This window comes from Neoarius graeffei, chromosome 5 (assembly GCF_027579695.1).
Source record: "Neoarius graeffei isolate fNeoGra1 chromosome 5, fNeoGra1.pri, whole genome shotgun sequence".
NCBI classification, from domain to species: domain Eukaryota; kingdom Metazoa; phylum Chordata; class Actinopteri; order Siluriformes; family Ariidae; genus Neoarius; species Neoarius graeffei.
In genome coordinates, this window is record NC_083573.1 from 65,161,406 (window position 1) to 65,233,494 (window position 72,089).

The 72,089-nt window shown below is 39.5% G+C and overlaps 1 protein-coding gene across 2 annotated transcripts; it reads left to right on the forward strand.

The window, feature by feature from the left end:
* The first annotated feature begins 15,811 nt into the window (after positions 1–15,811).
* On the forward strand, positions 15,812–47,333 carry rspo1 (R-spondin 1). Of its 2 annotated transcripts, XM_060920653.1 has the most exons (8): positions 15,812–15,893; positions 16,041–16,140; positions 19,617–19,672; positions 20,096–20,671; positions 25,306–25,497; positions 28,085–28,228; positions 29,327–29,539; positions 46,622–47,333. In XM_060920653.1, the coding sequence occupies exons 4-8, from the start codon at positions 20,575–20,577 to the stop codon at positions 46,774–46,776; spliced, it is 801 nt and encodes a 266-aa protein (XP_060776636.1). In that variant the 5' UTR covers positions 15,812–15,893; positions 16,041–16,140; positions 19,617–19,672; positions 20,096–20,574; the 3' UTR covers positions 46,777–47,333. The 2 variants fall into 2 exon arrangements, with proteins under 2 accessions (XP_060776636.1, XP_060776637.1); XM_060920654.1 differs by lacking the exon at positions 19,617–19,672.
* The last annotated feature ends 24,756 nt before the right edge of the window (positions 47,334–72,089 follow it).

Here is a 72,089-nt window from a genome sequence, read left to right on the forward strand (position 1 = left end):
GAAAGGCCCTCGCTGGCCATGGGGCTCGAACCCAGACCTTCTTGCTATGAGGCGACAGCGCTAACCACTACACCACCATGCCACCCATATAAATAAATATAAGTTAAATATAAGTGTAAATATGAAACAATGAATTTCAACCTTAAATGTAAATGTAGATCTTAAAGATTTTGTTTGTATGCGAATTGACCCCACCCTCTTGGAGTGTGTGTCATGGGAAAACATAGCACTGGTAGGGTTGCCAGGGATACACCACACTGTGCTAGTTTTGGAACAAAGCTGAAGAGTCTACTGTTTGTTTGTTTTTTACGCTGATTAAAAACAATTCATGGTCTCCAAGATCTGGATTTAAAGCAAAATCAGAATGAAACCAATCAGAATCAAACCAATTTCAACCAGCCTATGCTATGACAAAAGAAAAATTTAAATATAGACAGTGTAGACCTATCTACAATTGACAGAACCATTTCTATTTGCTATGCAAGTCCAGGAAAGCTGTGAGATCGATCTATCTATCTATCTATCTATCTATCTATCTATCTATCTATCTATCTATCTATCTATCTATCTATCTATCTGTCTGTCTGTCTGTCTGTCTGTCTGTCTGTCTGTCTGTCTGTCTGTCTGTCTGTTTGACAATGCTATGCAATTTTCAAATTGGTGTCCCAAAAATCTGCAACTAAACTGTTGTGGATACTTTAGTGATCATGAACAAATGGTGAGTTCGTTTTCATACACCCAACATGATTTGATCATGTACTGTATTTTCAAAGCCCTGGAATAAAAGCAATCTTTGTGGTCTGACCCAGACTGAGGAACTGAGGATCCTGGAACTGTGATTTTAGATTTATATTTAAGATCAATAATTAATGTCTAGGAAGGGCAGCACAGTGGTGTAGTGGTTAGCACTGTCACCTCACAGCAAAAAAGTTCTGAGTTTGAACCTTGTGTAATTCAATCTAATGGCCTGATGAGGTCCATTGCAATTCTTTGAAAGGTGACCTTGATTAATGGCAGTGGTGCTTTTGGGGTGGCTGGTAGAATCACCAGCTGACATTAGCAGCATGCCACACTCCGTTGGTGAACATCACTGCAAATGCCTGGCCAATAGAAATGGGCCATGAGTTGGTTCAACATTTTTTTTTCCTGCCCAAGGTGTCCAGCCATAGGATTATGATGAGCTGCATGGAACAAAGGTTCCCAACAGCTCTTCCTGAACCAGCAGCTTGTTGTTTCATCTCCAGGTCTGAATGTCTTACATCACTTGGTATAAGCTGTTTTTAATTATAGTAAAGTATGGGTAGGAGAGTGTGATGTTTGGGTGGATCATACAGAGATTGTTTCTTTTTGATCCACAAGAGAATATTGGGGAAAAATAAAATGAAACTCCATTTAGTCACTCAAGCAGAGGATCAAACCCATGATTTTGGCATTGAAAAGTGAAAGCAGAATCTCTGCAGCCTCTTGCAGCATTCACCAGTTAAGTAAAAATGGACACAGTCATCCATGCTTCTGCAAGTCAGTTTATTTGTGTAGCACTTTTAACAACAGACATTGTCACAAAGCAGCTTTACAGAAAATTAAAGACTTTCAACATATGAGCTAATTTTAGCCCTAATAAATTGATTTATCCTTGATTCAGGTGGGTCTTGGAAACTCCAGTACAAGTTTGGAATTAGGAATAAGTAGAAGAAATTTTCTGTGTGTGTTTATATATATATATATATATATATATATATATATATATATATATATATATATATGTGTGTGTGTGTGTGTGTGTGTGTGTGTGTGTGTGTGTGTGTGTGTGAGTTCAGGATGTATTTTATTCCCTGGTTTCTACTCTTTGTATGACATTACTGCAGTCATTCAGTAAGAAAACACAAAGCAACAGGCTTAACAGTACATTCCAAGATATCACTGATATATTAGCTGATGAAGAACACAGGCAGCATTCTTTCATGGAGTCCAGAATGCAGTCTGTTTTTATAGTCCATTTTACAGCAATAGTCCGTCTTCTGATAGAATGGAGAAAACAAATTAATTGGAATCTAAATATGTTTGTATATATAATACAACCCCAAATCAGAGGAAGTTGGGATGGTATATTGAAATTGAAATTAAACCTGAAAACAAAGATTTTGAAACAATCTTTGACCTGTATTGCACTCAAAACAATACAACAGCACATTATTTAATATTTTACCTCATGAATTTTGTTGCCATTCCTTCTCATAACAGTTAAAAGATGTTTAGGGATGAAGACACCAAGTGATGAAGTGTTGCAAGTGTTATTTTGTCTCATTATTCCTGCAAACAGATGTTAAGGTGTGCAGCAGTATGGGGTCATCATTGTCATTTCGTTTCAAAAGTTGCCACACATTCTCTATTAGGATCAGAAGGGACAGACATCCTCTCCTTCCACAGCCATGCCTTTGTACTGTATGCAGAATGTGGTTTTGCGTTGTCTTGTTGGAATATTCCTGGAAAAGATGTCATCATGAAGGCAGCATATGTTGTTCCAAAATTTCAGTGTACTTTTCTGCATTAATGCTGCCATCACAGAAGTGTAAATTACCTTTGCCAAGGGCACTGACACAACCCCATACCATGGACAGACCCTGGCTTTTGGACTTGTTGCTGGTAACAGTCAGGATGGTGTTTTTTGTCTTTGGTATACAAGTCAAGGATTATTTACAAATCACTGTTTTCAGTTTTAATTTCAATTTCAACATACTGTCCCAACTTTGTATGATTTGGGGTTGTATTTGTGCCAGATTTCATCTGCTGGTGGATCAGGAATTTCCTGACAAATAGGAGACAGCACATCAATCCACACAGCAATCATCAAGTCTATCCTCACTTCATCTATAACCTTATGTTTGGATCCTTCACCTTGCATGTTGAACCAAACTTTTCTTACTATCTTACTTTGAACTCTTTTACTATTATTTTTACTTCAAAATTTCTTTTAATTAAATGTCTGTTTTCTTGAATATTTGTGAATTGTCCATGCACTTGTCTCATCTGTTTAGTATGTTACATGCCATACACATTTACTCACCAAGATAAGTTCCTTGTATTTGTAACATACTTGGTGAAATAAAGAGATTCTGATTGATGAGCAGTACCTGGTTTCTGCCAGTACTTGGAGTTCAGACAAAAAAGTTCAGTTGTCTCATCAGGCCAGACATCTTTTTCCTCAAGCTCTCAGAGTTTTTTCAGTGCCTGCCATATGTCTCTTACTTGGGAGAGCCTTCTGTCTAGCCACTCTACCACAAAGGCCTGATTGATTATTTCTGACATGGTTGTTCTTCTGGCAGGTTTTCCCATCTCTGTGGAGGACCTCTGAAGCTCTCTTAGAGTGACCATTGGATTCTTGGTCACCTGCCTAACCAAGGCCCTTCTAGCTTGCTTACTAGGCTTGGCAGGATGGCCAGCATTAGAAAGAGTCCTAATGGTTTCACACTTCTTCCATTTCTGAATGATGGAGCTCAATGTACTCATGGGAATATTCAAAGTTTTATGCCATTACCCAGATCTATGGTCTTGACCATGGAGATCATGGAGGAGTATTTCTTGGATTTCAAAGCTTAAGTTTTGGTCTAATATGCACTGTGCATAGTGATATAAACACAGGTGTGTGCCTTTATAAATCAAGTCCAATCAGTTGAATTTGTTACAGATGGACTCTAGTCAAATTCTCGAGACATTTTATGAAGTAACTGTGAACAGGATTGACTTCATTTAGAATGCCTTAGCCAAGAGCCTGAATACTCATCTAATTGAAATATTTCAGTTTTTATTTTTAATAAATTTTCAAATATTTTCTCAAAACCCTGTTTTGCTTGTCATTATGGATTGTGTGTAGCTTAACTGCTAAAAAGTCAATTTAATAAATGTAACTTAAATCTATAAAACAATAAAGTGTGCAAAACCTGAAGGTGAGTATTTTTCAGTCCATTGCATGTCTAATAATGCAATATCAGTTTAGTTATTAAATTAGTTTGTAGATTACCTATGTAGCATACTTTGGCAGTGGGGACATGGTCGACTGTCAGCTGTGGACAGAGAAGAGGCAGGCCAAACCAGCAGGTGATGATTATCACCTGTGTCTGGTTACTGCCAGCCAGGCCAGGCAAGTTTGTGAATTTTCCTGGTGGTCCGGTCTTGTAAGGGCCGGTCTTTTTTCCCCCAACCTTGGCATATAGCCGATAGATAGATAGATAGATAGATAGATAGATAGATAGATAGATAGATAGATAGATAGATAGATAGATAGATAGATAGATAGATCATCTTAACTGCAGCAACACGGCTGGCGCAATCTGTAATAGCAGGAAGCAGTTGCTATTGCAACTGAAAATATCTAGCACTCAGGCAGTTGGTATCTAGCACTTGTTTAAAGTATCGAGCACTCATTTCGGAAACATGGATAGAAAGAGAATACTCATAGTCGGGGATGCAGAGAAATTGTACCAAAAAAAAAGGTTTTTCTTACTGACACCGAATAGTGTGTTAAGATATGGGATCTATTTAAACAGTCTACAGTTGATTGTGAGGACAGTGGTGAAGAGGTAGAAACATCAAAGAGGAGTAAGCAGGGAGTAGGTGCTTTGTCATGCTTACTAGCTTTGTGCTGTGAACTAACTGAATAAACTAACTAAAGAGCAAAATGTTTTTGTTAACTTTGGGGTTTCAATGCTAGAGTCCTACTAGAGGTGAGGTCATTTCCAAGGTTTAACTCTTCAGACTCATTGCAAAACATTTGGAGAAGTTTATGCTAAATTTCTGTCAAGTCTTTAAAGATGATCATCAACTATAACTGAAAATGGGTAAAATAAATATATACTAGACTACTCATCAATTATTTTTCACCTTATAGCATACAAGGCATATAATATTTGATCGCTAGCCTAGCAATAAAAATAATTTGTTAAATATGCATACTGACTCTACAGTCTAAACAAACAGATGAACATGGATGAACATAAAAGGGAAAAGATGGAGGAAGAGGGAGAAGGAACCAGCACAGGTCCAATTAGAGGTGCGCTATTGAATGCTATAATAAATTCAATAGTTATAAAATATAATACACCACATATTTACCTATGTCAAGGCTGGACATCATGAATTTAATGATTCTGATATGCTGTCTGTGAAAAGCTGAGACATTGTGTAAAATGTAAATAAAAACAGACTGTGATTATTTGCAAATCACGGAAACCCTATATTTCATTGAAAATAGTACAAAGAAAACATATCACATATTGAAACTGAGAAAATTATTATGTTTTTGAAAAAATATATGCTCATTTTGAATTTTGTGCCAGCAACATGTTTCAAAAAAATTGGGGCGCCTCTACTAAGCCTCTAATTTTTACTAATTAAAAAGCCTCTACTATGCTTCATAATTCTATGGCTTGGTTTACTTGTTCAACAGAAATCAAAAGAATATAACTAATAAATGTAAATTTACCAAGCATGAGCTACTTCTTACTTGTTTGTTTACTTATATTACAGTTCTTGGGACATTTTATTGTAGCTGTAACATGATAGACTAAGCATGATAATAATATATTCTATCATGTGTGAATGGTGTTTTCAGATGACAGCGAGGTTTGCACATTTATTACTCCCAGTAGTAAGTCAAGAAATGTTTAAGCCATTAAAAAGGAAAAAAGGAATTGTGGTCCACATCATCATATCCTCAGACCTTTTAGTTTTCCTCAATTTCTGGCCCACCTCTGAATATTATGTTCTTTTCTGAGTGATAGATTTGGAGAACATCCGCATATATTATTATAACATTCACATCCTGCTGCTTGGAGAAGTCTGATTTTGGAGTCATAAACCTATCATTAAATATCATTAATCCCCAGGATGCTTGTTAAGTTGGCAATGCAGCTGTCTACGCTGGAGGTATTACAACAACCTTAACTTCCATTGGCTGATAGACAGTGAAAAATATTACTATAATAAAGTCTGTTTTTAAGAGTTGCATGCATAAGCATCTTATAACTGACACTGAAAACACTGTCTGACTCACTTTAGGGTTCTCTTGAGGATATTTCTTTGGCCAACAGACAGAGATACAGTAGGTGGCACTGCTATTTAGTCAGAAAATGCACAGACAGTAATTGAATAAATATACAGACAAATTAGGTGTTTGACCACCACCACATTTAACCTCATTGTTCTCTCTCCCCACTCTCTTTGTGTTTGAATTAGAGAATCTAAAGCAAAATTTTTTTTCTTTTTCTTTTTGCCAGTTTTAACATCAGAATTATTAGAATAACATCCTGTGATTATTTTCTGGCAAAGACTGGAAATCCTTTAAACTAGCAAAAAAGATTACTAGCAACATACTACTTCTTTTGAAAATAGTGAGGACATTAGAATGGGCAGAATTGTGGTGTTAGTGTACATAGTATCTGTCTAGAAGTCATCTTTCAATGTGATTTATTACTTTCAGAGGTGGTTCTAGCTTGTGTGGCACACTGGGCGACCACCCTTTCAGTCCCCCATCTATCTATCTATCTATCTATCTATCTATCTATCTATCTATCTATCTATCTATCTATCTATCTATCTATCTATCTATCTATCTATCTATCTAATTAGGGGCTGTATTGACTTTGACTTGTCTCAGGCTTATTGACATTTTTACTTGGGCTTGGCGCTCTCTTGGGCAAATGGGCTTGCTAAATATAGTCTTGTCTCGGCATTGCTTGTAAAAATAATCTTTTTGTCTTTTCCATTTGCATGCACAAAGTTTGACAATAAGTAATTATTTCTTCTAGAAAACAGGCTAATCATTGAGGCAATGCATGAATATGAAGCCAACTAGTTGAAGTAAATGCTTGGCTTGGAAATTAAAGTGAAAAAGCTGAAAATGTTGCTATCATACAAGTTTTACAATAATTGTGTACCCTATCTAGATGATACTACATCTCTGTGCACCTTTGGACATTTTCATGCTGCCTAAATTTCTTTTGTGTCATGAAGACTTTATGATAGTAGAAGCAATTGTAACCTTGCTCTTTTCATTTTTCCTTGTCATGGTAATCTCACTGTTCTTTTCCTCTATATTGCATGCACGCATGCATGCACACTAGGGTTATGACTGTGAAAGTATTTTCAAAATTTCTACTTTCCTGATGTTGCATTTGGTGAACTTTTACTCATATATTACTTTTTTGAAGTTATTTTTATTGGGTCATGCAAAAACCTCCTGCACCCAACATCTCCTCACTTTTGATAAATACATGCATATTAAATATACATGTATTTATCAAAAGTGAGGTAATGTTGGGTGTGGGAGGTTTTTGCATGACCCAATAAAAATAACTTCAAAAAAGTAATATATGAGTAAAAGTTCACCAAATGCAACATCAGGAAAGTAGAAATTTTGAAAACACTTTCACAGTCATAACCCTAACGCGCGCGCGCACACACACACACACGACAAATAAATTGCTCACCTTCTATTCTTGTCTTTTTAAGACTCTTTAAGGCTCCTTATGTCTTGACTCAATCTTGGCTAGTACTGGTCTTGAACTTGTCTTGGAATTGATAATAGTGGGTCTAGACTACCTACATTACTTCTTCCACCAGTAGTCAATACCATTACTTCACTTCGAGAAACCGCGTTTTAAAGATCTTAAAACAATAATTTCATAGAGGCAATCAGTGGACTGAAGGATTGCTTTACTGGTGCTCTCAAATTGAAATACTGGGATGACTCTTTGCTTTTAATTGAGGTTGATGCCTTTGAGGCTGGCATTGATACCATGTTGTTACACAAGCATGGTAAGCCAGCTAAGCCCCACTCTTCCTTATTTTAACCAATCAGAAAAACATTGATAATTATCTGCAAAATGCTTGAATTCCTGACATGTTTGATAGACATTATTCTTTATTTGTTTCCACTTCACACTTACCATATGAACAATGCCCAACCTGAAAGTGGATTCTCTCTCACAATAGCATGAGGACTGCCATCAAGATGGAAAAAACAACAATAACAACAACAACAACAACAACTAGGAAATACTGGTATTTGATTGCTAAATATTCTGCATGATTGACAAATTAAGATTGTGCCAGACACAGTGGACATACAAATTTCAAAGCCAATAAAGTAAAGTATAATATAATAATAGTAAACTATAGTATAATTTTTAAAAGTAAGTAAATATCTTTTTTACACCTTTTATTCAATAATGAATCTAGACGTTAATGAAATTAAATGAATATAGACAATATGCTGACAGAAAAAATGTTTCTGTTTACATGTAGCTGTTAAAGTGTGCTGATACTGGTGTCCGCCATAGGTATCATTACCTATTGCTGTCCTGTAATTGATATCATCATGCTGTGGAATCATGATTTTCTTAAATCACAGTTACAGTGGCTGTGTTCCAAAAAGAGACTTAAAATAGAGAGGAAGAAAAATTAAAATGGGATTCAAGTAGTTTCCTAAATGTTTTTCATTTCTCTGTAATATCCATTTTTTTTTTATCTTAGAAAAGTAGACAGATGGCAAGTGCTACCAGCAAATAGTCACTGTATAATTGGGAGGTTGAACAGACAGTGATGAAACAGTCAACCCTTAAAAGTTTCTTCCTAAAAGCAGGTGATTCTGATCAGCCTAATCGAGATAGTGAGGAACATATTGAGATCATGGAGATATAGCTAGTTCTGCAACTGGATGAGGTTCATGCCATACATTTGAGAATAAACAGTGGTGCTTGAAAGTTTGTGGACCCTTTATAATTTTTTATATTTCTGTATAAATATGACCTAAAACATCATCAGATTTTCACACAAGTCCTAAAAGTAGATAAAGAGAACCTAGTTAAACAAATGAGACAAAAATATTATACTTGGTCATTTATTTATTGAGGAAAATGATCCAATATTACATATCTGTGAGTGGCAAAAGTATGTGAACCTTTGCTTTCAGTATCTGGTGTGATCCCCTTGTGCAGCAATAACTGCAACTAAATGTTTCCGGTAATTGTTGATCAGTCCTGCACACCGGCTTGGAGGTATTTTAGCCCATTCCTCCGTACAGAACAGCTTCAACTCTGGGATATTGGTGGGTTTCCTCACATGAACTGCTCATTTCAGGTCCTTCCACAACATTTTGATTGGATTAAGGTCAGGACTTTGACTTGGCCATTCCAAAACATTAACTTTATTCCTCTTTAACCATTCGTTGTCTTGCTGCATGACCCACCTTCTCTTGAGATTCAGTTCATGGACAGATGTCCTGACATTTTCCTTTAGAGTTTTCTGATATAATTCAGAATTCATTGTTCCATCAATGATGGCAAGCCGTCCTGGCCCCGATGCAGTAAAACAGGCCCAAACCATGATACTACTACCACCATATTTCACAGATGGTTTAAGGTTCTTATGCTGGAATTCAGTGTGTTCCTTACTCCAAACATAATGCTTCTCATTTAAACCAAAAAGTTCTATTTTGGTCTCATCCGTCCACAAAACATTTTTCCAATAGCCTTCTGGCTTGTCCACATGATCTTTAGCAAACTGCAGACGAGCAGCAATGTTCTTTTTGGAGAGCAGTGGCTTTCTTCTTGCAACCCTGCCATGTACACCATTGTTGTTCAGTGTTCTCCTGATGGTGCACTCATGAACATTAACATTAGCCAATGTGAGAGAGGCCTTCAGTTGCTTAGAAGTTACCCTGGGGTCCTTTGTGACCTCGCTGACTATTACACGCCTTGCTCTTGGAGTGATCTTTGTTGGTCGACCACTCCTGGGAGGGTAACAATGGTCTTGAATTTCCTCCATTTGTACACAATCTGTCTGACTGTGGATTGGTGGAGTCCAAACCCTTTAGAGATAGTTTTGTAACCTCTTCCAGCCTGATGAGCATCAACAATGCTTTTTCTGAGGTCCTCAGAAATCTCCTTTGTTCATGCTATGATACACTTCCACAAACATATGTTGTGAAGATCAGACTTTGATAGATCCCTGCTCTTTAAATAAAACAAGGTGCCCACTCACACCTGATTGTCATCCCATTTATTGAAAACACCTGACTCTAATTTCACCTTCAAATTAACTGCTAATCCTAGAGGTTCATATGCTTTTGCCACTCACAGATATGTAATATTATATAATTTTCCTCAATAAATAAATGACCAAGTATACTATTTTTGTCACATTTGTTTAACTTGCTTCTCTTTATCTACTTTTAGGACTTGTGTGAAAATCTGATGATGTTTTAGGTCATATTTATACAGAAATATACAAAATTCTAAAGGGTTCACAAACTTTCAAGCATCACTGTACATTGCAAGGTGCTGTTTGGGTGCTTCTTTAAATTAGCAGAAATTTTTCTTCTTCTCTGCTGTTTGTTGCATTCATAGATCTGATGGATATTTTATTTATGTTTATTATGTTTATTATGTTAAAAATGTTAACTAAATGTTGATTTTACTTGATGGTGTCATTCTTGTATAGCCTCAAATTTGAGTGTTTTCTTGCAGCAGTAGTATTTAACACGTGACTGGTATTATACTCATTTGTCTGGTAAATGATCCCCAGACTGATACATTTTGCTCTTACAACCTACTGACAATTACATATCGTCTATACAGTTACATTTTTATATTTCCCACCTTTGTTTTGTATATGACACAACATTACATTATTTTCTATAAATAAATTTATGGTCCAACAATGAGATCATATTGCCATTAACAGAAATATTTGAGTGAAAGCTGCTAGAATTTCACATCCTAATTTCATCTACTGTCTGAATGCCAGACTTTTATCATGGAGGAGACATGCAAAAGATTTATTATAGACCCTTTAAAAATGGCAGCCTACTCATCCATAGAAGCTTTCCAGACATTTCCCACTGAGCATAGATTTGTCCAAAATATATTTTTTAAGCTTCTTTATTTGATGTTCAAAAGACATCCACTCAGTAGCTGGAATGAAAGATTGTATGATGTCTTTTTTAGACATCTCTTAAATGCCACATTCTTATGTCATTATTATAGATGTTATTAAGCATTTTACTTAATTTTCACTTTCTCTGACTTCCCCTGCAGGAATGAACAAAATAAATATAATAAGATTGTAGTTTAGTTTCTGAACACTGGAATGATTAACCAGCTAGCAGTAGTCTGTGTATAAATAAACTTTCTTTACTGAATCATGATGGCTGACAATCCAGTATTTTGATCGTGTTAAACCAATTGTATGAAATTCTAAACTATGACTGCAGGAGATGGGTGCATATTTTATTGATCAATCACTCAACAGAACTAATTCATGAATAAAAATATATGCTTACTGTACACAATGTTGGTCTTGTCACTTTTGAAGAGTTCATTGAGCTAGATAAGGGGTGTAACAAGCTGAGCTATGATGCCTCTGACTGGTAGGTTCATTCAGTTAAAGTCATAAATAGGGCTGTATCAAACTAAATCATACACTGCCGATTCTTATTTACCACACCAAATAAATACATACAAGTAATAACAAAAGTACAAAAAAAGCAAAAACAAACAAAACACAAAATAAAATCTCCATAACGCTTAAAATAAAACAAGCTTTGTCTTACATTTTGCTCTGTTCTCTGTTCCTTCAAGCACATGGTTTTATATAAGGCTGTGCTCCATTGTGCATTACAGCACAAGCTTTTTTGAATGACAAAAAAAAACCCCTGTATTGAGGGAATACAGCCATCACTTCCTGCCATGCATTTGCTTTTAGTTGTTTTGTATGAAAAATGCATTAACCTTTATCAGCTGAGTCACCCACTATACTCAGGCATGATATGTATTTTATAAATGTCAATTATGAATTTGTTAAACAACTGAAAGCAGATACTATATTTAAGCCTGTTTTGGTTTAAATAAAATGGGTTGGGCTTTGGGTTGGGTTGGGTGCAAGAATGTTATTCCTTCCTTAGGCATCATTTAACTACTTCTCCACAGAAACGCTACATAATTTTGTGCTGAGCGTTACTTGTCCTATTTGTTGTTGACTACAAGATTTCAGTGGCAGGGAACGAACATTATAGTCAAACCCAAACCCTCCCTTCCTCATCAAGGTGGCTTTCCCACTCTTGACAATGTTCCGGACATTGTACCAGATCACAAGTTAACATATTAAATACTATATCAAAGTGCTGCACAACTACCTGTTACTTCATGTCAAAATGGTATGAGAGTCTTGAGACTGCTTTAGGGTGCTTATTGAACATTTCATTCCAGATTTACTCCCCCACCGCTCAAACCTTCACCCAAATATTGTGACTATTCTGTCATAAGAGCATTATGGGCATTGATGTCAGGTGAAGGGCCGTGGTGTGCAGCTGGCATTCCAGTTCATCCCAAAGGTGTTCAGTGGGGTTGAGGTCAGGGCTCTGTGCAGGACACTTGAGTTCTTCCACAACATCTTGTCCAGGTGTTTTCATGGAGTTCACTTTGTGCACATGTACATTGTCATGTTGGAACAGGTTTGGGCCTCTTAGTTCCAGTGAAGGGAAACTGTAATTTTACAGCATACAAAGACTACTACTAATTCTATACAATTGTGTGCTTCCATCTTTGTGGCAATCCTTTGGGGAAGAACCACATACTGTATGGGTGTGATGGACAATTATCCACATACTTTTGACCATACAATGTAGTATGTGCTGATTTATTTAAATGCAGCTTGTGACTTACTCACTTGGAATGTATGTTATATTCAATTATAGATGAACCACAATGTTATTTTAAAAGAAACTCTTATGTAATTTGAATAGAGACGTTTAACAGTGGTTAAAAACAAATAGTATAAACCATGTCCTGTCAATAACCAAAGATAATAATTACAGTCATGTTGGTAATAACTGTACAACATGTAGCCAAATATGACTTCTATAACATTTAACCATTTAACCATGACACAAAAGCCCCTGTTCGATACCATGTGTTCTACAAGTATAACTATGGCTGTCAGATTTGCAGTATTCTGATATAATATGGTCACAAATAATTTAGCCATAAATATATTACATTTTTAACAATTAATAAAAACAACCTATGTCAGCAAGTCTGTTTTAGGGGGTAACTGTGCACTTTGCAAGACTGCCTGCATTACTCAAGGTGCTAATGTACATGAGTTCCCTGGAAGTGGATAAGGATTTGGACTATGCGCAAAGATCTTTGCACACGTGGCCCAGAGACACCATAAAATTTTGTGATGATGGGCCAGTGGTAAGCCTGTTTGATGACTGCTGAAAGCAGATTGGCCAGTAAAAGCTGAATTTCTGGATACGTTTCAATAGAATCCATCAAAGCAGTTACAGTGGTTTAAGATGAATTTAATATGATAGCTTTATTGTTATCAACTGTAAAACATTTTGCTAACTTTTCTTCTTTGCTAACTAGTTTTCCCTGCTCTAATACACCCAGCTCAACTCATGACAGGGTGTTAATTAGTTGATTAGTTTAGTGTTCAGAGCAGGAAAGACACGAAAATGTTGCTCTGTCTGCACTACGTTTTGCATGTTCTCTATATGCTTTTCCTCTGGGTCCTTCAGTGTCCTCCCACCTTCCAAAACATACTGGTAGGTGGACCTTAAATTTCCCCTCTGTGTGTGTGTGTGTGTGGAGAGGAACCAGTACCTGGTGCTAGATTGGGTGTGTTCTATCTTGTGCCCAGTATTCTTAGGATACAGTAGACTGTGGATCTACTGCAACCCTGACCAGGATAAAACAGTTACAGAAAAGAAAAAATGAAATACAACTACAAGGTGTAATTGTTATAGTCCAAACTATTTTTCAACAGCAGGTCTATTTTGTGATTTCTACTATGATGCCAGCGATTGATAGTATAGCTCATACACTGAAAAACTATTGAGCTTGCTCCCAATCAGTAAGAGCTTTCTTAAGCTCTGATGAATTCAAAATATGTACAATCAAAACACTAATTGTTAATTACAAAATACCAATTCTCACTTCCTTTTGCCACCACTATTTTTAATTATTTTGGTTTTTATTTCTAATTTTGAATGAAATCAAAATCTCAAGCATTGTTGCATTGTCTAAAGGTTATAGCACCCCCTATTGATGAACACACAATAAATTTCAGTGTTACTTTGGAGGATATATGGAGCTTAATGAGTATTTGTGAGTTACAGCTGTTTCAGCCAGGCATTTCTTTGAAAGTATTAACAGGAATGTGATTGAGCAGCCATCTTGTTTGCAATTGTCAATATATTTTGAATTGCTGTTCAATTGTTAAGGTTACTCTCTTTAGAATATTACATTACAGGCATTTTAGCAGACACTCTTATCCAGAATGAAGTACAACAAGGGGATACATGACACAGTACTTCTGGAGCAGATAGGGTTAAAAGGGTGCTGTGCCCAACAGCTTGTCAGTGCTAGGGCTTAAACCCATGACCTTCAGAGTAGTAACCCAGAGCCATAACTGTTGAGCTATCACCACCCAAATAGTGCAACAGTTAGAATAGCTCAAAAGTTAGTTGGTTGGTGGTAAGAAGATCAAAATTGCAACGCTGTGCAGTGTTGGTCAAGAAATTTGATTGTCACAGTTCAGGAAATATGGACCACAACATGAAACTTTAATCTGTTGCACCACTTCTAACTGATGAAGAGCCACTTACTTGACAATCTTTTTGAGTGTCAAAAAAAGTTTGATACTTTTTGCACCATCTGGTAAGCACTACTAAGCACTTCTTCTTCTTCTTCTTCTTCTTCTTCTTCTTCTTCTTCTTCTTCATTATTATTATTATTATTATTATTATTATTATTATTATTCAGGAACGTTACAACAACAATAAAAAATATAATACAGAGACAACTTGCAGCATCCTTGTTCTTAAGAAGTATATTTGTATAACCCCATGTCATGCGAGGTTAGTTTATATGAATGCAATTCTGTTGTAAACAGTGCAACCTCAGTAACACGGCTGAGCCAGAGCTCGTTAGAGAACTCTCCTGCTCTTTATTAGCCAATGGCACGCACCCTCAACTATACACAGTGAACCGGTGCTAGGATTTCTCAACAACTCATAAGGAAAGAGGAAATTCATTTGATTATGGGTATGGCCTTTTTGAAGTAGCTCACGAACTTTGAATTATTTTTGACATGCTACAAAATCCAGGTAACAATTTGGAGCCTCTTAGTAGGGGGCTGTTATTTCAGACTTTCCAAGTGTGTTATAATCAATGGCTATGTCCAAAATGCACCATATATGAGCATAGTTACTAGACTCAATTAGATTTTGACAAAAAAACAGTGGCATACTGTGATAGCTTACCCAGCTATAACCCACGTCAATAACCATATAAGATCTTATACATGCAGTCTGTAACTATGTTGACTGATAAACTAATATTAGCTCTTATCAGAAGCACTAATCCATCTTTATCACAGTGCAATTTATGTTGCTCAGTTCTGTTGCTGTAAATTAGATTCTGAATTCAGTTATTTCTGTAGGAGATCAATGAAAAAAGGGCTTATTTTTCTCAAATCCACCACAGGAACAGCATTCCACCTATGAGCTCAATGCTGTTTTTTTCTTTCTCCTGTGTGTTGTGAATGCGTGTGCGCGTGCTATAGGGGTGGGACTAGCTCAGTCTCCCGCATGATAGAATTGCACTAGATGGAGTTTGATGCAAACTGTGTGTGTGTGTGATAGAGAGAGAGAGAGAGAGAGAGGCGCTCCACACACACAGCTGGATGCTGTCCGGCCTTTTAAAAGGGGATTTATGTGGAGCTTACTTTAGAATGACTAGAGAGAACTGCACAATAAACAAGACCTTTTTAGGGCTGTAAATGCAGCTCAATTGAATTAGGAAATAATTACAAAATATTTATTTTAAAAGGTGATCATTTTTCCACATTTGGCTTTTAGGCTTTTTTTTTTTTGGCACACCTTCCTTAATTGTTCACGGGGGATATCTGACAAGCATCATATTTTTGGGTATAAATAGGTAAAGCAGCACTAATGTGAAATTTTTGTTCCATTCCAGCATAAAGAGATAAACTGTCATTTGAAACCCAGTGCGGATATCCAAACAGACTACACTGAAATCCTGTTTGAGAGAGAATGAGTCTCCCAGCACACAACAGGTATGATGAAGTTCAATTTTTTTTTCTGTATGGATGAAATTTTAATTAATCAGAAATTTATCAGATCTCTGAAAACTGATGTCATTATGTTGGATAATTTGGCAAGGTGCCTCCCAAATTGGATTATCCTGATAATTATATGAATGTAATGTAATGTGAATTCCAATATATAAGAAATAATATTTATTTATTTGTTTGTTTATTTCTTTCAAAACAAGCTTTGTTAGAAAAATAAAAATCAGAAATATCATGTTCTTGAAGTAATAGGCTAATGTTATTAGACACAGAGGTATGTGTGTTTGCCTGTTTTGGAGGTTGTGTGTCAAGTTGAAATATGAGACAGCATAAATGGCTCCATCTGAGACTATTAAATATCCTGTTTGTTTTAGGACACACTCTATAATTTATTCTCCTTTATGAGTTTTGAAAGAGCATGCACATTTAAGGAACAAGAGACTGGGAGCTGAGGATTTATTTTGGCGCTATGCACTTAACAGTGTTGATCTGTGTGTTGATAAGAAGATCTGTGAGCTGGAAGACAGACTTATTCACCTTGGAGATTCATTTGTGTTTGTTTATTCTTGATTTTACAAATGCATGCCGATTTTGGATCATTTTTCTCACTTTGTTTGTGGCTAATTCTGAATGCTTTCGATTTTTCATGTCCTGCAAGTTGGTAACAGTTATTCATCTCTAAAAGGTTGAAGGTGAATGCTAGGCACTTGACTTTGTAGATGCTGGATTAACTTGTACAGTAGCAAAAGCAAAGACAAATAACCCAAAAGCCTAACACTTGCTGAGAATATTTTGGACATTATTGTAAAATTAAACATTGATACATAATACATGAACGATGTTCTTTCTTAAAACATTACATAAGAATCCATAAATGAAAGTGATAATCATTGTAAATCTTCAGTTTAAGTGTTTAAGCTGCAAAAATGGAAGATGAAAAAGTACTATAAAAGGTAAGTAAAATAATACAACATATGAATGAGTTGTATTTGTATGTGTGTATCGACTTGAACTGTAGCAGTCATTCATTGGATTTGATAAGATTTTAAAAGTTGATTAAAATATGATTGAAGATCATGAAGATATTAAGGATATTTAGATGATTAAGATATTAAATTTTACTTTTCTGTTTGCATGTTTGTGTTCATGTTCTCATTGTACATCATACTTAAATTTTGCTCATATTGGCACAATGTACAAGCAAAGTTAAGAAGAGTAGAGTAAGAAAAAAATTAGATGAGTATTAAATATGTTTTTGCAACATATAACAAATGCAATTTGCTGTATGTACAGAACAATATATGCAGATAGTACAGTATATTTAAGGTAACTTGTACAGTTGGTCTTTATGTGTCAATATCTGTTTAAAGCGACATCTCAAACATAATTGGATAGACTTTTAAGTGCCAGAGTGGCTTTTCGCTTGTCCTACTGTTAGGCATAGAACAGAACAAACATCGACTTTGCCTTGTTCTGTGCTTTATTACTGATTGTGTTTATAACCTGTTTATTACCCTGGTCTTTTCATGCATTCAACTCAACTTGCAGCCGAACCTAGTGTTCAGTGAATTATGCAGGTTGTAAGGTTATATAAGGTTTTTGTTGCTGAAATGGAAAATAATGCGCAATGTACACAATGAAAAGAGGGCATAGCTGTATCTCTTGGATATGTTGGATTTACTGCACATCATCTGGCTCATACAGCTCATATTATTACACAGTAGAAAGAACAGACTTTTTGTATGCACTCTTGAAGTCTCTCCCTTGTCGGTGGGACTCTTTCAATGCTACTTAAATAATTAATAAATTAAAAGGACTTACAAAGCGGGCAATTTAATCTCCTGATTGGTGGATGAAGGGTTTCAGTTGCCTGTCTCAGTTCATTATTTGGGTGAAAGGAAGCAGTGGGGAAGAACGAGACTCCCATCTATTACGGTAGATGCAGAAGCAAAGACAGAATGAAGTTTAAGAACGCCTCAATAAGATGACCATTTGTTCAAAGATGTCTTGGAAGCCCTCTGTAAGCTGCCTTATTAGGAGAGAAATGAACATTATAGTATGGCATTTCCAAGTAGATTAAAATGTATCTCTCTCCATTTCTTGTGAAAGTTTAAAACTATTCATAATCATGTTGTTTAAATAAATCTAAACTAATTTGGCTTTTTAGAATGCTGGAAACGATCTTGCATGATGGCTCATTTCTGGAAGTCTCTTTTCTCTTCTGGTTCCAGGGCGATGGCATATCCCAGTGTCAGACATGACACATCTCTCCCAATTAATATCTTCAGCTTCGCTCTCAAAAAGCAGGCTCTGGGAGTTTTTGGCTCATGCTAATAAATATGAGGAAGGTGTTGAAGACATTTGTCTAATATTCATCATGAAAGACAAATAAACATTGAAAATACATTCTCTGGGGCAGAGCAGAAGGTAGTGTTGTATAAATGATACAATTGTAATAGTTTATCCTTAGAGTTCTTCATCTAATGGTTGATGTGTAGTATTTTTGTATCTCCATATGTGTCTGTATGCAGCTGTGTGTATCTACGTTGGTCAATGTCTCAGTGTATGCTAATAATCATTTTTGGCCACACTATGTGCTTTAAGCGAGAGAAAGGGGATGTGGCTTTCTGGATGTTGTTAAGCACGAGTCTGTGAGATATATTTTAGGAAGTAACTTGACATTCCACATTTCTACCACTGTGACGTTCTGTGTGACTTCTCTGAAGTGATTAATCAAATGACCTGCAGGTACAGCAGTATATGCAGTGGGCCTGAGTTCACTTCAACAATGTGGTTTGAATCTAGTGTGCTGTTCGCATGCTACATGTTTCGTATTTTACAGTATAAATTCAAAGTATTTAGCACAGCCGGGGTGGAGGAACACTATTAGATATGGTGAATAATGTTACTTGTGACTCCAGTCAACTAGACATCAGTGAGGAAAAAGACTTCCGTATATCCTTTAGCAGTTGCTATATCTCTCATTGTAATTAAGCTCCACATGCTCTCTCATTGATAATTTTTCACAATGGTTTTATGAAATTTTGTCCCCTAATTTGCCTCCTAAATTAAATTTGACATGGTCTTTCTCTGTGTACTTGAATTCGTTGTCTTGAAAAAGCTGATGATTTATAAGAAAAGCAAAAGCATCATCTTGAATGTTCTTGTTTAGTTGTTTGTAATGCAGTCCTTTACCTTTGTATTTTACTAGCTAAAATCCAGCACATGCTTCCTTCACTTTCAAACCGATTGTATATTCAGAGAAAATGTATTTTAATATGGCCCTGCTTTTTTTTTTAAATACCTCCACTCATTAAGTGTCTCTTGCACAGGTTCAGATTGTGCAATACCTATCTATTTCCATTTAGAACTGAGAGACAATTTTTCCATATCTCTGTTCTTCTTTCTTAAAGTGAGTTGGAGTTAATTCAATAACTGACTCTAGATGTTTCTGCCTTCAGGATGAAGAAGGCATACTTCTATGTACTCACCCCCCTGCCAATCCACAAAATATTGAGTAAACATGTTTTGTACTCTTGACTTGTTAAATGACATTGACCAAAAACTATTTATGGCATTTATTTCATGGTGCCATGACTGCTATACATGAGACACAATGCACAAAACATTTAACTGTTTTAAGGGTTAAGGATAAAAAACAACAACAGCATTATAAAAGTATTACATAAAACTATAGATTGTAATATAGATTTGGTTAACATTTCATTTCATGTAATGAAGAGTGCTCAAGAGTGTATCTTAGTCTCTCAAACATTCATAATTTAGCAGACAGCTTAACAAGTCTCCATTTTCATGGGTGATTTTTTTAATTCATTTTCTAACTTAAGTAATTAAGTAGTTTTAATGTTCATGTCTAATTTTGTTTTTCTACCCCTCTACCACTCCACTTTCATCCACTTCTCCCTCTCTCCCATGGCAGGGCTTGGCGCTGACAGACACGCTGTCACACATAGGAGTGCAGAACCTCTCTCCATTTTTTGGCACTCCCCCTCCTCCTCCCAGCATCTTTAATAAGACACATGCTCCTGGGCTGGGCTGTTCACTCACACCAGCTTTTCCTGGCTTCTGCTGGTACGCACTACACACTCATTACAGTCCTGCATGGCTTCATGGGTGGAAGAGCTGTGCCCTTTCTGCTCACACGTTCATCATCTCACCATCTATCTCCACACCTGAGCCCAGCACTGCACCCCCAATTCCCTCTCATCCTTACCCTCTGCGTTATGGCTTGTGCCCTGGGTATTTTTGGTTTTCCAGCTGTGTTACTCTCTGCCCAAGGAAGGGGCGTCCACAGTGGGCAGTAAACAGGTCCACCTGCCTCATTGTGGTAAAAGGGGGCACTTCGTCACATCCGTCTGCCTGCAGGGGGAGTGCCAGCACCGCTGGGCAACAAGGACTATGCAGCTGGGACTGCTGGCACTGGTGCTGGCCTTCCTCAGCTCTATGGGTTACAGCGACAGCCTTAGGATCCCCAGAGGAAGGAGGCAGAGACACAGTGAGTCATCACAACTATCATCTGCTCTTTTTCGTGAGGGCTGTCTCTCTGTGTTTCTTGTTTGGTTGTAATTCTAGTTTAAGGTGCTTTACTGGAATGACTGACACAGCAGAACCTTTGGTAATCAAAAAGAGATGTAAATACTACATGACCTAAACTACAACTAGGATAATTTAAGATCACAATATATAATGTATAATCGCTATAATGAGCCTTGTGTGGTGTCTCTGTCTCTCATCACATAGTAGTGGTACAACAGAGAGCTGTATTTGTTAATATAACTGCAGCTAAGTGTAAATATATATTACATTTGTTTATTTTAAACACATATTGTTTGCTTTCAAGGTTACTTTGAGTGTCAATTTTTCCTCTTCAAGTGCTTTGGATTTGGATTACATTAAGCTTCTTGCAGTTAGTTAGAGTATGTATCATTCACTTAAGTGATTTCTGATGTATTATTATCAATTGGACAAACAGACCTTTTCATAACTTTGTAACATCATAGCTTACGATGTTTGCGAACATACATAAATAGATCTGACCTCAGTATATTTAAGGATAGTGTTTATTTTTAATGCTAAACATTTAATGACCTCCAGCTTTCAGCAAGATCATGTATTGCACCAAGATCATGTATTGCACCTGCAATAAAAGGCCTGGATATAAATCTGTAGCATTACAATTAACTGTTTTTATAGTGGAATATGAGATTTCAGTTTGAAAAAACAATATACAGATAGCTGCTCCTTCTGTGCTGTCAGAGGCTTTGTGTCAAATATAAGAAAATTCCTGCAATTTTTTGCAAGCATTGCTAAAAATAAAAGTAATCAAAATGCAATATTATAGTTAGTCATATTTTTGAAGAAAAAAAACCCAGCCAGTTTTATATAGAGGGTAATCTTTATATAAAAGTATAATCCTTGTATAAATGCTTCACTAGAGAGTGAGAACGATAATGAAACGATTTTGGCTTAGCAAAACATGGCCTTGCCATACAACTTCTAAAAAAAGTACAACTGCATGAACTGATTTTGTGGCTTGTTAATTAGCAACATACTTGTCATGTTTTTTAACATTACCACAGTGTAATGAAATTGTTGGATAATCATTTCCTGTGTCACAGAAGTTTGCAGAGTGAAATAAATCATAAGCCATATTCTCTCAGGAGGGCCTTAAAACTTAATGCAGCTGACCAACAAGTATGCCTGACATCCATGACGACACTTCATTTAACATTGTTTCATCAGTTTAATATTAAAAAAATGGTACTGACAATTGCTATTTCACAACATGCTATGCTACTAGCAAATTATAGAACTTTTGGCAATCTGAACAAGCCTGAATCAGAGTAACAAACCATCTACATTTGGCCTGAGTGCTGTAGTACAGACTGCTTATGTAATTTGTAATTATGGAAATCATGTCAGATAACATTCATTAGAAACAAATGAGACATTTTGGCTAACTCTATAATTATCTTATTGAGGGGACTTAAATAAATTTGAAACTTTTTTCCATGCAAAGGAATTTTTTTGTTGCAAAGGTTAATATAACATACACCTGTATTTAATTAAACATTGCCTCAAATCCTAATATTATTTCAGAACCCTTATGTAATAATAATAATAATAATAATAATAATAATAATAATAATAATAATGGGCGGCACGGTGGTGTAGTGGTTAGCGCTGTCGCCTCACAGCAAGAAGGTCCTGGGTTCGAGCCCCAGGGCCGGCGAGGGCCTTTCTGTGTGGAGTTTGCATGTTCTCCCCGTGTCCGCGTGGGTTTCCTCCGGGTGCTCCGGTTTCCCCCACAGTCCAAAGACATGCAGGTTAGGTTAACTGGTGACTCTAAATTGACCGTAGGTGTGAATGTGAGTGTGAATGGTTGTCTGTGTCTATGTGTCAGCCCTGTGATGACCTGGCGACTTGTCCAGGGTGTACCCCGCCTTTCGCCCGTAGTCAGCTGGGATAGGCTCCAGCTTGCCTGCGACCCTGTAGAAGGATAAAGCGGCTAGAGATAATGAGATGAGATGAGATAATAATAATTTATTAAATAAAAAATGTATGGGACTAAACTCCTCCTTATGTCAGATTTTTAGCGCTATCACCAAGATGTCATCAAACTTTCACGATTTCAATCAGCTTTCCACTCTAACTGCATTCCTGAAAAAATTTAGATTTGTCTGCTTTCTGGCCAAAATTAACTTTTGGGCCAGAAATGTTTCAGCTGTGATGTCCAGCTAAGCTGATCAAGATTTCTGTTTTCATTTAAGGAGAATAGATGCAGTTCATCTGTCCTCTGCTCATCTATTAACTCTAGGCTTTTGTTCAGCAAAAATACAAAGTTGGGTGCAGGTTTACATTTGCTCAATTTATAGATGTTTATAGATGAGGCATAAAAGGTACTCAAATTTTGTTCGTCATATGCTTCTATCTCCAGTCTGCCCTGAATAACATCCTACAGTACAGAGGTGGCTGCTGTGGTCTTCCTTTGTATTGTGTTGAGCTAACCAGTATTCAATAAACACAACTCAAACAGTGATTTCACTGAACCATCTATCAAAATGTTCCTTTCTTTCTCCTGAGAGTTTTTTTCTCCTAGTTCTGAGGGAGGGAAAGGAATGCAGAAAAAAGAATGCTGTTGTGTTTGATGAGGTTCTGGACCAGAAATGTAAAGTGTCTTGTAGATCTGAATCTGTTTAGACTCACTTTTCCAATAAATATTGATTTGAAAATTCTGAGGCAAGATTGTGAGTTTCATAGGCTAACAATATCGCTCTCTTGGTTGCTATTTGATCATATATTTTGTTGATAACTGGGCAAGAATTTCATTCTCTTGTGGCTTTTTTTTATTGAGGTGGATGATTTATATTTATGTAGTGAATCTTTAGAATACAAAGAGGAACAAGGAGAATGTTTTACACAGATGTTTTCCTAGTTCTAAAAGGTTTCAGCACAATTTCTTCATGTTATTATGTGGTTTTATGGCCATATCTTCAGTTATGTTTCTACCGCCTCTATGTCTTTAAACAGTTTTCAGGTCAAAGTCCCTCCCGTGCCAGGACCTGGGCTTCCCAGGCAGCCTCCCGTCTCAGTACTAACCAGGCCCTTAAGGCGCATTGGGTGGTACCGATCTCCGCTTCCATAGCCCTCGGCCACTCGCCTATTATACAGCTAGGGTTACAGTGGGGAGCTAGTCCTCTGGTAACCACGAGAGTTTGACTCCCCACTCACATCTTTTAAGCAGTTTTAAGGATGAGAAAAAAGCACATCAGGTAAAGTTCCAGTTGGTGGTTAGAATCAAACTGATAAAGTCTATCTGTATGATAAAAAAATTATATATATCGCTTAACATGCTCTAATGGAACATACCATCCATGCATTTTTGATCAATATTGTGGGAAAATGGGTTCCTTATCATTATTAGTACTGCCAGAGGTATGGCTTACTGCTGGCATGCAACTCCATACAATATTGCAGAAGTCACACTGGGTACAGCTGATTCACAAGGGTTTTTTTTATGCTTTTACCATCCTTTATCTTTACTAGACAAACTTTGCAGATGAATTGCACTTACAGTGTGTATATTTAGACCTGATTGCACATAGAATTGTAAATCAGTGCAGATGACTGTGACTTTGACAGCAATTGGCCAAAGAAACAGGATGTGCATTTTGTGTAATCATTTGTTTCTTCTATTGGCAACAGAGACTAACATTTTTGGACCATGATAGAACAGAAATGGCAAGAATGTATGCATGAAGGATGAATGTGAGCATTTGCTTGAGTTTATTCATTGGTGTCAGTTGTCAGGTTCATGAGTGTTTGTGTTCCTGGAATGATAGGAAACTATATCTAGTGAAATGTCTGGAAGAAAGAAGTAGTTTGTGATTTTGCTCTGTTCCATAAGCCTGCCAATCTTATTACTGGAATTGCTGTGATGGCTGAGTCACTGTATGTGCAGCCATAAGGGGTGTGATTTCAATACCTAATTTGCAATATACTAGTATGAGATGTCCTTCCAAAAATATGCATGCTTCTTTAAATAAATCTGTTCAGTATTTGTGAAGGGCTGCTTCAATTAAATAGTGTAAAGAAGAAGCCTTTATTTGTCACATGCACACTCAAACACAGTAAAATTCATCCTCCGCATTTAACCCATCTGAAGCAGTGAACACACGCACACCCAGAGCAGTGGGCAGCCATACTACAGCGCCCGGGGAAAGAGACTTTAAACAATATTGTTGTACTTTATGTGATATTTAAGTGTGCTCTGAGTTGAATTAGCTGCAGACATTAACATGTTTAACAAGCTTAATCACTGCCAGGCTTATTGCCTTGTGCCCCAGAGCACCTTTAAGGGAAAAGTGAATGCCTTATACTCCCTTAAAAAGGCTTTAGGCCATGAGGCAGTAAACTTGGCAATGATTAATCTTGTTGCATACAAGTTAATGTGAACATATAGGACTACCTTCTTTACTTGCTTTTTGAATTAATCATATTGATGACTTCAGAATTAATGTTAGAATTAGAATTTTTAGAATTTGCAGTGAGGAAACATATAATAATACTGCAATAATATTACATCCTTTCCTTTGGTCTCCATTTGTCTTGTTGTCTGTGCCCCAGCAGCAAGTACTGAAGTACCAGCATCATGCTCCAGCGGCTGTGAAAGCTGCTCTGAATACAACGGATGCACAAAATGCCAACCACGACTTTTCATCCTCTTGGAAAGAAATGACATCCGTCAGACGGGTGTGTGCCTTGTCACTTGTCCTGTTGGATATTATGGCATTCGAAATCAGGATGTGAACAGGTGCACACGTGAGTATTAGTATGGTTTTGAAACATTGTTCTGGAGTATGTCAGATCTTTACTAAATTAAAAGAGCATTTAAACTAAATAGGGTTTAAGCTTGGAAGATCTAGCAGTAACTGGAAGTCTGCTCCAAAGCTCATGTTTCCTGCCAACCCGAGCTCCACCAGTGGCATTAAATCAATGTGTCTTACTGAGCCAGTGATCTGTTTTCTCTTACTTTGTGGGTGAAAAACAGGAATTGGGGGGAAAAATCAAAAGCAAAACACTGGTAGTATACTGTTTGTCTGTAAGAAAGTCTACATTCATACTTTGGCCTGCAAATAGAGTTCATGCAAGTTCACCACTCTGACCACATTTTTCTACTCAAGCACTAAGAGCTCTCTGTATTTTTGAATGGGATTTGGCTGTTACTTTTATTCTATCAGGTAATGTTACATTCATTGAACTACTACTACCACTACTACTACTACTACTACTACTACTACTACTACTACTATTATTAATAGTAATGATAATAAATCATGATTGAAAAAACATGAAGAAAAAAACAGCTGCACGGTGTCCCTGATAAACGGATTCATAATAACTCATTATAAAAAAAGAATGAAAAGGTTTTAGCATTTGTCTAATTGTAAATTGCATTAATCTCTAACACCTTTCGGTAAAGGAGTTTTGATAGCCAATTAGTGTGAAATGCAGCTTGTTCTTGTTATATTTTGTTTCTGGAAGAAAATGATGGCTTTTGTTTTGCAAGATACACTCTTGCATCACATTACTTAATCTGTCTCAGATGTTGGAGCGATTTAGCTATTTTCTAAATGGTCATTAAAGGTAATCTCAATTCAGACATGACACTGAAGGGTATTGCTCGATAGTGTTTGTGTTTCAGAAACTGAAGCCATGGGCTTTCTCACACTGTAGATAATCACTCTTTTCTGTAATCCTCCATACCAGAAGAGTCTCACAGTGGCATTATAAGAATTTCCTTTATCCACCTTATGAAATATACAAGTGATTAGGGTTCGGGTGTGGGGTGGAGTTAGTTTAGATATTAATAGTATTGGTTGTGTTAAATCCAGGAAAATTTTTCATTAAAACCTCTGCAAATTTTTATGCAAGTTTGGGTCGTCTAGACAGATTTGCAAATGGTTTTGTTGAGATTTAATGTGTCCACAAGTGTAGTTTCCCATAAAGATTGCTATTTAAACTACTGTAATTGATTTAATAAGTAAGTTATCTTATTTGCGTTTAACTAACTCCTGTTAAAGAATTAGAAAAAAACCTGCATGTGAAATTACTGTATTCTGATGGTGTAAAAAGTTAATCTAAAATATGCTCAGAAAGACTCACACTGTCGTGCTGAACTCAGTTACATGCATGTTTGCGTTGTATTGGCTGCTTGTGTTGATTCTCTTTTCTGTTGAACTCTAACAAGTCTATCATGCTAAATTTTACTTATCCATCCATCGATTATCCGTAACCGCTTATCCTGTGCAGGGTCACGGGCAAGCTAGAGCCTATGGGTGAGAGGCGGGGTCATTGCCAGCCTGCCAGGTCATCGCAGGGCTGACACATAGAGACAAACAACCATTCACACTCACATTCACACCTACGGTCAATTTAGAGCCACCAATTAACCTAACCTGCATGTCTTTGGACTGTGGGGGAAACCGGAGCACCCAGAGGAAACCCACACAGACACAGGGAGAACATACAAATTCCACACAGAAAGGCCCCTGTTGGCCACTGGGCTCGAACCCAGAACCTTCTTGCTGTGAGGCGACAGTGCCAACCACTACACCACCATGCCACCTAAATTTTTACTTATACCCAGACCATTCAATTCTCATTGGAATCTACTTTACTTAGATCATAAAAACACTCAAATGCTTTGAACCATTTTAAATCTTGCTTGACGTTAACTTGGTGTGCTATTTTTATTCAGATTGCTGGGTACATTTATGAAGCATTATGTGACATGGCTGAAATACATTAATTTCAGAATTAGATAATAGTGACGGGTTAGGAAGCGCATTCTAGTACTGTTGGTTGGTGTCTGTTTTTCATTCCCACTGTGTTCATAATTGCCCCTATTTAAAAGTAGTTTGGATGCTTGACTATACGGTAAAGCTGAGCTTGTATGGAGATGGAAGTGTAAAGAGCAAAACCCACTTCTGATGTGCAGGACTTTTGGACTGGATTTGTTTAAGTCATCCATGCTTCTTTTTAAAAGGGGATGCTTCTAAAAGTTGCTGAATATTATTTATGGTATAGCTTAATGCTTACATATATCATCTCCCTGTGTCACCTCCCACCTCTCCTTTCACCAATAAGTATTCCAACAACAGTTATCCAGTTATTCAGCCTGCATATTTCACACATGATATTTATGGAGTAACTTAGTTTAATCTCAGGAAGAGTCAAACTATACATGTATATTATGTATCTATTTCACTCATCACAGACGTTTTATATATATATATATATATATATATATATATATATATATATATATATATATATATATATATATATATATAAACTGCTAAACAGGTTTCCTTTAATGCCATGACTTTATTTCTCTTTCTTTCAGAATGCAAAATAGAAAACTGCTCTGAGTGTTTCAGTCGAACATTTTGCTTAAAATGTAAGGAGGGCTTATATTCATACAGTGGCCGGTGTTACCACAGCTGCCCCGAAGGCTTCATCACTATCAACAGCACCATGGAGTGCGTAGGTGAGTGATCCTGCAAATCAAAAAGCTGACATGCATTTTTAAATGTCACGTGTATATGTATATTCCAAAGCTGAATCTAACTGATGCCTCTTTAATGTCTGTGTCATTTAATTAAGAAAAACTAATATAAAGTCACAAATGTGTCAGGCTGAACTGATATAGTGTGAATGCCAAGTAGGGGCAATCTCATATTTTAACCATTCAGTAAATTCAATCATCATAAACTGTGATAAAAATTCTGTCCAAAAAATGTAGTTATAAGTTATATCTTTGGACTGACAAAGTAGACAGTAATGTATATATAGAGTCACTTTCATATGAGATTGGTGGACATTCAAGAAATCAAATTGTTTCCAAACAAGGGTAAGGTTGACATGGATGTCATGAAATACATGTTCAATTTGCATTCTTTTATAATATCACCTTTCTTTCTCTGCAAAGCATAATGGTATTGGCAAAAGAAGAAGCCTGGTGCAATACTCTGTTCTCCTCCTTTTTTTGCCCGTGGTTTCTCAATCACCAGCTAACGGAACTTTGGAGAGAGGCCTGCTGTATTATAAGGGCTTTACTGATTTGTTCTGAAAATTGTTCTGTCATAAGCAAGCAAACCCCAGTGCTAATAGTATTACTCTCAGAGACTGAGCGCTGGCTCCCCCCAAATACTTGGCTTTTAAATGGAGAGTTTTAACTCCTAAGGTAACATTTTGGCATCAGCCAATACTCATGAAACCCTCAATAACAACAAATGTTCAAATTTAGTCTGTGATTGAAAACAGCTGAGAATACATGGAAGTCTGAATCAGAGCTTGACAGTGTGTCATAAGGTTGGATAAAAATGAAACCTGCCACAAATAATCATAACAAAATTTCATCCATTTAGTGAAGAGAAATGAGACTATGAGTGATACTGGATATTACCAATCTGAATATCTGCCATAAAGTCCTTAGGGTTCACGGATATGTTTTCCTTCATATTTGTTCGAAAACCCCTGACCTGGAGATCAGGAACTGAGTCAACTTAATATTGTAATAAAAGAAACATTTGCTTCTCAGAAACAAGGCCTATATGATTCATTTTATCCTTGTTATTCATTCTAGTGCGATGTGAGATGGGTGAATGGAGTCCATGGGGCCCTTGCATGAAGAAAAACAAAACATGTGGTTTCAGAAAGGGCAGCCAAAGCCGTAGAAGGGAGCCTACACAACCCCCTAGTCCAGCCACCATCAGTGGGTCTGCATCTCTTTCTACCTGCATTTCTGAGACTGAGACGCAGAAATGCAGCGTGCCGAAAAGGATCCCCTGTGGAAAAAGTAAGCTTCAGTGAGACAACAGGGGAGCCCAGAAAACGTGATGGGCTCACATACATATAAAGATATGAATTCAGTTTTAATACTTGGGCATATTTAAGACTGAGCCCTGGCTTCCATAATCAAAGCAAATATTTGCTTTCTGAAATTGTAAGAGAGTTCAGATATATATCTGTTCGCAACCAGCGCATGTAACCATGGCTACATCCCAAGGACCCACAAGTATTCCAAATAAAACTCCTTTTCCATTAAACGGGATGAATTAATAGAACATTTTTACACATTACTGAGGCACATCATCCATAAGCTAATTTGAATTTGTGAAGATAAACAGTAAGCAAACTGAAACACAAATGAAGTTTCTTTAAGAATAAGCTTATTTCTATAGTTTTCATTTGACTGTTTTCACAGAGATCTGAGGTTAACAACAATATGTAGATAAAATATTTAGACCTAAAAGCAACTTTTTTATGTAACTGATTCACTGTTCTTGCATTTCAGAACCAAAGCATGTTTCAGTCATTTTCCACCAGATATGTATACTTTGGACAAAAAGGAAAGAATTTTATGCGTTTACATGAAAAAGATCACCTTTATTTGGCCAGTTATTAACTCATAACTTTTTCTTGACCGTTCATTAACAAAACACACTAGACTGCAGCATTACATAATTTCTTACTCTTTGTTCTTGTCGGCTGAGGAGAATATTCTTCTTCAGGGTAGAAGTGGGCTCCATGCTATGCTGGATATGACAGCACCATCTGAGAAATGAAAGGCAAATTTACACTGCGTGACGCCTTCCTTGTGGAAAGAATTTCAACCTTGGGCTCATAAGAATAATTAACAGTGAAATATTATAAACTAGCCCATAAAAGTGTTACAGTGCCTGCCAAATTTCTAAACTTGGCGACTACTTGTCGGAAAGCGACTGGTAAGAGACAGTGCCATGTTGCTCAGATGAGGCTTGACATGTGCAAAGCAATTGTTTGCAGTTATTCTTTAAAAAAATATAAAGTTCAGTTGTGAGAAGTTAGAACCATATCTGTAATTTTCTTCTACCACTTGTACTTTTTTTAACCCAGATTTGTGGTGTAAATATGGGAGAAATCATTCTGTTCCGTAAATTAATGTGTAGATTTTTCATGTGTGTAAATGTGCACCATGTGTTAAATTAGCAAGGCTGTAAATACATCTGCTGCAATTGGCCGACATGGCTGCTGTAAAAATCACAGGGGGGCAGCTCTTGTATAACATCGGTGATTTACTGGTCTGCAGATCTCACGCTTTGTGTTGATTTGGCTGAGCTCTCACTCTTTCCCTCCCTTTTCCTGTAGCTTAATAAATAGGTTTGCACGAAAACAGAAATTGCTGAGCGAATCATTGCCTTTGTCAGACACCAGTGTTTAGGTTGGATTGAGGTAGCTCTAGTCACTGCTGTTGTAAATAAATAGAACCCCATTAGTGCTTTATCATAGGTGAGCTAATGGCTGTCCTACATGCTGAGCCTAAGGCTAGGATTCCACTCCTGCTTCGTGATGAGGGCCTTGCTCACTTTAAACTCATGTTAGCCTGCAAATAATCATTATCCAAATCTAAGATGGAGGCACATTGGGAACCTACTGCTACTAAATTCCTTTCGTGAGTAGGAGTGTTTTCTACAGAGTGAACAATATTACAGAAACCCTATTAAACTAGAATAAGTTATGCAAAACCAAAAATATGTGCCTGGAACTCTAGAAAATCTGCAGGAAAGTAGCCCAAATAATCACACGCAATAACTTATTTAGTGTTATGCCAGTCCCTTGTTCTACAATCATTGTAATTCAACTTATTATGCATTTTGTTGAAAATTCAAATTCCATTAAACCTGTGTTTAGAACTATGCTGCCAAAATAAGGCTTTAAAAAGGAAAACTTGATTAGACTATGAGAATACAGTATATCACTCGAATATTCAGTGAAGTACTTACCATGAAATTAAAGAGACTAAAGGTTATCATTTTTAAATATTAAAGTCCCTGTTTATTGTACAAGATATAAAATCATATTCATAATAATTGTATTACATTGTGTGAAAGTAATATTAAGTTTACAAAACCTTAATGATCATACATGAAACATTTCTGCAAACACAGCAGGCCATTTTCCAGAGTTGCCAACTTGTGTCCAAAAGTTATGTTGTTATATAATGTGGAGAAAGTTTTCAGAAATGCATGTATCCAGAAATGGGTTAAGCACGTGATTAAGTTGAATTTCTGGTGCACCTTTGAAGTTATGCAAATTCACTGCCAGAGTTTTCTGGAGTAGAAATGTCCAAGACAGGGCTTGCAGATCACTACCTTTAAAAACAAACAAGTAGTTGTCTTAAAACCCGAAGAAAATAAGGGATTTAAAAAAAAAGATTGAATGAAAAGATGATCACATTGTAATAAATATCTAATAGGTGTCGAGTATATTGCCAGCATGTTACTGCATGAATATTCTTAATTGCAAATCACATTAATCAATGCAAATTAAAACACACACACACACACACACACACACACACACACACACACACACACACACACACACCTTAAGGCCACAGAATATTAAATTGAGTCCATGTGATTGCAATGTGTGTGTGTTTATTTGGCTTTTGTCACACAATTGGTGGTAGACAGATGTAATTGCTGGAAGAGTTCACTATAAAAACAGCAAGCAAGCATATAATCCAAAATGTAAAGCAGAATCAAAAACAATGGACAGGCAAAGGTGAAGCAAAGAACAAACAGACTAGATAATGCAGAGACAAAAGCAGAATTCAAAACACAAAATGTGAGTCAAAAACCAGGAAGACAATATAACAAAAAGCTCGGTAAGGTCAGGACATGGCACTGGAACATGGGTTTAGGTGGAAGTTTGGGTTCTGGTTGGTCTTTGAATGGGGGTGAGGACACAGGTGGAGGCTTTGGTTCAGGCTTGGACTAGGTTATGGATGCAGGTGTAAGCTTAGGTATGGGTTTGACATAGGTTTGAGCATCATCTTGGGTTCAGGCATAGACTTAGACATGTGCGCAGACCCTGGCATAGGCATGGACTCAAAGATGGCCAAGGCTTGGGCTTCATTTGAGTGATGTTCTCATCCCTGCTGAAGCCAGACAGTGGAGCGATGACATCTTCGAAGCCAGGAGGTGCAACAGTCTCATCCTCACTAAAATCTGGGGCAGAGGCCAACAAGTTGGCCTTCTGGTGCTGGCTCTGGGGTGGAGGCCTCTCCACTTGCTGCTGCATCAGCCTCTTGGGATGAGCTCGGGAGCGAAGGCCTATCCCTCTGCGTCGGCTTCTGGAGAGAGCTTGGGAGCAAAGACCTCTCTCTCTGCGTCAGCCTCAGGAGTATCAGCCCTGCAAGAAATGTCTAGGGGATCCTCCTTCCCTAAAGCTTGGTACAGGTACCTTAGCATAGCACCAAATGACTTGATTTTGGAGGCATAGACTTTTTATTTTGAGTAGGTACTCAGCCCATCAGTGTGCTTGCCCAGTGAGCCAATATACCATGCACCCTACGCATATGTTCTTAGCATGCTTGGGCTCCAGCAGATCCTCATAGAAGAGGCTGCACTGCAGAAATCTGTTGAGTGGATACTCCACTCTATTGTAGGGTGCCAGTATGTTCAATCCTAGCCGCTGGAGAAACCATCTGGATCCACGCTGAAGGACTGAAACTTGGGCGTGGCATTGTGCAGCATGGCTGCATTCTTCCGCTACATCCATAGTTAGCCAAAGTAATGTCATGTAATTGACAGTAGATGGCTGTAATCGCTGGAAGAGTTTATTGTAAAAACAGCAAGCAGGCAAATAATCCAAAACGTAAGACAGAATCAAAAACAGTCGACAGGCAAAGGTCAAGCAGCACAATACAAACAGAATGAAGCAGAGACAAACAGACGAGGCAGAGACGAACAGAAACCAAAATATAAAACATGAGTTAAAAACCAGGAGAACAATATAACAAAAGGCTCGGTAAGGTCAGGTAGAAAGCAATGAGTGCATTATTGTGAGAGTTCAGCATCCTCATAAGTGCACACTGTGCTTTAATCTGGGACAGGTGCATATAATTAGTCCTTGAGGTGGGTGCTGCTCAGAGCGTGAATGCACATGGATGGGAGTGGAAGTTTGAAGTGCACCAGGTGCAAACGCGTGCAGATGTGACAGCTTTTAATTTGCTGTTTCAGATTGGTGATGTAATAAAATAATGCCAAAATTTTTGTTAAATTGAAAAAAAAAGTGACAGTGGTTTTAAGCTGACCAAGCACTCATCTGCTATGCTTACAGCTCATGCTATCAATTATTTATGTACAACCCTGATTACAAAAAAGTTGGGACACTGTGTAAAACATAAATAAAAACAGAATGTGAAGATTTGCAAATCATGGAAACCCTATATATCATTGAAAATAGTACAGAGACAACATATCAAATGTTGAAACTGAGAAATTTTATTGTCTTTTGAAAAATATATACTCATTTTGAATTTGATGTCAGCAACACATTACAAAAAAGTTGGGACAGGGGCAACAAAAGACTGAAAAAGTTGTGTAATGCTAAACAAACTAATTTGGTTAATTGGCAACAGATCAGTAACATGATTGGGAATAAAAAGAGCATCCCAGAGAGGTGAAGTCTCTCAGAAATAAAGATGGGAAGGGGTTCACCGCTCTGTGAAAGACTGCATGGGCAAACAGTGCAACAATTTAAGAATAACATTCCTCAATGTAAAATTGCAAAGAATTTGGGGATCACATCATCTATGGTACATAATATCATTAAAAGGTTCAGAGAATCTGGAGAAATCTCTGTATGCAAGAGACAAGGCTGAAAACTGATATTGGATGCCTGTGATCTTCAGGAGCTCAGGCAACACTGCATTAAAAGCAGACACGTGTCTGTAGTGGAAATCACTGCATGGGCTCAGGAACACTTCAGAAAACCACCGTCTGCGAAAACAGTTCACTAATGCATCCACAAATGCAAGTTAAAACCAAATATAAATAACATCCAGAAACACCACCACCTTCTCTGAGCCCGAGCTCTTTTACAATGGACTGAAGCGAAATGGAAAATTGTTCCAAGGTCTGACGAATCAAAAGTAGAAATTCTTTTTAGAAATCATGGACACCACATCCTCCAAGCTAAAGAGGAGATGGACCATCCAGCTTGTTATCAGCGCACAGTTCAAAAGCCGGCATCCATGATGGTATGGAGGTGCATTAGTGCACATGACATGAGTAGCTTGCACATCTGGGAAGGCATCATTAATGCTGAATGATATATACACGTTTCAGAGCAATATGCTGCCATTCAGACAAAATCTTTTTCAGGGAAGGCCTTCCTTCTTTCAGCAAGACAATGCCAAACTACTTTCTGCACTTATTAAAACTGCATGGCTCTGTAGTAAAAGAGTCCAGGTGCTAAACTGGCCTGCCTACAGTCCTGACTTATCTCCCATTTAAAACATTCGGCGCATTATGAAGCACAAAATACAACAAAGGAGACCCCAAACTGTTGAGCAACTGAAATTGTATATCAGGCAAAAATGGGACATCATTTCTCTTTCAGAACTACAGCAGTTGATCTCCTCAGTTCTCAAACATTTACAGAATTTTGTTAAAAGTAAAGGTGATGCAACACAGTGGTAAACATGTCCCTGTCCCAAATTTTTTAAAGTGTTGCTGACTTTAAATTCAAAATGAACATATATTTTTTCAGAAAACAATAAAACTTCTCAGCTTTGACATTTGAAATGTTGTTTTTGTACTATTTTCAATGAAATATCGGGTTTCCATGATTTGCAAATTATTGCATTCTGTTTTTATTTACAGTTTACACAGCATCCCAACTTTTTTAGAATTGGGGTTGCATTTAATCTTGGCTTTAAATGACATTTCATAATTTTTTAGTGTATTTAATGCACAAAACATACAGTTCAGTGTGACATACTATCAAATCAAAGTGTCTTTGGACTTAATATTATGCCCCCAGGCTGATATTGCATAAGAAAATGGTCAGAGTCATGTATAACAGAGACACAGCTCTGTTTTTGGCAAACTCCACTCTGTGTACTTATCGTGAAACTCATGAATAGAACTTAAGAATGGAGTTACATATGAATTCTCACTCCTCATGTACACAATTTCAGTATTAAATCCTCGCTGTATGTGCTTGATTGAACTCTGAATATGTGAATTTTATATAACAATCTAAAATGTGTTGCAACTCCTATTCCTTTCTTAGACAAAAATATGCATACGTATCAAAATTTGGAGAGCTTGATAACACCTGTATAATGCCTCTTTCATACTGAAGAACAGGGTTGGGCCTGGGTTATTTGACCAATGTTCAACCCTTCTTTTGTCAAGTCAAACCAGGTGAGTGAATTCTCCTCAAGTGCATTAAAACTAAAATAATGAACCTGATTTGAAAATGTAAGGAGTCGATACAATGTAATGTAGGGAGTATTACAGATATTTATTGTAAAATGTAGGGAGTAAAAGAAAAAAGTTGTCAGAAAAATAAATACTCAAGTAAAATACAGATACCTGAAAACTATAGTTAAGTACAGCAAGGAAGTATTTGTACTCCATTAGTTCCCACCTCTGAATCCTGGTCATGACAATTCAGATAGGACCTGGATCACAACCTGGGACAGATGCATAATAGTTAACTCACAGGTTGGTAATGTGAGGATATCTCTCTCTCTCTCTCTCTCTCTCTCTCTCTCTCACACACACACACACACACACACACACACACACACACACACACACACACACACACACACAGTTTCTTGATCACACATACTCTTCTTGGCTGCATGTTTCATAAGAAACGTTTTCTCTACACTGGTTTTACCTGACACTCCATACAAGTGAATAAAATATTCTGATTTGTTTGTGCATTTTTTGTGCATTGTTTGTGCATGCAAAATAAAATAAAAAAAAAATTCTGCTCAACCAGTTTTAGAAAAATTAACTGGTTTTAATGATGTCACATCACCCAGCACCCCATTAACATTAATATCTTAAGAAATAATGAAACAGGTTTATTTTGCTTGCACAAGTGATGTACAAATAAATCAAAATACTTTTATTCACTTTCTCATCATATGGGGTGCCAAGTTCACAGAGGTTTAGTTCACCACTCGTGTTTGTGTATACTCGCATGTGTTTGTAAATGTGTGCACATGAAACAGTGTGAGCTGGTGCTGCTACACATTATAATTTCATAAACACAGCAAGTATGTGGAGGAACGGAGCACATGGGCTAAGTGAATGGAGAGTAGTACCTACTGATAATAATCAATCAGCTGTGCGAGAACAGGCATGTGCTTCATTTCAGCTGCACACTTTTTGTTTTCACCCAGAACTCATGCATGTGCTAGGTAACTTTAGTGGAGAAAAAATGGCTCATGCACCTTGTCTTGTTTTAATGCGCTTGAAAATAAGCAAACTTTGTAAGTTTGTAGTGTGTGTGTGTGTGTGTGTGTGTGTGTGTGTTGAGTTTTGCCTGCAGGACAAAGCACTGAAAGCACTGTGCATCATCATTTACATGAGATTCATTAGTCCCGCCCTGGCTGTTAGTGATCCGGGTGGTGCAATTCACAATGAAATTGACCCAAGTTGACCCAAGTTTGACCCAAGTTGCAAAGCCGAGTCGGACATTGCGAGTTAACCCTTTCAAACACAAATCAACATGGGTATAAACCCTGGTTGGTCACTCGATGTAAAAGGGGTATGTGTATTCTTGACTTATGAGTAGGACACACCATTAGAGAAATTTGTACAATTCTGATCAATGTAGTTCATTAGATCACCAGAGCAGCTGTCTACATTAAAGAAGGAAAATGGTCATTTTTTTGGTCTTTTTATTCACAAATCACAAAGTTAAAATCATTAACCATGTGGATGTGTTTGTTTCCTAAAGTTTATTCAAGATTTCTAAAATGTCCAAATGCATGAAATGAGAGTAGGCAGTGCTCCCTTTAAAATATGTGTGCTGATCTGGGAAAACCTTCACATGGTCATTTTCTGTTATATGAAGTTCTGGAAACTACATAATTCCCTGAACTGAGATAGTTGTGCATGTGCCTAAGCCAGAAGAAAATTATATTACAGTCTGGTTACCCCCAAAAATGAAAAAGAGAAAATTGCAATGTTTATTTAAAGCAAGTACTATTTATTGGATTCAGATGCATTTAATTTAATATGCAATAAATAAAATGTTCAAATATGTAATATTTTATATTAATTCATTCATCTTCAGTAAACTCTTCATCCTTATCAGGGTGAAAAGGAAAAGAACATTGAGATAGCTGACTCAGGGGCAGAGGATTCATCACTAAATTAAAGGCAAGCTGTATTTTTATTACCAGTTCAAATAGCACCAAAATAGCACAGAGAAATGCTGGAAAGTGCTTCACAACAAACAATAAAAGTTTAAAGTTAATTGAAAAGAATAAATGTTATTCATGAGTAGGAATGAAGGAGCTGTTTATGCCAGTGAGGAAATTTATATGAATGGTACACTCCGGCATGTTGCATAATCAAATTTAGCAGAAAAACAGAAAAGAAAGAAAAAAGCTGATTGGTTTTAAAACAGTTATGTCATATATGCAGTACTGTGCACAAGCCTTAGGCACATGTAAAGAAATGCTGTAGGCCAAAAATGGCTTACAACATCATGAAATGAAATGTTTCAACATTAACAGCAGTAAGCCATAATAAATGAAACAAAGCCAACATTTGGTGTGAGATGACCCTTTGCTTAAAAAAAAATTGTAGTCTCAAGTACAATTAGTGCAGTTTTATAAGGAAATGAGTTGCTTTACTGAGTATCTTGCAGAACCAGCCACAGTTCTTCTGGACACTTTGTCACACCTGCTTCTTAATTTTGCAGAAAAAAGTGAAAAGTGGTCTCTTGTGTAATATGCTGCTCAGATACAAACATTTTTTGTAACATATAATTTTGTGCTGGAAAACAATCATTTGGAACTTTAAAATGTTTTTGTACTGACTAATATAGAAGTTATAAAATAGAAATCGATAACAAAGTTTGAATAACAAAAAATAGGGTGCCTAAGACTTTTGCACTGTACTTTATTTTTAACAGTTATTCCACAAAATTGAGTCGGATATGCGCTGATAGTGCTGAGTCGGCTATAAGCCATATACGATGAGACTGAGTGGGATAACTGTTTTATTCTATCCATGTTCACTGGATTTTGAGAAAAAGAGCATTTTTATTTTTATTTTTTGCAAATTTGATAAATAAAAACTTTATACAAAACGTCCAACAAAATCATTTTTGCTTAGAATGTAAACAAACTGGCAAAATGACAGTCGCAATTTGTGAAAAATGCTATAATAATATTTTTTTGGGTTTTGCTTTCGAATAGAGTTTTTATTTCATCCTCAGTTAGTTCAGTAACACAGTCTGCCATTTTCTTCTTCTTTAGGGTTTTTGGCAGGTGGGCACAACCAGCTGGGCTGGAATATGGAACAGGTGATGGGGGGGTATATTCTTTTAGCTATTTCTGTTTCTTTTAAATACTTGATAACAAAGTGATATATCTGACTTGATGCGCTCTGCCATTTTGTTTTTCTCTACTCGCAGTATATGAGCTGATATCCTAGTAATAGAGTAGCTAATCAGAGTGCATGATTGCTCATATCCAGTGAATATGGACAGAATTCAAATATATATATATGTATAAAATTTTTAGCATGTTATGCAATTAAATACTCGAAGTGACAATATTTTATGTGGAATTTGGGGGAAATGTTGCCAGTAGTTTATGGAATAAAACAAAAATGTTCAGGTTCCTCAAACACATAAATAGTAAAACCAGAGAAATTGATAATTTTACAGTGATCTCTTAATTTTTTCCAGGATATATCAAAGTCCTTCCCATGCCATGTGGCGCATAGGGCGGCGCCAATCTCTGTTTCCATAGCCCTCGGCCTCTCGCCTATTACATAGCTAGGGTTACAGTGGGGGGCTAGTCCTCTGGTAACCACAAGAGTTTGACTCCCCACTCACATCTGTATTGCAGCGTGCCTTGCAAGACGGAAGTAGGTACCATTTTTATGATGGTCTTTGGTATGACCCGACCATGAGTAGAACTCACAATCTCCCGATCGAGAGGTGGACATGCGAACTCACGATATATATATATATATATATATATATATATATATATATATATATATATATATAGGGGTTTTTCACCTGACGTCACAGGGTCACGTGACGCCCCGGTGTCTGCCATTTTGAAGGTCAAGCTAGCTAATGTCAACAACATAGTAGCTGGTATGTTACTGTAGCAATGTTTACGTTCAGTCATTTGGATGACTGTTAAAACCTTTCAGTCTCAAGTTTTTCCTTTACTGTATTTACTAGTTTACTGAGCTAGCGCGCTCGGGCAGGCTGGGAGCAAGCGCGCTAGCTCGGGCAGGCTGGGAGCTAGCGTGCTCGGGCAGGCTGGGAGCTAGCACGCTCGCTCCCAGCCTGCCCGAGCTAGCGCGCTCGCTCCCAGCCTGCCGGGAACGAGCGCGCTAGCTCCCAGCCTGCCCTAGCGCACTAGCTCCCAGCCTGCCGGGAGCGAGCGTGCTAGCTCCCAGCCTGCCCGAGCGCGCTAGCTCCCAGCGTGCCCGAGCTAGCGCGCTAGCTCCCAGCCTACCCGAGCTAGCGCGCTAGCTCCGTAAACTAGTAAATACAGTAAAGGAAAAACTTGAGACTGAAAGGTTTTAACAGTCATCCAAATGACTGAACGTAAACATTGCTACAGTAACATACTAGCTACTATGTTGTTGACATTAGCTAGTGCTAACAGCTAGCTGCTAGTACACTGCTACAACTACACCGACCCTAATAATACAATTCTTGGTCATTGCCTGGTAACAGCAAATTTATAACGGGCCATGTCTCAACAGACTAAGAAGTTATTTCAATGACATTTAATAACATTTTGTTTATCCTGAGGACCGAAAGTAAATGAAAATGTGAACAAACCTTAGCTGTAATAAGATGGCGACCACCGGCTCCAGGGACGACCCGCTGATGTAGGCATGTTACCCAGCCTGACACAAAATATTTGTAGGCATCCAAACTCTTATACACTTTCAGATCAATACCTGTGTATGGCGATGGGTTTTTAACGACATAGGTATACAGATCATGTGGGCCGAAGTCAGGTAAAGACGAGGGCTTCGTGTACTTCCGTACGTCAGTGAACAATCCTGGTGGAAGCAGGTAAACGTCGTTCTCTAAGCCTGCTAACCTCAATTTTTGCAAATACCTCTCCCTCTGCTCGCCCTGTAAATGCCCTACGTCACTGGATAGTGAAGGTGTTTTCTGCATCTCGCTCCTTTTTCTTTTATGTTTTTCGTTTGTCGCCTTCCTCGCATTCAAACTGATTCGAGCCGTGACCTCCAAAATGGCAGCCTCACATGACTTGGTCACGTGGGTGAAAAACCTCTATAGATACAAACACACACACACACACACACACACACACACACACACACACACACACACACACACACACACAGTTCTGTTGAGGTTCTGGGTTCGAGCCTCACGGCTGATGGGGGCCTTTCTGTGTGGAGTTTGCATGTTCTCCCCATGTCTGCATGGGTTTCCTCCGGGTGCTCCGGTTTCCCCCACAGTTCAAAAACATTCGGTTAGGTTAACATGAAGTGCCCTTGAGCAAGGTACCTAACCCCCAACTGCTCCCTGGGTGCTGTGGCATGGCTGCTGACTGCTCTGGGTATGTGTGTGTGCTCACTGCTCACTTATGTGTGCATGCATGTGTTCACTGCTTCAGATAGGTTAAATGCAAAGGAGGAATTTCACTGTGCTTGAGTGTGCATGTGAGAAATAAAGGCTTCTTCTTCTTCTTCTTCTTCTACTTACGTGGACTTCTAATAGTAATAAACAAGCCTAGGTCTAGATCTAGCATATTTTATGGTGTTTAGCTTAGTCTACATTATCAGTACATAACAAACATACTAAAATATATTGTTTCCAAAGCCCACATCCAGATGTACATTTTAACATTCATATATTTGCCATTTGGCATGTTTTTTTGTAGTGTAGTAGAACTGCTAAGTGTGACATGCTTGTGTACGTACCAGTAGGCTGTACTGAGTAGGGCCAGGCCATGAAACCTGTTAAAATCTGTACTGTCTAGACCAAAGTTCTGTCCATGTTATGGCAACTTACAGACTTGTTGAATGTTCACTTGAGTATGCTGAGGCTAGATGTACAACCCCGATTCCAAAAAAGTTGGGACAAAGTACAAATTGTAAATAAAAATGGAATGCAATGATGTGGAAGTTTCAAAATTCCATATTTTATTCAGAATAGAACATAGATGACATATCAAATGTTTAAACTGAGAAAATGTATCATTTAAAGAGAAAAATTAGGTGATTTTAAATTTCATGACAACAACACATCTCAAAAAAGTTGGGACAAGGCCATGTTTACCACTGTGAGACATCCCCTTTTCTCTTTACAACAGTCTGTAAACGTCTGGGGACTGAGGAGACAAGTTGCTCAAGTTTAGGGATAGGAATGTTAACCCATTCTTGTCTAATGTAGGATTCTAGTTGCTCAACTGTCTTAGATCTTTTTTGTCATATCTTCCGTTTTATGATGCGCCAAATGTTTTCTATGGGTGAAAGATCTGGACTGCAGGCTGGCCAGTTCAGTACCCGGACCCTTCTTCTACACAGCCATGATGCTGTAATTGAAGCAGTATGTGGTTTGGCATTGTCATGTTGGAAAATGCAAGGTCTTCCCTGAAAGAGACGTCTTCTGGATGGGAGCATATGTTGCTCTAGAACCTGAATATACCTTTCAGCATTGATGGTGTCTTTCCAGATGTGTAAGCTGCCCATGCCACACGCACTAATGCAACCCCATACCATCGGAGATGCAGGCTTCTGAACTGAGCGCTGATAACAACTTGGGTCGTCCTTCTCCTCTTTAGTCCGAATGACACGGCATTCCTGATTTCCATAAAGAACTTCAAATTTTGATTCATCTGACCACAGAACAGTTTCCACTTTGCCACAGTCCATTTTAAATGAGCCTTGGCCCAGAGAAGACGTCTGCGCTTCTGGATCATGTTTAGATACGGCTTCTTCTTTGATCTATAGAGTTTTAGCTGGCAACGGCGGATGGCACGGTCAATTGTATTCACAGATAATGTTCTCTGGAAATATTCCTGAGCCCATTTTGTGATTTCCAATACAGAAGCATGCCTGTATGTGATGCAGTGCCTTCTAAGGGCCCGAAGATCACGGGCACCCAGTATGGTTTTCCGACCTTGACCCTTACGCACAGAGATTCTTCCAGATTCTCTGAATCTTTTGATGATATTATGCACTGTAGATGATGATATGTTCAAACTCTTTGCAATTTTACACTGTCAAACTCCTTTCTGATATTTCTCCACTATTTGTCGGCGCAGAATTAGGGGGATTGGTGATCCTCTTCCCATCTTTACTTCGCCTTTAATACAGTTATTCCCCACAGGCTAGTTCAAAAACTGAGTGACCTGGGCTTAGGCAGTTTACTGTGCACTTGGATATTGGATTTCCTAAGTAACAGACCACAGAATATCAGGACTGGACTTTACACATCATCCACTCTCATCTTGAACACAGGCACACCACAGGGGTGTGTCCTCAGCCCCCTTCTCTACTCCCTCTTCACCCATGACTGTTATCCCATCCACACCAGTAACATCATTGTCAAATTTGCTGATGATACCACCATAGTGGGAATGATAACTAACAACAATGAGACAGCCTACAGGGAGGAGGTTCAGCACTTGACAAAATGGTGTTCAGACAATAACCTGGACTTAAACATTTCAAAAACTAAGGAAATGATAGTGGACTTTAGGAGATCAAGGCACACCGAACACTCTGCCCTCTGCATACACTGTGAGGAGGTGGAGAAGGTAGAGACCTTCAAGTTCCTTGGTGTCCACATCTCGGCTGATCTCACCTGGACCACAAACATCTCTCACCAGGTGGGGAAAGCCCAACAGAGGCTTTACTTCCTTAGGAAGTTAAAGCAAGCTTGCCTCCCTCGCCACCCACTGATCAACTTTTATCGATCTGCAATAGAGAGCCTCCTGACCTACTGTTGTATGGTGTGGTTTTCCAGCTGCACTGCGGAGGACAGGAAGGACCTGCAGCGGGTGGTGAGGGCAGCAAAGCACATAATTGATACACCAGTACCTCCCCTCAAAAACATTTACACTGACCAACTACAAAAGAAGGCCAGCTGTATTTTAAAGGACCATACCCACCGTGGACATCATCTGTTCTCCCTACTGCCCTCTGGAAGCAGATACAGACTCATCAGAGCTGCATCAAACAGACTACAAAACAGCTTCTACCCTCAAGCTGTCAACAAACACCCTCCCCCAAGGAAAATGCCTATTTATTGCTTTTATGTCTATTTATTGTTTCTTTTTGTGTTATTTTGTTCTTATGCATCTATTTTATTCCCTGTTCCTTGCATTTTGCACTGCCAGTACCGAGAGCTGCTGAACTGCATTTCAATAAATTTCTATCTATCTATCTATCTATCTATCTATCTATCTATCTATCTATCTATCTATCTATCTATCTATCTATCTATCTATCTATCTATCTATCTATCTATCTATCTAAATCTATAGGATTTTTCTAACTGAATGGCCTTGAGCTAGAAAAAGTGTTAGGAGAAATAACAGGTACACAGAGCTTTCATACTAATCTGATATAAAATGTGCTCCACACACATGGGAATGCTTTGTTGGCATCCAGTCTTCCCATTTAACTGCAGCTTGCCATTTTTCTCGTCATTGTGGGTTCACCGGGAAGTGGTGAAAAGTTAAACCAGGCTTATCTCCACATCTCTTATGACAGCCAAAAGCACTACAAGTCCCTGACATTGTTCTTTTAGATGTAACTTCTACAAGTTTATCTGTCGATGTTTACTGAATTGGGCTAACAATCGCTCATGTACACTTGTGGTGGTCATTGTCAAACATAAAGCTTGCCCAACAATATGGCAGAATAAACGACCCTGCAGTTATGATGACGTTTTACTGGGAAATATGCCACTCATATTTTTCATACAAACTACATAGATGAATTGTTTTGATAAATTTGAGTACTTTTTGTTTGTGAATGTGTCTATATAATAAAAAGAACATCACATGTTGGCTTGAAGATATTAAGTTTATCTTCTCGTGTTGAAAAACTCACATTCTTTACCTGAAATACATTGCGGATCTGAGTGACATAATTCCTGATATTTCACTCTGATGACGTCACTCCCAGTGTTTTCCAACTGACTTGATGTGCGTTGTCAAAATGGTGAGCAGGTTCAAAATTAAAATTCTTTTGATTAACTTGCACAGTTTTTGTGGATGTGTCCATATAATATAAAGAACATTACACAGTGGCACGAAGATATGAAGTTTATCTTCTCGTGTTGAAAATATTTTCACTCGTTCGCTTCACTCACTTGTGAATATGTTCATCACTCAAAGATAAACTTCATATATTTGCACCACTGTGTAATATCCTCTATGTATTATGACAGCTTTTATAGAATATAGAATTTTTATAAATATAGACAAATTATATTAATGTGCTGTATGTTTAAAGGGATATTTTTCTTAGTCTTTTCTTATTATTTTTCACTTTTGAGTGTAATCAGAAATTAAAGATGCTATAAACATTATTTGTCAATTTGTCGATGAAACATACAAAAGAGAAACATATCTCAGTTCAGGGAGATATCTAGTTTTCAAAACTAATGTATACTATAAAGTAAAAATAGAAAGAAATTCACCATATGAAGAGCTTTTCCAACACATCAATCAGTTTGGGACTTATATGTGATAGGGATGTATGAAGCACAGATCTGGAATAATGAATTAAAAGAGATACATCACATCCTTATCACTTGGAGAACAGTAGATACTGTTGCTGCTTATATAATTGTTTTTTTTTTTTTTTGGGGGGGGGGGGGGGGGGTTGTTTGTTTTTTGTGAAAACCATTCCCCACCACTAAAGTCAGCAGACTGCTATCAAGACACAGAACAGACAAAGGTTTTTTTTTTTTTTTTGGCTATGTGCAATATAAGGCCTTCAGAGAACAGTACACCAGGTTGAGGAGTACAGAGTGGCTGTAATGCTCATGTCATCAAACTTGGAGCAAATGCTCTCCAGCACCATACAAGTGTTGACTTGGTTTCCAGGGAACATCTAGAATCACAACACCAACTTCATAACAATCATCAGTCAGCACAGAGGCCCTGACTTCCCTTTACAGTAGTGCTGGTGAGGCTGGGGCCTGTGCTCCTTCCTTGTGTATTTGACCACATTGTGACTGAAGTGATTCTTGGATCTTAACCAGCCTTGTTCACATGTTACATTGTGCATATGAGTCTGCTTCTATACGTATAACTTCTGAGCACCATTGTAATAACATTTAAAACAATTCATCACAGAATATCCTAATGTTATCATAATCAGGCCTTTCACATTCATACTTTGTAATAGTTCCCTTTCTGACCCTGTTACTCTTAAAGCCTTTCTAATGGATGTTTGTACTGATGAAGTGGTTATGCACTTAAAATAAGTGACAGATGCATACACACACAAAGCTTTGTTGGAAGAGAGTGTGAGAAGGAGAACTGTTCGTAAAGCAGCTCACCTCCAGTGCAGGGTATTAGGGTGTCAGGTTCTTGATTATTATTGTCTGGGCCATGGTTATGGTTTATAGCCTGCTGTTGTATGTCTGCTGTCAACTTTGAACTGTGCTGTTTTGCATCATGATGGCATTTAGAAAAAGTGTTGTGTGTGCACTCCTTCTTTAGAAACAAAGTTGATTAAAATTAAAATATTTTGCATTTGAAAAAATGTCACAGTTAATTGGACTCTTTACTTGACTAATATATAATTGTTAAAAATACATTTTGGCAATAGTAAATTCAGTGCTCTAAAGATATGAATTTGCTTATCTTATTCAGGAGACAAAGGGACAGCACCTAAGAACCAAGGAACATTAAATGGCAAAAACCGTGGTCGGGACTCAAAGGAAAGTAATAAAGGGGGAGGTAAGAGGAGAAAGACCCAAAGTCCAGCTACTACTGCTCCATCAATGATAACAAGCACCATCATTTGACTTGACAGTGGCATATGGTGGACTAAAAAATGGAAAGAAGATAGTCCACCCTGAAAGGCTGCTGAGTGTTACTTAATTGTGACATTATCAGACTGATGTTGAAAAGGAATAATAATGCTGCTGCACATTCATGAAAATGCTCAAAGGGAACTGGAGGATTACTGCAATAAGTAATAAAATGTGTACTGTTTTATGTTAGACATAGGGAAAAGATGTTTGTTCATGCAATTGGAAGCACTTTGAAAGACTGACCTTATGAAGGATCATTATTTTGTCTATAGTGTTTTGTGAGTGAAATGCTTTGTATGTCCTGTTGTCATATTTGGCTAAAGACTTCTTTACCCAAATTATGAAAGACACATCAAATGAACGCTTCATTCAATAAGCTGACTTATCCACATTTACAATACATTACCCTATTGCTCTTTTCCAACTCTTACATTGATTCACTTTCTAGTGTTGCCTCTGCTTTATTTTGTGAAAGGTACCAATCAAAAGCAGGAACTGATACACTTCTTCTCTTTATATTTCTGTTGTATCATGAAACCGAAACAAATCACTGGAACTAATTTCTGTTTTTATTATAAAACTATATTTCCCTCTATTTTTAAAAGCATTTTGGACAAAATTATTAAAATTCCTCAACAACAGGACGTCTAAAGACAGGACAACCTTAATCCTTGGTTTCTTAGACAAAACTTTTTTTCACTTTTAGCTGTCTATGTATAACAAATGGCTGATCAAAGAGAATAATAATCCATACACAGAGTAATGAATGCATATTTGATTTGGCTAAGAGCCGTGAACTGTGTTTGTGTTCAGAGAGAAAGATGGATAAACAGTGTGTGAATGATCAGAAGAGTTTGTGAGGAATTGCATGTAACATACACCTGTATTGGGTCAGACTACGGGTGAGTGTGTGTACGTGCATCTGTGTGTGAATGTGTGTGTGTGTGAGAGAGAGAGAGAGAGAGAGAGCGAGAGAGAGAGAGAGAGAGAGAGGGGGGACAATAGGAACATTGTACAAACACATTATTTCATAGCCTTTACACAGTACATGTGGAAATCTGCATACCACAGTACATATGGCAATATACCACATGTCTCATCAGTTATTATACATATCTGCATCTTTGCAACAGGTTCAGCTATATTTAGCAAATAATCCATGAAGTTCAGAAATATTCAGCATTATCAGAGAAGGCAATGCTCTAGCACATAAGTGATGCATTTCTACTTACACTGACAGTTTTTGTATCAAATTTTTATTATTGAGCATGAACATTCCTGATGTGGTGTCTTACTGAAATTGTCTACTTCAGTGTATGTTGATCATGATTACTTAATACAATATTAATACAATATACATTATGTTATTGTATATCTTATTATTTGAAATTCCTGCATAAAATAAAATCTAGATATTACATTTTGCAAGATCACAGTCTTCAAGTCGTCTTATTCTGCATGACCATATAGACATCCAGTTTCCTTCCAAGCATATTCTGGATTTTTTAAAAATTATGTTAATTTTTTTTTTTTAATATTACAACCCCAAATGAGAAAAAAGTTGAGGCAGTATGGAAAATGCAAATTAAAAAAAGAAAACAGTGATTTCTAAATTTGCTTTGACTTGTATTTCATTGCAGAGTATGAACCCAAGATATTTCATGTTTTGTCTGGTCAACTTCATTTCATTTGTTAATATACATCTGTTCCTGCATTTCAAGCCTGCAACACATTCCAAAAAAACTTGGGATGGGGCAACTTAGGACTAGTAATGAGGTAAAACAATTAAATAATGATGTGATTTGAAATAGGTGATGTCAACAGATGATTGTAATCACGATTTGGTACAAAATTAGTATCCAGGAAAGGCCTAGTCTTTGAGAAGCAAAGATGAGCCAAAGATTTCGTGTTTGTCAACAAATGCATGAGAAGAGTATTTAAATGTTTGAAACCAATTTTCCTTAAAGAAAGATAGGAGGGATTTGGATCTCTCTCTCTCTCTCTCTCTCTCTCTCTCTCTCTCTCTGATGCATAATATTATTAAACAATTCAAGGAATCTGGAGGAATTTTGGTGTGTGAAGGGCAAGGGCACTAGCCTAAGCTGAACACCTGTGATCACTGATCCTTCAGACAGCACTGCATCTAGAACCAATCATCTAGAGCTGGTATAACCACATGGGCTCTGGATTCATTTGGCAAACCTTTGTTTGTCACTACAATACAGAGTTACATCCACAAATGCCAGTTAAAATTTTACATATTTTTCAAGGACATTTCAACAAGTGTGGTGCCCCCTAGCACTTGGGCTCAAACACAGACTTGGGAGATGGAAGTTCAGTGTAAAAACAAGTGCTCTTTTATTTACATGAGTGGCAGGGAGTGGAGAAAAGGGAGTGAGGTTGTGAGATGTTGGTGATTTATCATGTCATGGTGTGATAATGTCCCTTTGAGGCTGTGTAGGCTCCAGTGCTTGGGAGAGGCGTTGGGGAGGAGAGCCGCTTCCGTTTGAAGATGGGTGAGTGTTGTCAGAAATGGAATTTGTCAGCAGACACATAGAGCAGAACAGACTTGTTATTTCCTTCCACCATCCTCCTACTCACCCAACTGGCAAAGCAGCGTCCTTTTGTATCCTCCCCGTGCCTCGTGGAGGATGATTGAGGACCCTGATTAGCAAGCTCCAGTCATGCTGTATTAGATGTCCCCACCCCTCGGCTATGTGCACATTGTTTACAAACTTTGACAGCATGGCAAGGTGTGCTTGTAATCTTGTGCGCAAAAGCTGCAGGCCTGCTGTTGTCACAGTACCCCCCTTGGCTCTGAGCGCTCTGTTGTTGGGGTCTGAGCCCAGAGCGTGTCTCTTCTGGAGAGGCCATCAGCATTTCTGTGGTGTACTCCCACTCAATGTTGGACCTGGAATGAGAAGTCCTGTAGGGACATAAACCATTAAGTTATTCAACTGTTTGAGTCATTTACCTTTGCCATCCTTTGCAAGGGTGCATGATCTATAATGAGAGTGAAATGATGACCAGTTAAATAGTATTGTAGCTCCTCTATGGCCCATTTGATGGCCAGGGCTTCTTGTTTCATGGCGTCATATTGTTGCTCAGTGTGGTCAGTTTTCTGCTCATGTATACGATGGGGTGTCTTTTCTATCAAACTCCTGGGAGAGGATGGCACCCAGGCTGGTCTTGGAGGCATCGGTATGCACCTGGACGGGTTGTGAGAAGTCCAGATTTTGGAGCACTGGTTCGCTGGTGAGGGATGCTTTCAGCATGGAGAAGGCCTGCTCTGCTTCCACTGTCCAATGGACTTTATCTGGTTCACCTTTCCTGGTTAAGTCTGAGAGGGGAAGGCTATAGAGAAGAAGTTAGGCACAAATCTTTTGTAGTACCCTGCCAAGCTCAAGAAAGCACGTACCTGGTGCTTCGTTGCAGGACAGGGGTAGTATTTCACAGCCTTGATCATTTTGTCTTGGGGATTCAGGAGGCCCTGTCTGATGCAACTGCATAGGTACTGTGCTTCAGTGAGTCCCAGATGGCATTTCTGGGGGTTGGCCATCAGTCAGACTACAAGCAGCACCTGTTGGATCTGGTGTATGTGCAGTGGCTGAAGACCTCATTGAGTTATGCGGCCATGTAGGGCTGATGGGGTTGCAGGAGGATATCCATTGGGTGCTGGAAAGTCACTGGTGCCCTGTGTAGGCTGAAGGAGAGAAACTGGTAATGCCAGTGGCCCGTGTGGTACTGAATGCTGTCTTTGGTCTGGAGCTGGGAGTAATGGCCACTTGCCAATATCCTTTTGTGAGGTCTAGTGTAGAGATGAAGCAGGCTCTCCCCAGGCACTTGATGAAATCATTTACTCAGGGCATGGGGTAGCTGTCAAACTCCAAGACTTGTTTCAGCTTATTGAAGTCATTCCATAGTTGCAGAGACCCACCAGGCTTAGGGACTACAACTATGGGCCTGGACCACAGGCTGGTTGACTCCTCAAATACCCCAGATTGAAGCAACTGGGCTACTTCAGCCTTTATAGCCTGGCGGTGAGCCTCTGTGACCCGGTAGCACTTTTTTCAAATTACCTACCCCAGTGGTGTCTTGATCTCATGTTGGAATAAATGCATCCACCTGGGCTCTACTGAGAACATGTCCCTGAACTGGTTCTCCAGTTCTCAGAGCTCCTGCTTCTGGGCTGGCATAAGCTCCTCTGCATGGTGGACCCACTCACTGGTTGGGGTGTGAAGGATAGAGAGGGCTGAGAGAGCACTGGTACAGGTTCAATCCACTTTTTCAGAAGGTTAATATGGTGCAGCTTGTCTGAGGGCCTCTTACCTGGCTGCTGCACATGGTACTTTACTGGGCTTACTCTCTCTGTAATGGTGTAGGGGCCTTGCCAATGCGCCAGGAACTTGCAGGTGCTCCTGGGAATGAGGAGGAACACTCTGTCCCTCAACTGGAACTCTCAGGTCTGTGCAGGGTAGTTGTAAGCCTGTTGTTGTTCCCTCTGTGCCACCTGCATGTGCTCCTTTACAATGGGAGCCACCTGCTCTATTTGGCCTTGTAGGTCTTACACATCTTTGACAACTAGTGGAATGGTGTGGGCTTGTTCTCCCAAGATTATTTGACCACATCTAGCAGGTCCCTGGGTCTTCATCTGTACAGGCACTTTAATGATGTGAACCTTCTTGAGGCCTGTGGGATCCACTGAATGGCAAAGATCATGTAGGGTAAGAGTAGGTCCCAGTTGTAGCCTTCCTCGTCTATGAATTTTTATAGCAGCCTTTTCAGAGCCTGATTGAATCTTTTAATGAACCCATCTGTCTGCAGGTAATAAACCAAGGTTTTTAGATGTTTTACCTGCAGCAGCCAGCATAGGTCTAACATGAGCTTGGACATAAGTGGTGTACCCTGGTTAGTGAGGAGGTCCTTACAGATGCCAACCTGGCTGAAGAGGGTCATGAGCTCACAGGCAATGTTTTTGTAGGTGACTTTCCACAGGGGGATGGCCTCAGGATATCTGGTGGCATAATCCATGATGACCAAAATGTATTTGTGAACACGGGCAGACTGTGGGAGTGCCCCATCAGGTCCATACCCACCTGTTCAAAGGGGACCCAATGATGGGCAGGGGGATGAGAGGTGCCAGGGCTGGCTTATAAGGAGTAGTTTTTTGGCACAGGGGGCACCTCCACCCCTCAGCCACCATGCCCGGCCAGTGGAACCAGTCTCAGATTTTTTTCCAGCACATTTTGTTGTCCCAAATGGCCACCTAGCAGGTGGATGTGGGCCAGGTGCATGACAGTGTCGATCTTTAAGTGGGGCATGACAAGGAGTTCACAGGGCTTTCCACAGCTGTCACAATGGTAGTATCAGAGCCAATTTCTGACCAGAAAGTAGTCCGCAGGAAGCATCTGGTTGGGGTTGGGGTTCTCTCTGTCAATCTATAGCACCTGGCCCCAGCAGTGCTTTAGCCTTCTTCAGTTCTGTCAAAGCTCCCTTCTCTGGCAAGCTGACCACACATAACAGAAAGAGAATTAGAGGGAGCATGGGCCTCGCCTTCTGACCGGGCTTCAGCATCTACAGTGCCTTGCAAAAGTATTCATACCCCTTGAACTTTTTCACATTTTTCCACCTTACAACCATGAACTTAAAAGTTTTTTATTGAGATTTTATGTGATAGACCAACACAGAGTAGCACATAATTGTGAAGTGAAATGAAAATGATAAATGGTCTTCAAAATTTTAAACAAATAAAAATCTGAAAAATGTGGTGTACATTAGTATTCAGCCCCCTGTACTCTGATGCCTCTAAATACAATCCAGAGCAATCAATTGCCTTCAGAAGTCATCTAATTAGTTAGAGTCCTACTGTGTGTAATTTACTCTCAGCATAAATACACTTGTTCTGTGAAGGCCTCAGTGGTTTGTTAAAGAACACTGAAGAACAAACAGCATCATGAAGACCAAAGAACTCACCAGACAGGTCAGGGATAAAGTTCTGAAGAAGTTTAAAGCAGGATTAGGTTATAAAAAAATATCCCAAGCTCTGAACATCTCAAGAAGCACTGTTCAATCCATCATTCAAAAATGGAAAAAGTATGGCACAACTGCAAACCTACCAAGACATGGCCATCCACCTAAACTGACAGAGCGAGCAAGGAGAGCACTGGTCAGAGAAGCAGCCAAGAGGCCCATGATCACTCTGGAGGAGCTGCAGAAATCCACAGCTTAGGTGGGAGAATCTGTGCACAGGACAACTATAAGTCGTACACTCCACAAATCTGGCCTTTTTGGAAGAGTGGCAAGAAGAAAGCCATTGTTGAAAGACAGGCATAAGAAATGTAGGGGGCACAACAAACATGTGGAAGAAGGTGCTTTGGTCAGATGAGACCAAAGTTGAACTTTTTGGCCTAAACGCAAAGCACTATGTGTGGCGGAAAACTAACACTGCTCATCACCCTGCACACACCATCCCCACTGTGAAACATGGTGGTGGCAGCATCATGCTATGGGGATGCTTTTCTTCAGCAGGGACAGGGAAGCTGGTCAGAGTTGATAGGAAGATGGCTGGAGCTAAATACAGGGCAATCCTGGAAGAAAACCTGTTGGAGGCTGCAAAAGACTTGAGACTGGGAAGGAGATTCACCTTCCAGCAAGACAATGACCCTAAACATACAGCCAGAGCTACAATGGAATGGTTTAGATCAAAGAATATTCATGTGTTAGAATGGCCCAGTCAAAGTCCAGACCTAAATCCCATTGAGCATCTGTGGCAAGACTTGAAAATTGCTGTTCACAGACACTCTCCATCCGATCTGGCTGAGCTTTTTCCAATAGCCTTCTGGCTTGTCCACATGATCTTTAGCAAACTGCAGACGAGCAGCAATGTTCTTTTTGGAGAGCAGTGGCTTTCTCCTTGCAACCCTGCCATGCACACCATTGTTGTTCAGTGTTCTCCTGATGGTGGACTCATGAACATTAACATTAGCCAATGTGAGAGAGGCCTTCAGTTGCTTAGACGTTACCCTGGGGTCCTTTGTGACCTCGCCGACTATTACATGCCTTGCTCTTGGAGTGAACTTTGTTGATCAACCACTCCTGGGGAGGGTAACAATCCTCCATTTGTACACAATCTGTCTGACTGTGGATTGGTGGAGTCCAAACTATTTAGAGATGGTTTTGTAACCTTTTCCAGCCTGATGAGCATCAACAACACTTTTTCTGAAGTCCTCAGAAATCTCCTTTGTTCATGCCATGATACACTTCCACAAACATGTAGTGTGAAGATCAGACTTTGCTAGATCCCTGTTCTTTAAATAAAACAGGGTGCCCACTCACACCTGATTGTCATCCCATTGATTGAAAACACTTGACTCTAATTTCACCTTCAAATTAACTGCTAATCCTAGAGGTTCACATACTTTTGCCACTCACAGATACGTAATATTGGATCATTTTCCTCAATAAATAAATGACCGAGTATAATATTTTTGTCTCATTTGTTTAACTGGTTTCTCTTTATCTACTTTTAGGACTTGTGTGAAAATCTGATGTTGTTTTAGGTCATATTTATGTAGAAATATAAAAAATTCTAAAGGGTTCACAAACTTTCAAGCACCACTATATTTTGGAAAGAAGAATGGGCAAAAATTTCAGTGTCTAGATGTGCAAAGCTGGTAGAGACATACCACAAAAGACTTGCAGCTGTAATTGCAGCAAAAGGTGGCTCTACAAAGTATTGATGCAGGGGGGCTGAATACTAATGCACGTCACATTTTTCAGATTTTTATTTGTTTAAAATTTTGAAGACCATTTATCATTTTCATTTCACTTCACAATTATGTGCTACTCTGTGTTGGTCTATCACAAAATCTCAATAAAAAACTTTTAAGTTCGTGGTTGTAAGGTGGAAAAATGTGAAAAAGTTCAAGGGGTATGAATACTTTTGCAAGGCACTGTACTTCCTCAGCAAGGAAGGCAGCGTGCACAGGGCCTGGAGCTCAGTGCTGGTGTCTGCATCTCCATGGGGTTTGAAAAACAATTAAAGCCGCAAGCGGCCTCGACGGGCCCTCGCGCCAGTGGCCAAGGGGGGCGGGGGCATGCCTCCCCGCGAAATACCTTCCACAGCTTCTTTGGCAAGAGACATTACTCCCACAATGGTGACAAAGCACAGAATTGGACACAGAGTACACGGTGCGCTGAGATGTTGTCATGGACAGAACATTTTATGCCATGGCTTCCCAACCAAATTAATGTATTTACCTCATCAGTCACCAAGCTAAAGCTACATAGGATTGTCTTCTGTTAGACATCTATTAGTCTGTATGTAACGCTACAACACTTGCTCCCGACTGCCTACCCATTCCCCACAAGTCATGTGTGTTTAAGGCAACCAAAACAACATACTCCTGGTGCCTCATGATTGTAAACACCTCTCCTGCAACTGCTACAGTGCAATGAGCGCCCCCAGTGGTCCACAAGTCATGTGTGTTTAAGGCAACCAAAACAACATACTCCTGGTGCCTCATGATTGTAAACACCTCTCCTGCAACTGCTACAGCGCAATGAGCGCCCCCAGTGGTGAAAGTTCACCAAATTTGGTATACATGTCAAGGGACCTATGAAGAGTTGTTTTGTAAAGTTTGATCAAGTTTGACCAATCAGAAGCCGAGATATAAATTGTTGCCTGAAAACAGCGCCCCCAGTGGCAAAAGTTCACAAAATTTGGCAGATATGTCAGGTGACCTGTTAAGAGTGTGCGTATCAAGTTTGATCAAGATTGAGAAAATAGAAGATGAGATATTGATTTTTGAAGAATAAATTTTTTGGTTTCTCCCATGTCAGTAGGTGGCGCTATGCTACAACACTTGTTCCTGACTGCCTACCCATTCCCCACAAGTCATGTGTGTTTAAGGCAACCAAAACAACATACTCCTGGTGCCTCATGATTGTAAACACCTCTCCTGCAACTGCTACAGTGCAATGAGCGCCCCCAGTGGTCCACAAGTCATGTGTGTTTAAGGCAACCAAAACAACATACTCCTGGTGCCTCATGATTGTAAACACCTCTCCTGCAACTGCTACAGCGCAATGAGCGCCCCCAGTGGTGAAAGTTCACCAAATTTCCTATACATGTCAAGGGACCTATGAAGAGTTGTTTTGTAAAGTTTGATCAAGTTTGACCAATCAGAAGCCGAGATATAAATTGTTGCCTGAAAACAGCGCCCCCAGTGGCAAAAGTTCACAAAATTTGGCAAATATGTCAGGTGACCTGTAAAGAGTGTGCGTATCAAGTTTGATCAAGATTGAGAAAATAGAAGATGAGATATTGATTTTTGAAGAATAAATTTTTTGGTTTCTCCCATGTCAGTAGGTGGCGCTATGCTGCACATGAGCGATTATGAGTTGGAAAAATAAGTGTCTACAACAGCAACGTACTATCACAAGGTAGTGGTGTGAAGGAGAAGCATTATGGAATTATTTACCAAAAACCTGTTTTGGAGCAATTGCGTTGGCCAAAAACAGCGCCCCCCATGGACGAAAATTCCCAAAATGTGGTATACATGACATGGGAGGTAGTAAGAGGGTGGCCGTGAAGTTAGATCAAATTTGAGGAAAGACTGGAATTTTTGCCCAAAAATAGCGCCCCCAGTGGCGAAATATCACAGAAAGTGGGTAACATGTCAGAAGCCCAATGAGTGATCTGCGTGTGAAGTATGAGCAGTTTTGAGCAAGTAGAAGATTTGTTATGAATTTTTAAGCATGTAAAATGTTGCATCAAAAATTGATTGACGTATAACTTCTGAACGGTTTATGCTACGTGAAACCTATTTAGTAACTTTTGTCAGCCATGTCTGTAGATGATGTGTATCAATTTTGGTGACATTCCTATGAACGGTCTAGGAGGAGTTGCGCCGTCTTCGTGGCCATGCATTTCGCACAAAAGTGAAATTACCTCACTTCCTGTTGGGCGTGGCTAATGCATTGGCATTACATTTTTGTCCGGCTTAGTGAGATATATATGCGTACCAAATGGCATGCCACTACTACAAACTACATGGCAACCAGGCACCTTAATGCGGGAGGCCAAAATCACAATGAGTTAGGGGGCGCTATAGAGGCCCTGAGGCCCGCCTGGATCTGGGCTTCTGGTTCTCAGTAGCGGTGGCAGTCTAAGAAAAAGGAGCCAAATTTCGTGCGTTGTCGACCATGGCAAGCGCCCCAATAAGGGTCTTGTAAAGAGTTTGCTTGGCAAGTTTGACAAATCAGAAGCTGCAATATCATTTTTGCCATAACCAGCACCCCCAGGGGCGAAAGTGCACAAAATTTGGCGTATATGTCAGGTGAGCTATGAAGAGTTTGCGTATGAAGTTTGATGACAATTGAGTAAACAGAAGATGAGATATAGATTTTTGAAGAATATATTTTTTGGTTTTTCCCATGTCAGTAGGTGCCGCTATGCTGTACATGAGCGATTATGAGTTGGAAAAATAAGTGTCCACAACAGCAACGTACTATCACAAGGAAGTGGTGTGAAGGAAAAGCATTATGGAATTATTTACCAAAAACCCGTTTTGGAGCAATTGCGTCGGCCAAAAACAGCGCCCCCCATGGACGAAAATTTCCAAAACGTGGTATACATGACATGGGAGGTAGTAAGAGGGTGGCCGTGAAGTTTGACCAAAATTGAGGAAAGATTGGAATTTTTGCCCAAAAATAGCGCCCCCAGTGGCAAAAAATCACAGAAATTGGGTAACATGTCAGAAGCCCAATGACTGATTTGCGTGTGCAGTATGAGCAGTTTTGAGCAATCAGAAGATTTGTTATGAATTTTTAAGCATGTAAAATTTTGCATCGAAAATTGATTGACGTATAACTTCTGAACGGTTAATCCTACGTGAAACGTATTTAGTAACTTTTGTCAGCCATGTCTGTAGACGATGTGTGTCAATTTTGGTGACATTCCTATGAACGGTCTAGGAGGAGTTGCGCCGTCTTCGTGGCCATGCATTTCGCACAAAAGTGAAATTACCTCACTTCCTGTTGGGCGTGGCTAATGCATTGGCATTACATTTTTGTCCGGCTTAGTGAGATACATATGCGTACCAAATTGCATGCCACTACTACAAACTATATGGCAACCAGGCACCTTAATGCGGGAGGCCAAAATCACAACGACTTAGGGGGCGCTATGGAGGCCCTGAGCCCCGGCCAAGTTTGGGCTTCTGGTTCTGAGTAGCGGTGGCAATTCTCGGAAGTGGTGCCAAATTTCGTGCGTTTTCGCCCATGGCAAGCGCCCCGAAAATGGCCCAACAGCGGAGAAAAATAAAGAAGAAGAAGAAGACGGAAGAAGAAGAAGAAGAAGAAGAAGACGGAAGAATAAATAATAGTGAACTCTTACAAGAACAATAGGGCCTTCGCCCATAGGGCTCGGGCCCTAATTAAATTCATGAGGTAAAACATCAAATAATGTCCTGCTGTGTTGTTTTGAATGCAATACTGGTCAAATATTATTTACGTATCATTGTTTTCAGTTTTCATTTCAAATTTACTGTCCCAACCTTTTTTGATTTGGGGTTGTATATTATCAATTATATCAGTTGACTGAAATTTAATTTTGCACTGCATGCCATTTTTAATATCAAAACAATTGATACAAAATATTGTTACAATTATTTACAGAACAAACTCTATAGCATATAAATCAAAATCCAGGCTGAATGTATGATCAATAGAATAATTATTAACTGTCTGTTTATTAAAGCGTTCCAGAGATTGTACTCTTGTATGTCTTCAGGTTTTTATTTTATGAATGGCGACCAGATTGGTACAGCAGAGGAGCAGTGTGTCAAACTGATACATTATCACATTAAGCTCTGGTGATTTGTATTTCCAGGGTTTGAACCTGAGCAATGGGCCGCCATCTTGGGAGGTGTGTATGTGCGTGCTGTATGAATACAACACAGTTGTTGTGGGTTGGAATGTACTACACTAGTTGGTGTTGCTTCAAAAGCTATAAAAGTAGAGACAAATAAAAACTAATGATGTGTCATCGCCAGGGGACTGCGTCTGCTCCCTGCAATCTCGACAGCCGTTTCTCATTTTGCAGGGGAGGGCAGGGCAATGGTAGAGAGTTCAACATAAATTACACTTTCATTCCCCTTCCTGACCATAAATTCTTGAGTGGACTCCGTGGGATGGAGCTTTTCCCTCCCAATCACCCTATCTTGCTGGTGTTTTCACTTCTCTCACGTTCCTTCCTGTCTCCTCTCAACCATCTTGTTCTTTCTCTTTATTTCTCCTCAGTAGTCAAGTGATGGTACATCTGCCCTCCAGGATGAACTGTACTAACACATCCTGTTATGTTATTCAGTTCAACAGAGACATTTAGAGCATTCCCATTTTAAAAATTTGATCAAATTTGATTTTTCTTGTTTGATTTTTGTAAGATGGACAGTCACTTTAAATGTTGATTTTACCCTAAAGCTAAATACAAGTACCCTATCTTGTATCCTAGTATCCTACCCTAACTCAAGTACTGTACAAATGTTTTCCAAAAAGCTACCTCTGAATAATCTATTGGTCACTCAGAATTCAAATGAAATATGTGTCATAGTACCAATTTTACACTGGACTGTAATGGTAAGGGATAAGTAAGCAGTTTGTTGAACACACTCTTCTATCCTTAAACAATCTATTCTCTTCTATCCTAAGCAACTTACAATTTCGACAGGATGTAAGAGAGATGGGTCTTGTATATAAATATATATACACACATACATACACACACACACACACACACACACACACACATACATACATACATACACACACACAACCCCGATTCCAAAAAAGTTGGGACAAAGTACAAATTGTAAATAAAAATGGAATGCAATAATTTACAAATCTCAAAAACTGATATTGTATTCACAGTAGAACATAGACAAAATATCAAATGTCGAAAGTGAGACATTTTGAAATTTCATGCCAAATATTGGCTCATTTGAAATTTCATGACAGCAACACATCTCAAAAAAGTTGGGACAGGGGCAATAAGAGGCTGGAAAAGTTAAAGGTACAAAGAAGGAACAGCTGGAGGACCAAATTGCAACTCATTAGGCCAATTGACAATAGGTCATTAACATGATTGGGTATAAAAAGAGCATCTTGGAGTGGCAGCGGCTCTCAGAAGTAAAACTGGGAAGAGGATCACCAATCCCCCTAATTCTGCGCCGACAAATAGTGGAGCAATATCAGAAAGGAGTTCGACAGTGTAAAATTGCAAAGAGTTTGAACATGTCATCATCTACAGTGCCTAATATCATCAAAAGATTCAAAGAATCTGGAAGAATCTCTGTGCGTAAGGGTCAAGGTCGGAAAACCATACTGGGTGCCCGTGATCTTCGGGCCCTTAGATGGCACTGCATCACATACAGGCATGCTTCTGTATTGGAAATCACAAAATGGGCTCAGGAATATTTCCAGAGAACATTATCTGTGAACACAATTCACCGTGCCATCCGCCGTTGCCAGCTAAAACTCTATAGTTCAAAGAAGAAGCCGCATCTAAACATGATCCAGAAGCGCAGATATCTTCTCTGGGCCAAGGCTCATTGAAAATGGACTGTGGCAAAGTGGAAAACTGTTCTGTGGTCAGACGAATCAAAATTTGAAGTTCTTTATGGAAATCAGGGATGCCGTGTCATTCGGACTAAAGAGGAGAAGGACGACCCAAGTTGTTATCAGCGCTCAGTTCAGAAGCCTGCATCTCTGATGGTATGGGGTTGCATTAGTGCGTGTGGCATGGGCAGCTTACACATCTGGAAAGACACCATCAATGCTGAAAGGTATATCCAGGTTCTAGAGCAACATACTGTATGCTCCCATCCAGAAGACGTCTCTTTCAGGGAAGACCTTGCATTTTCCAACATGACAATGCCAAACCACATACTGCATCAATTACAGCATCATGGCTGCATAGAAGAAGGGTCCGGGTACTGAACTGACCAGCCTGCAGTCCAGATCTTTCACCCACAGAAAACATTTGGCGCATCATAAAACGGAAGATACAACAAAAAAGACCTAAGACAGTTGAGCAACTAGAATCCTACATTAGACAAGATTGAGTTAACATTCATATCCCTAAACTTGAGCAACTTGTCTCCTCAGTCCCCAGATGTTTACAGACTGTTGTAAAGAGAAAAGGGGATGTCTCACAGTGGTAAATATAGCCTTGTCCCAACTTTTTTGAGATGTGTTGTTGTCATGAAATTTAAAATCACCTAATTTTTCTATTTAAATGATACATTTTCTCAGTTTAAACATTTAATATGTCATCTTTGTTCTATTCTGAATAAAATATGGAATTTTGAAACTTCCACATCATTGCATTCCATTTTTATTTACAATTTGTACTTTGTCCCAACTTTTTTGGAATTGGGGTTTTATATATATATATATATATATATATATATATATATATATATATATATATATAAGCTATAAAGGTTTTAGATATAAGGCCAGCTAACAACAGAAGAATATGGTTGAATTAATTCAACATTATAGGTGTTCATTCTTCCATCTCCTTTCTCCTCTTTTTTTCAGGGTCAACTGAGGCAAACATTCTCAGGCAAATTACAGTTCTCTCTGCATGTTAACCCCTTTTAGGACTTTTTGTTTTGGCCCCCTATTTTCCCCTTCTTCAGATCTTGAGCCATGTTGCCCCAATGTTTTTCTCCTCCATTCAAATCATAACTGAATCCAGCTCTCCTCAGTTGAACTCAGGGATTCCCCCTGAGAGAAGCGTGCTCCTTGCTTTCCATCTCTCCCACTCTAAAACACAACAGCTATTCGCATGGCTCAAGATCTGAAAGAGGGGGGTAAAGGGGGCCAAAAATGAATAGGTTCAAAAGGGATGCCTCTGGAACTGTGTGATGGAGCAAAAAGGCAGGGGGATTTATACACTGGCAGCATGTTTGTGCTGTCTAACATCAGACTATTTGTGCCTGTGGAGTAGATGATATCACATCTACAGGCTTTTGAAATGTATATCCAAAAGAACCTGAATTAAGTAAAACACTAATTAGTGAAATTTTCTTGACAGATTGTCTGAAAATAGTCATTTACAAAAAAGACAATAAAGTGTGTTCCATATACTGTATTTTTCTCTTCATATTATTGGCTGTCAGCTGTACTCTTGAGAGCTTCACTTTTAATGAAAAGTGATGCCTTCCTTTAGCTTCAACAAACTAACAGGGTCAAGTGTTGCAAAATACGGTATGTACATTTACAAGTTACAGCAAGTAAACTCTGGCATAAATTTTATACAAATTGAATCATTAAACAGAACAGTCCAATCATTGACATTTGCCTCTTAATCTTCATTTTAGGACCAGAGAAGACAAAACATATGGCATTACCTTGTATGTGTTCACTGGTCTGCTAATAGAAATATAGAAATGGCTGAATAAAAAGCACTCCGTCCTTAAACCAAGGTGATTGTAGATTTAATGTTGGATCTACTCTCAGTAGTTTCATATGAAAGACATGAGCTTCTGGCTCAGGTCAGGAGTAAGCATAATACAGCAGGTGCAGGCAGCCTATGGGACTGATATGCATGTGAGACCTCTGCTGGGCCTCTAAACTAGGCCTTTGGCTTTCCCAGGTCTCATCTCATCTCATTATCTCTAGCCGATTTATCCTTCTACAGGGTCGCAGGCAAGCTGGAGCCTATCCCAGCTGACTATGGGCGAAAGGCGGAGTACACCCTGGACAAGTCGCCAGGTCATCACAGGGCTGACACATAGACACAGACAACCATTCACACTCACATTCACACCTACGGTCAATTTAGAGTCACCAGTTAACCTAACCTGCATGTCTTTGGACTGTGGGGGAAACCGGAGCACCCGGAGGAAACCCATGCGGACACGGGGAGAACATGCAAACTCCACACAGAAAGGCCCTCGCCGGCCCCGGGGCTCGAACCCGGACCTTCTTGCTGTGAGGCGACAGCGCTAACCACTACACCACCGTGCCGCCCGCTTTCCCAGGTGTTTTATTAAATTATTAGCATGACCAAGAAGTGGGGCAGATACAGCTGGGAATCCCACAGGTACCTGCATATTGCCTATTTGACTGTTTGCTAATGTTAGCAGGACTTGAAAAAATGTATTGTTTCACTACCATAACAGTTTGCCATACAGAGCAGTCAGAACACTTATAGTGCTTCAAGCACTCTGTTCCAAATATGATAAGAAATTGTGTCAGTGGGATTCACCTGAATAAATAAAAAATAAATAAGAATTTAAATATACACCATGACTCATTGGATATACAGTGGTGCTTGAAAGTTTGTGAACCCTTTAGAATTTTCTATATTTCTGCATAAATATGATCTAAAACATCATCAGATTTTCACACAAGTCCTAAAAGTAGATAAAGAGAACCCAGTTAAACAAATGAGACAAAAATATTATACTTGGTCATTTATTTATTGAGGAAAATGATCCAATATTACATATCTGTGAGTGGTAAAAGTATGTGAACCTTTGCTTTCAGTATCTGGTGTGACCCCCTTGTGCAGCAATAACTGCAGCTAAACCTTTCTGGTAACTGTTGATCAGTCCTGCACACCGGCTTGGAGGAATTTTAGCCCATTCCTCCGTACAGAACAGCTTCAACCCTGGGATGTTGGTGGGTTTCCTCACATGAACTGCTCACTTCAGGTCCTTCCACAACATTTCGATTGGATTAAGGTCAGGAGTTTGACTTGGCCATTCCAAAACATTAACTTTATTCCTCTTTAACCATTCTTTGGTAGAATGACTTGTGTGCTTAGGGTCGTTGTCTTGCTGCATGACCCACCTTCTCTTGAGATTCAGTTCATGGACAGATGTCCTGACATTTTCCTTTAGAATTCGCTGGTATAATTCAGAATTCATTGTTCCATCAATGATGGCAAGCCATCCTGGCCCAGATGCAGCAAAACAGGCCCAAACCATGATACTACCACCACCATATTTCACAGATGGGATAAGATTCTTATGCTGGAATGCAGTGTTTTTCTTTCTCCAAACATAACACTGCTCATTTAAACCAAAAAGTTCTATTTTGGTCTCATCCGTCCACAAAACATTTTTCCAATAGCCTTCTGGCTTGTCCATGTGATCTTTAGCAAACTGCAGACGAGCAGCAATGTTCCTTTTGGAGAGCAGTGGCTTTCTTCTTGCAACCCTGCCATGCACACCATTGTTGTTCAGTGTTCTCCTGATGGTGCACTCATGAACATTAACATTAGCCAATGTGAGAGAGGCCTTCAGTTGCTTAGAAGTTACCCTGGGGTCCTTTGTGACCTTGCCGACTATTACACGCCTTGCTCTTGGAGTGATGTTTGTTGGTCGACCACTCCTGGGGAGGGTAACAGTGGTCTTGAATTTCCTCCATTTGTACACAATCTGTCTGACTGTGGATTGGTGGAGTCCAAACTCTTTAGAGATGGTTTTGTAACCTTTTCCAGTCTGATGAGCATCAAAAACACTTTTTCTGAGGTCCTCAGAAATCTCCTTTGATCGTGATACACTTCCACGAACATGTGTTGTGAAGATCAGACTTTGATAGATCCCTGTTCTTTAAATAAAACAGGGTGCCCACTCACGCCTGATTGTCATCCCATTGATTGAAAACACCTGACTCTAATTTCACCTTCAAATTAACTGCTAATCCTAGACGTTAACATGCTTTTTTCACTCACAGATATGTAATATTGGATCATTTTCCTCAATAAATAAATGGCCAAGTATAATATTTTTGTCTCATTTGTTTAAGTGGGTTCTCATTATCTACTTTTAGGACTTGTGTGAAAATCTGATGATGTTTAAGGTCATATTTATGCAGAAATATAGAAAATTCTAAAAAGGGTTCACAAACTTTCAAGCACTACTGTAAGTGCTAATGTGTTTTCACTGACCTGGTCAGAATGACAAAGACTTGTCATATATTGTGGATCACAGATTGCCTCCTCTGTAGGATGGTAGTGAGTAGAGAGAGAAATGAAAATATTACTTATTAGCACAGTCACCTCACAGCAAAAAGGTTCTGGGTTCGAACCCAGTGGCCGGTGAGAGCCTTTCTGTGTGGAGTTTGCATGTTCTCCCCGGGGCTGCGTGGGTTTCCTCTGGGTGCTCCGGTTTCCCCCACAGTCCAAAGACATGCAGTTAGGTTAATGTGGAGTGGCCTTGGGCTGAAGTGCCCTTGAGCAAGGTACTTAACCCCTGACTGCTCCCTGGGCACTCTAGTGTGGCTGCCCACTGCTCTGGGTGTGTGTGTGTATGTGTGTGTTCACTGCTTCAGATGGGTTAAATGCAGAGGATGAATTTCACTGTGCTTGAAGTGTGCATGTGACAAATAAAGGTTTCTTCTTCTTCAATCATTATGAGGAAAGAAGCATTTATTCTGAGGGCACTGCTGGCCTGTTAGGGCGGGACGGTATCCATCCCACTCGGGAAGGTGCTGCTCTCATTTCCTGCAGCATAGGTCATAGTCTCAGAACAGGCCTAGTTACAGTAATTTCTGACAATCCAGAGCCAAGGCCAGGGAGCAGACGAACAGGCTAAACCGACTGTCTGCTAGCTGCACAGAGTCGTCACTCAGGGTCCACTACATCGAGACTCTGTCTGTTCCCCGAGCTCAACAAAAAAGTAGAAATATTCAGAGAGTTTGTTCCAGTAACCTAATCAATATAAAATTAGATCATACTGACTGTACAGCTACTGCCAGCACCTTTGATCTAAAGGTGGGGCTATTAAATATTAGATCTCTTACATCTAAAGCACTAATGGTTAATGAACTTATTACTGATCAGGAGTTTAATGTACTTTGTTTAACTGAAACATGGATTAAGCCAAATTAAATGAAGCGAGTCCTCCTGGATACAGTTATATACACCAGCCTTGTCTAACTGGCAGAGGAGGAGGCATTACAGTTATTTATAATGATTATCTAGGTGTAACACACAAACCTCATTATAAATTTAATACATTTGAAGTTCTTCATACTCATATAATGTATGTAGTCTCAAAAAATAGGTCTACCCAGTTAATTCCATTACTTATTATTTACAGGCCCCCGGGGCCATATTCTGAGTTTCTTTCTGAATTTGCAGATTTTATCTGAGATCTGGTTATTTCCTTAGACAAAGCTTTAGTTGGAGATTTTAATATTCACTCCAATAACCCAGAAGACCCTTTGAAAACAGCGTTTGTGTCCATTTTAGATTCAGTAGGGATTAATCAGAATGTCATAGGACCGACCCATAATGGTGGTCACACCCTCGATCTAATACTAACATTCAGGTTAAACATAGAAAATATAGTCATACTTCCACAGTCTGAAGTTATCATCCCATTCAAAATATGTCTGAGTAATAATATATGCACCTCACCACGCTACTGTATTAAATGTACATTCACGTCAACTACTGCACAGAGCTTTATAAATGATCTCCCAGAGTTATCAACTTTGATTGGGTCACTGTCAGCCCCTGCAGAACTTGATCAGGCAACTGAATGTTTCGAGTCAACATTCCTCCATACTTTAATGTAGCTCCTCTTAAAAGGAAAACAGTCAGAGACAAAAAAAAAATTAGCACCCTGGCATAATAATGACACTCGCACTTTAAAAGAGACCACTCGAAAATTGGAATGTAAATGGTGTCAAACAAAATTGGTAGTGTTGAAATTAGCATGGAAGGAGAGCTTCCTGAAGTATAGAAAAGCTCTTAGTGCTGCTAGATCAACATATCTCTCCTCCCTAATAGAAGATAAAAATAATCCTAGATTCCTATTTAATACTGTAGCAAAATTAACCAGGAATAAGTCTACTATAGACACATGCACACCTGCAGTATGTAGTAGCAACGACTTCATGATTTTTTTTAATGACAATTGAGAATATCTGACAAAAAATTCAAACTACTAATTTAAGGTCAGACTATGTAAGTGACCCTGTAGTTAACAATATAACTGTATCAGATCAGCAATTAGAACGTTTTACTCCCCTTAGAAAAATTGAATTACTTTCATTCTCAACATCAAAAGCCTCAACTTGTGTCCTAGATCCCTTACCTACAAGTCTATTCAAACAGATAATACCTGAAGTAATTGAACCACTTCTAAAAATAATAAATTATTCTCTTAGGATTGGCTATGTACCCAAATCCTTTAAACTAGCAGTTATCAAACCCCTGATTAAAAAACCTGACCTTGATCCCTGTCAGCTGTCCAATCATCGGCCAATATCAAACCTCCCCTTTACCTCCAAGATCCTTGAAAAAGCTATGGCACAGCAGTTATGCATATATTTACATAGGAATAACATCCATGAAATGTATCAGTCAGGATTTAGACCTCATCATAGCACAGAGACAGCTCTGGTTAAAGTAGTAAATGACCTACTGTTGGTGTCTGATCAGGGCTGTGTCTTGCTGCTTGTGTTGCTTGACCTTAGTGCAGCATTTGATACCATTGATCATTCCATTCTTCTGGATAGACTAGAAAATGTTGTGGGAGTTAAAGGTCATAGGCAATGGTCTGAGGTGAAATGTAGAATATCAACTTTATTGTCTAGAAGAACGACCCAAAAAGCAAATTCAATTTTCCTAGTGTTTAATTTGCACCCTAAAATTGAATAAAACTGTTCAAATATACTGTTTTGCCCAATTTCCAAAGGTTTGTTTACATCTCGCTTATGTGCACTTTCACCGCCAGGGGACAGTCATCGTGACGTCATTTAAGCCAAACAGACTGGGAGCAGCTTTGTGTTTACCTGCGAACTGAGCGCATGTGTACAGACTTTGGTCATGAGAGGTTGTGTAAAATGTCTGAAAGCGACAGCGATTTTGAAATAGGAACTCTCCAAATTAAATATCGAGAGGTGAAACCATATATGTATGAACCTATGGCCGTTGCAAAGCAATCGGTGAATGTGGCTCACTGGTTTGACCGTGCAGCCTCGGAATCGGACAGTGACTCGGCCGACTCTGATCACGGTGTCCCCGGACCTCAACAAGACTCGTGCCCAAATGATTTATCCTGGTAGTTATGATAAATTCCTACTTTTATCATAATACTAAATAAGAGCCCTTTTGAAGAATAATTAAACTGCCCTCCTTAGTGGATATAGGTAATGATTACTTGACAGTGCGCCAGTAGGCCACATTAGCCTGCCATCCAAGGCATTATACTATTTATAGCCTACTCTAAGCAAGGAACTATCCCTTTGTCTCATTTCCACAATGACTGTACAGGATCCCTCAGGATTCTTGACTTGTCAATTGCAAGCAAAAATAAAAATGTTTACCTCCAATCTTCTCCTTTTTGCTTAAGCGTTACTGCTCCATTTCTTCTTTGGCTGCTTGATTTTGTTTCACGCACACAATCCACTCTCTCCGCCTCATCTCCTCTTCTGGAAAAAAACAACCCTCTGGCTTCACGTGCACAATTCACTCTCTCCGCCTCATCTCCTCTTTCGGAAAAAGCCAACCGTCTCGCTCCGCCTCTTCTCCTTTTTCGGAAAAAGCCAACCCACTCGCTCCACCTCTTCTCCTTTTTCGGAAAAAGCCAATCCTCTCGCGCCACCTCTTCTCCTCTTCCGGGAAAAGCCAATCCACTTTCTCTGCCTCTTCTCTTCTCTCGGAAAAAGGTAAAAACTTCTTCCTGAACCGGTCCTGTTGTTACAGTTCACTGCACAACAATAAGGCATGGTTTTTCTTTGGAAATTTCTGAACGCACGTCTGCACTCAAGCCGAACGGCAATGTAAGTAAACGGAAGTGGACTCAACTCAAGTGGTTTGTTTGGCTTAAATGACGTCACACACAGAATGGTCACGAAAATAGACGAACAGAAATTTGCCGCGATCTGCGCTAACTTATTTTAATTATTACTTATTAACAATACTTCTTGGGACCAGAAGAAAATTACAGAGGGTTTTTTAACATATAAAAAGTTTCAAATGTGCATAAAATTAAAACCGTTGCCTATGAGCTTTAAGAGAACGGCCCTTTCCTGGCTCAGATCTTATTTAACTTATCACTATCAGTATGTTGATGTAAATGGTGATTTTTCTAGACATACTGAAGTAAAATTTGGTGTTCCACAAGGTTCTTTCTTGGGTCCACTACTTTTTTCTTTATATGTGTTACCTCTGGGTGATATTATTCATAAACATTGTATTAGTTTCCACTGTCATGCTGATGACACACAGTTGTATGTTTCTGCAAAACCTGATGAGAGACACCAGCTTAATAGACTTGAGGAATGTGTGAAGGACATTAGACACTGGATCCTTATTAACTTCCTTCTGCTTAACTCTGATAAGACTGAAGTACTTGTACTAGGGCCACATGCAGCTAGAAGTAAGTTTTCTGATTACACAGTAACTCTGGATGGCCTTTCTGTTTCTTCAAGTGCAGCAGTAAAAGTCCTCGGAGTGATTATTGACCCCAGTCTTTCATTTGAAACTCACATTGATAACATGACCCAGATAGTTTTCTTTCATCTCAGAAATATTGCTAAGATAAGAAATTTAATTTCACTACATGACGCGGAAAAACTAGTCCATGCTTTCGTTACCTCCAGGTTGGATTATTGTAATGCCTTACTGTCTGGATGTTCCAATAAGTGCATAAACAAGCTCCAGTTAGTTCAAAATGCAGCAGCAAGAGTCCTTACTAGAACTAGAAAATATGACCACATCACCCCTGTCTTATTCACACTGCATTGGCTCCCAATCAAATTTCATATTGATTATAAAATACCCCTCCTAGAACTGCCACCTTATTGTGGTGGAGGGGTTTGTGTGCTTGAATGATCCTAGGAGCTATGTTGTCGGGGGCAGTATGCCCCTGTCAGGGTTTCCCAAGGCAGACAGGTCCTAGGTGACAGGCCAGACCAAGAGCAGTTCACCAAAGCCCTTATGGAGAAACAATCGAGGACCGTGACGTCGCTCGGTATGGTGCAGCCGGGGCCCCACCCTGGAGCCAGGCCCGGGGTTGGGGCTCGTATGCGAGCACTTGGTGGCCGGGCCTTTGCCCATGGAGCCCAGCTGGGCTCAGCCCAGCCCGAAGAGGTGATGTGGGCCTGACCTCCTGTGGGTTCACCACCCACAGAGGTAGCAGTAGGGGACTGGTGCAGTGTGGATTGGGTGGCAGTTGAAGGCAGGGGCCTCGACGACCTGATCCCCGGACACAGTGGCTAGCTGTTGGGACATGGAATGTCACTTCGCTGGGGGGGGAAAGAGCCCGAGTTTGTGCGGGAGGTTGAGAGGTACCGGCTAGAGATAGTCGGGCTCACCTCCATGCACAGCTTGGGCTCTGGAACCCAGCTCCTTGAGAGGGGCTGGACTCTCCGCTTCTCTGGAGGCACCCATGGTGAGCGGCGGCGGGCTGGTGTGGGCTTGCTTATAGCTCCCCAGCTCAGCCGCCACGTGTTGGAGTTTACCCCAGTGAGCGAGAGGGTCGCCTCTGCGCCTTCGGATTGGGGAGAGGGCTCTTGCTGTTGTTTGTGCCTACGGGCTGAATAGCAGTATAGAGTATCCGGCCTTCTTGGAGTCCCTAGGAGAGGTACTGAGGGGTGCTCAGACTGGGGACTCCATTGTGCTACTGGGGGACTTCAATGCTCACGTGCGCAACGACAGTGACACCTGGAGGGGCATGGTTGGGAGGAACGGCCTCCCCAATCTGAACCTGAGTGGTGTTTTGTTATTGGACTTCTGTGCTAGTCACAGTTTGTCCATAACAAACACCATGTTCGAGCATAGGGATGTCCATAAGTGCACGTGGCACCAGGACACCTTAGGTCGGAGGTCGATGTTAGACTTTGTTGTCGTTTCATCTGATCTCCAGCCCGATGTCTTGGACACTCGGGTGAAGAGAGGGGCTGAGCTGTCAACTGATCACCACCTGGTGGTGAGTTGGATCCGCTGGTGGAGGAGGAAGCTGGACAGACCTGGCAGGCCCAAACGTATGGTGAGGGTCTGCTGGGAACGTCTGGCCGAGCACTCTGTCAGGGGGGTCTTTAACTCCCACCTCCAGGAGAGCTTTTCCCAGCTTCCGAGGGAGGCGGGGGACATTGAGTCTGAGTGGACCATGTTCTCTACCTCCATTGTGGATGCAGCTGTTCAGAGCTGTGGCCGCAAGGTCTCTGGTGCCTGTCGTGGTGGCAATCCCTGAACCCGGTGGTGGACATCAGAAGTAAGGGATGCTGTCAAGCTGAAGGAGTCCCATCAGGCCATGTTGACCTCCAGGACTCCTGAGGCAGCTGACGGGTATCGGCAGGCCAGGCGTGCCGCAGCTCGGGCAGTTGCGGAGGCAAAAACTTGGAACTGGGAGGAGTTCGGGGAGGCCATGGAGAAGGACTATCAGTTGGCCTCGAAGAAATTCTGGCAAACCATCCGGCACCTCAGGAGGGGGAAACAGTACTCTGCCAACACTGTTTACAGTGCGGGTGGGGAGCTGTTGACCTCGACTGGGGACATTGTCGGGTAGTGGAAGGAATACTTTGAGGATCTCCTCAATCCCACCATCATGTCTTCCATTGAGGAGACTGAGGCTGATGACTCAGAGGTGGACTCGTCCATTACCCAAGCCGGAAGGATGGAGCATGAGATCGACAGGCAGTGCAGCCTCCGCAGTGATGCGGTCACTTTACCGGTCCGTCATGGTGAAGGAGAAGCTGAGCCAAAAGGTGAAGCTCTCAATTTACCGGTCGATCTACGTTCTGACTCTCACCTATGGTCATGAGCTTTGGGTAATGACTGAAAGAACAAGATTGCGGACACAAGCAGCCAAAATGAGTTTCCTTCACAGGGTGGCTGGGCGCTCCCTTAGAGATAGGGTGAGAAGCACAATCACTCGGGAGGAGCTCGGACTAGAGCCTCTGCTCCTCCGGCTTGGGCGGCACAGTGGTGTAGTGGTTAGCACTGTCGCCTCACAGCAAGAAGGTTCCAGGTTCGAACCTCACAGCTGACAGGGGCCTTTCTGTGTGGAGTTTGCATGTTGTCCGCGTGGGTTTCCTCTGGGTGCTCCGGTTTCCCCCACAGTTTAAAGACATGCAAATTCAGTACAATGGGGCCACTGTAATTGGCGCAAGCTGTTGTGGTTTCCCATGCCATGTTGTATGTATATATGTATATATCTCCCTATGGCAAAAGCTAAATAAATAAACATTGAGAGGAATCAGCTGAGGTGGCTTGGGCATCTTTTTCGGATGCCTCCTGGACGCCTCCCTGGGGAGGTGTTCCAGGCATG

Excerpts from the sequence above, each read along its gene's own strand:
- rspo1 (XM_060920653.1), top strand. The coding sequence starts at position 20,575 with ATGCAGCTGGGACTGCTGGCACTGGTGCTGGCCTTCCTCAGCTCTATG. Across the intron at positions 20,672-25,305 it reads AGGAAGGAGGCAGAGACACA|CAAGTACTGAAGTACCAGCA; the intron begins GTGAGTCATCAC and ends GTGCCCCAGCAG. Across the intron at positions 28,229-29,326 it reads CAGCACCATGGAGTGCGTAG|TGCGATGTGAGATGGGTGAA; the intron begins GTGAGTGATCCT and ends TATTCATTCTAG.